This window comes from Dermochelys coriacea, chromosome 1, assembly GCF_009764565.3.
Source record: "Dermochelys coriacea isolate rDerCor1 chromosome 1, rDerCor1.pri.v4, whole genome shotgun sequence".
In the NCBI taxonomy this organism is placed as follows: domain Eukaryota; kingdom Metazoa; phylum Chordata; order Testudines; family Dermochelyidae; genus Dermochelys; species Dermochelys coriacea.
The window spans coordinates 178805203-178877291 of record NC_050068.2 but is presented as its reverse complement, the minus strand read 5'-3'; the positions used below and the strand labels follow the sequence as shown (position 1 = coordinate 178877291).

Here is a 72089-nt window from a genome sequence, read left to right as displayed (position 1 = left end):
AAATGTCTAAATTTATTCCATATATAGTGGCAATGTTATGTAAAATGCAACATGACAGGACTATTTAGAATTGTGGAAAGCTGCACTGTAGAAACCAACTTGATTTGTCTTAGTCATCTAGCACAGGATTTGCATATTTTGGCTTTTCACATATATGTGGAAAAACTGCAAAGGGTTTAGACATTGCAGATGAACTAATGTTCATCCCTTGTGGTCATATTTTAAACACATAACCAAACACAAAAAGAAATAACCCATGCAGGAAGAACAATGACAAAGATTGTTTGGCATTGGCAAAGCATGGCAGTAGCTATCTACTCTTTGTTATAATGCCTACAGTAAATCTGGGATAATGCTCTCACAAGAGACAAATAATTACCACAGGCAACTCTTAAACAAGAGAAATAAACTCTGAATGAAAGGTGTCAATTTAAGAGGTTTATATACTGTAAAGAAAAAATAAAACAATATTCTAAATCTGAATGGTACTTTACCTTTCTATTTGTGGTAAATGGAAAAGAGCAGAAAAAGTTTTAGTTTGAAGATTAGAGAATTAGGGCTGTTCTGTGATACTGGCAGGAAACTAGGTGGAAGTATCATTCAAATCCCTTTCATAAAACAGTTAGATGTGATTGGCTTCTCTAAATAATGCAAAATTTACAAAAGGCTGCTAGCTTTAATATATTCCTATAATATTTTTTTAAATCATGGATAGAACTACATCCATAGCTTAATGTTTCCTTCTTTGTGTCTAAAAAAGCTTCAAAATCAGAGTATGTATATGGGTGAGAGAGGAAGATATAGTACTCTTAGGTTTCTAATGTGTACTTAGTGGTGGATGTATGCCATACAATAAGTGAGCCCCCTGCAAATATTCAGGATAGTGCTTTCAAATAGTGGATACTACTCAGAGCAGGGCAGTTTTATAATACAGATTTTAAGTGATTATACTTTACACTCTCCCACCGCCATAACTGTCTATGGATACCCAATAATATTCTCCTATCTGGTAAATTCACTGCACTGGAATTAATTCCTTTAGAAATATATTGATAGCTATGGTATTATGTGCTACTATGTTGCTCTGTTTACAGATTCTGTCACTGGTACTCTTGCTGAAATATATCATATTGTTTGAGTAGTCTCTTTTGAAGGGGCAGCAAGTAGAATAAAATACTATTCAAAATCTGTACAGGTTGCAAAATCTAGCCCATAGCGATTTTGGTGTCTTTTCATGATTATTCTCACCTAATGGCAATGAGTTTAAAACATGGAAAGTCTGTTCATGACCTTTTAAATTTAGACACATGTTGGTATAAAAATCTCATCTTGTAATACTTGTGGACGATTCTGAAATGTTTTTTACTGCAGGGAAAATCTGTTCTCTCTAAATGTCTCTGCACATGGTTTGCATTTTTTTGTGTTATCTTGATATAGCTGAATGTAGTCTGATGTGGTGCCCTACATAAATCATGTCAACAATATTAAGATGCAGACCCTTGCAGCTGGTGGCAGCTGTCACTTTATAACAGCCATGTGACTAGCAGGTATTATACCTACATTTCCATTTTTCAGTAATGAGTCAGAGTTACTATACATGTTAGTTTTGCACCACAAGTGAGTAAATCATGCACGTGCATATTAGGCCCTTTCAGAGCCAAACCAGGAAAACAAATCTGTAATTTAGCTCACAAATGAAATTGCAGAGCTCAGTATAGTAGTGTTTGGTGCTAAATTTAAAAAACAGGTTTTGATAGTTTGTTGCTAACATGTATCTTCTTTCCTCTCTATATTAGGAACATAGCTTGGATACAGCAAAGCAATATATTCACTAAAGACAAACCAGTGGTACTTCTGTAGATCCCTGACTCCTCACATTGCGTTTGAGCATTTGTATCAGCTTTTCCCTGATGTAGATAAAATATAGTTAGGAGAATCCACAAACATTTGTGATAATCCCTAGGAAATAGAAAATAGTGTTTGTTTTTAAATTGGGTTTCTGTGGCAAGCACCTACTTTTAACATACACGAATGCTGCATTTATCTAGATTTTTTTTAAGGGTCATTTGAATAGTCTCACTTTATAATGCTTGAAGATGACTTCAGGTTATTGGTATATATAACTAACTATGCATCTTGGACATGGTTGTTACAGCTATCTCAGAGGATCTGCCTACTGTATTTTGAATAGGAAGCTATTCATGTGCCTTTTACCAAAATCAATTATCTCCCTCCCGTTGGAGAGGGTAAGAAAGACATTCTCATCTACATTTATGGATTGAATAACTCCTTAATTAGAGACACTGGAATATAGGCCATGAACCACCTATTGCAACAGTTCTTAAATGTTCTGAAATCATATGAAGGATACGTTAAACTCTCAAACTGCAACATATTGAAGATGCTTTAAACATTTAATTTAAACAAATAATTAAAATCAAAACCAGTCTTAATAACATACACAATTGTTTTACCATAACTATCTTACAATATTGTTATAGGCTTAAGCACTGCCATTCATTAAGATAACTGTAAGATAGTTAAGTGTAGGTTGCTTCCCAAAACAAAGGAAGTCAGCTTAGAAATTTAGGGTTTGAGTGAAGGGATTTTGCTTGATATTAATTTTGGCATTGTGTGTGTGTGTGTGTGTGTCTCTCTCTGTCTGTCTGTCTGTCTGTCTGAAGCAGCGCAGAAAGAGACAGACACAGCCTTGAAGTCTGTTGGGGCTCTGGGAGAAGCTTTGAGAGAGGTTTTGGGTAAGGTCTACTTTTTTGAAGGAAGCTTGGACCTGTGAGCAAGAACAATGTCTCTGATTCTTTGACTCCTCTGATGTTCAGGGAAGCAGGACTTTGATATAATGTTGTTTACATACAAAGGAATACTTGTCTCCTTGTAGTGAAAACAACCCCCAGAGTCCCAAACTTAGACTAGCAACTCAAATCAAGAGAGATAACAATGTTTTTACTTTTATAAAGAATGTTATGATGTACAATGCTTTATTTAATGTATTTTAGATCCCATCTTAAAGTATATATGTGATATTTCCCTTAAATAGTTTGGAGTGTGTGCAGTGTTTTGACCATAAATCTCTTTGTGGATACTAATCTGATTGGATTTCTTTCCACTGTTGTTCTGAAGGATTTGAAATGATAATTTAGAAAGGCTAATGGGATTTTTGGTATGTCCTATATGTATAGTTAATAGAATTGCCATGAATCTGGCCAGGTGTAGCTAAACGACGTTTCAGGCAAGAACTAATAGCAAAGCTTTTTACACAGTAATTTCCTGGGTAAGGTTCAACAAAATGAAAACTCATCAGAAATCCTGCTGGGATTCCATCAGCAAGCACTTATTTGCAGTTGCTGGTACATCTGCTTACACAGTAATAATACACCAGTGAGTTAAGTCACAATGCCAATGCAAATTAGCTTTATTTTGAATCAAATACTGGATTTTAGCACATACAATAAGCAGAAAAGTGTGCTGCCACTAGATGGATGCAGGCAACTGAAAAACAAAACACCCCTCCCTCCACATGCATATTGACTATTTATTTCTATAACTGCTTTTTTTGTATGCAGATATATCCCGTAAGACTACCCAGTTCCTACTATTTATAGTATGTATCTGGGATATATGCTGTGCTCCAGGTATAGATGGATTTTCTTTAGCCTGAGTCTTACCATCTGCAATGTGACTTTTTTTTTTAAAAAAAGGTGATCCATGTTTCAATCTGGGGAGCAATTCTTTCTTTTTTTTTTTAAAGCTTCCCATACACCATATGGATTCTACTTTTTGTAGACTCAGTTCTCCTCCACGTACATGCTTTTGTTTTCTGTAAAGTAGCCTCATGCTGACTTTTAAAAAGAATCTAATGTGGCCTATTCTGTGAATGTTTAAATCGGTGTGGTTCAAATGCAGAAGTCCTATCCTTATGCCAGATTTTCTGTGTTATTTCGCAGACAAAACTTTTGTTGTAGGCTGGGATTTTCAAAGGGGCTGAAGGATGTTAAGTGCCCAAATCCCATTGAAATTCAAATGCCTGTAGACTACAGTATTTTGAAAAACCCAGGTGTGGTCAGTCGGCACTAAGACATCATAGTGATGAGGTGTAGCATTTAGAATCTGAGTAGAATAGTAAGCACTTCTGTGTTTGGCACTCTATATAATTTTTTATCCCTGTGCTTCAGTCCTTTGTATTGCATTGATATTTAAAACAGACTTCTCATAAGGTTTTCCTCTTTTGTTCCTAGACAACATTCTTATGCTCTTATTTTGTTCCCAATTAGTAAAGATTTTTTTAAAAACATCTGTAACCTATCAATATGAATTTTCATGGCAATAGTTGTATTTACATCAGCCCATGTACTCCCCTCCCATGCAAAAACACACAGGTAGGCAAAAATAGTGCACTTCACCGTTCTTTTGGAGCTACACAGACTCTATATTCTTTCCCTTAATCCACAGAACCTGTGGAACTGGGGCATAGGCAGAAGGTTGGATGTAAGGCATCAGAAGTAGGGGATTTGTGATGACGGCAGCTCTGAAGATCTAGAAAGGTGAATGCCTCTGCCCACAGCTGTTCATGTTCCTCTGCAGTACCCCTCTAGCTGTGATGAATAAAAAAAATAAAAAAATTTATTCATTTTTTTAAAAGGAAAACAATTTAGGATGTCAAGAATATTTGTTTAGTTATATACTGATCTTGCAGTTCTTTCACAAGGAAAGGACTTCAATGGTTGTTAGGCATACTTAAGAGTTGCTACATCAATAACTAAAAGTTGCCTATGCTAAATAAATTAGAGTTTGCAGGTGGCAGTGAATATGTGTGTAGACTTAGGTGCTCCACTTGGCTGGCTGTTTCATCAGAAAATCAGCTTGACTCGCCTCAATTGTGAGCAACATTGACAATATTATTTTAAACTAACTTCATTTTATGCAGCTCTGAGATGCAGAACATTGAAACTGGAGAACAACCCAAATAAATTAGCTCTTTAGTCTTGTCCCCACATGGATTTATATTATATATTCATGGAATGTCTTCTCTTCCTCTAGGGGCCCTTTGAGGAATTATTCAGCTTGCTTGTATTCTAGCTCGTGACTGGAAAATTGTCTTCAGGGCTGGGTTTGGCAAACAGAGTTCAAAATACCTAACCTCTTACAATAGAGAAGGTTTCAGTTGTCAGTGATTTTTCTTCAGTATTTTGTCCCATTTGAGGTTCTTACTACTTTTTAATTGGTTCCTTATTTTAATAACATGCCTATTCAGTGAATTCAGCCTGGAAGAAACATATACCATATAGTGAAAATGCCTAAACAGCTGTGCATTTACAATAAAACTGATAGTGGTTCTCAATCCTTCACATGTTATGAACTACAGAGATCCTTCTAATGATCATCTTCCTTGCCAGTCTGACAATCCCATCTCATTAGTCCCATGTGACATCCTCATAAGCAAACTAGGGAATATGATCTAGATTAAATTCATAAGGTGGGTTCATAAATGATTGAAAAACCATACCCAAAGAGTAGTTATCAATGATTCACTGTCAGATTGGAAGGACTTATCTAGTGGAATCCTGCAGAGGTCAGTCTTGGGTCTTGTACTAGTAAAGTAATTTATGAAAATATTGGACAGTGGAGTGGAGCGTATGCTTATAAAATTTGTGGATGACACCAAGATGGGAAAGGTTGAAATTTGGAAGACATGATTAGAATTCAAAACAACCTTGACAAATTGGAGAAGTGGTCTGAAATAAACAAGAAAAAAAATCCATAAAGACTGCACTTAGAAAGGAAAATCAAATGCACAACTACAAAATGGGGAATAACTGGCTAGGTAGTAGTACTATTGATAGGGATCCAGGGATTAAAGTGGATCACAACTTGCATATGAGTGAACAATGCATTGCTGTTACAAAAAATATTAAAATCATTCTGGAGATTAACAACTGGAATGTCACTTGTAATACATGGGAGGTAATTGTACCCCCTACTCTGCACTGGGGAGGCCTCAGCTGGAGTACTCCATCCAGTTCTGGGTACCACACTTTAAGAAAGATGTGGACAAACTGGAGAGCATCCAGAAGAGAGCTACAAAAATGATAAAAAGCTTAGAAAACCTGACCTATGAGGAAAGACTTAAAAGATTTAACGTCTCCAAATATGTTAAGGGCTGTTATAAAAAGGACTATGATCAATTCTCCATGACCACAGAAGGTAGGAGAAGGTAGTAGCTGGCTTAATCTGCAGCAAGGGAGACTTAGGTTAGATACTAGGGAAAACTTTCTAATTATAAGGATAATTAATAGGCTTAGAATAGGCTTCCAAGAAAGGCTTGGAATCCCTATCACTGGAGGTTAGACAAACAGCTGTCAGGGATGGTCTATGTATATGTGGTCCTTCCTCAGCACAGGGAGCTGGACAAGATGACTTTCCAGGTCCCTTCCAGCCCTACAATTCTATGATTTTTTTTTATGTCTGCTCCATGGTGTGCTTGAGAACATGACGGTGTCACCTGTTCCTCTGTAGTATATATTTGTCTAGGATGACAACCTCATATGGTCTGGGGGCTGGCTACCTCTTGTGACATCTCTGTTGTCTGTGTCCAGGTTTCCCATTGTAGATATACACAGTGTCATTTTCATGAAGTGGTGGCAGCTCCTAGGACCCCAATATATATTTGAGTCCTCAGTGACTCTGAAATCAGTTTATTCCAGTGAAAACATTCTTGTTTTCAGTTTTCTGTTGAACAGAATGTCAGCAGGTGATGACGCATGCTTTTACTAGCACATTGTATAACACAACAGTGGTAAATATGGATCAGAGTCTGAATCTGTAGCCCTTTTCAGTAAGTGCTTTGTTATTTTGACACCATTTTCCACCAACCCATTGGATTGGAGATAATGGGGACTAGCAGTTTCACATATAAAACCATACTTCACTATAAACTGCTTAAACTCACGCCCACTATACAGTAGCCCATTGTCAGATATTACTATGTAAGTTATAGCATATCTAGCAAAATAGATTTGAGATGCATAATCACCAGTTTAGCTGTAAAAAGAAAAGGAGTACTTGTGGCACCTTAGAGACTAGTCTCTAAGGTGCCACAAGTACTCCTTTTCTTTTTGCGAATACAGACTAACACGGCTGCTACTCTGAAACCTGTCAGTTTAGCTGTAGTGTCCTCTAATAAGACTAACTCAGAAAAATGAGAAAAAATAGTCTAGAAAAAGTGCATTTTTTCCCTCAGGTAACATAAACAAATCTATGCTTACTTTGTTCCAGGAACCAATATTTCCTGTACCGTGGGCTCTTTTGCTTGAGATCATTCACAAACTCTTCTATGGTTTTACCTTCTGCATTTTGTTTAAAAACATGTCTCTCATATTTAATTTTTATGTGAAGTGCAGTACTCCTTAAATCTCTTTAATACAGTTTCATAGCCTCCTCTGCCTGAATTAACTGAAAACTATCAAACCCATCAAGTGCGTCTGAACCAGTTATAGACAGAAATAAGGCTACCTGCTGTCTGTCTTCCTTTTCGCTGGCAGACATAGAGTGAAGCACGGTTTAAATCTTCCCCAGTTGTTTTCCAGAGATTTCCCAGTCTGGTGGGGTCTTAACTGCCCCATTCTTCCACTTGGTATTTTCTTCATTCCTTTTTACTCCTAGTATTATACGGTGTTCAGTGATTACTTAGTGATTAAGGTGCTTGTAAGAGCTCTGCTTTATTCTGTGTCTGGTTCCACTTGACTGTGGATGATGACAACAGTGTCGCAGCACCCTGCCCAGACTCTGTTTGGGAAACTCAGCCCTTAAAGGCATCACAATGCACCTCCTTCAACAAGTACTTCTTGATTTGATTTATACTGGCCCTCTGGTAAATGGTCTGCTACTTGGTGGTAGTAAACTTCAGGCTGAATCTGGCCTGCCTTCTATCCTTGTGTGTGAAGTGGAAGGCTTTATTTTTCACATGGACAGGGACATCTTTAGGATTTATGGGGCCCTACACAGTATTATTAAACTGGTGCCTCTACGTCCAACTTGCTCTTAGCAACACAAACATAAGCTTACAGTATTGGAAAACTTGCCTCATGCATTTTATTAAAACCAGTTTAAACAAATTAAGCACTCTATAATGCTGATGGACGATGTCCCTCCAGCCCATTGCTGACATACCCCGAGCTTTGTATGGAGCAGACACTGTGGCAGCCTGGGCTCGCAGCCCATGGGGGGGATGAGGCAGCAAAGGATACCGAGCTGCCCTGCTGCTGTGGAGGATGGGGCAGAGGGAACTGGGTCTCCAGTTGCTCTGTGAGGCCTGGGCCAAGGGGGCTTACCTAGAACAAGGAGCACCCACTGGTTGGGGTGTCCGTCCACTGGGTGCCGGTGCTGCCTCCTGCCCAGCATGGTCTGGGAACCCCATGCTCCCTGGCCTCCAAATTTGAATAATGGTGGGGCTGGGGCGGGCGCATGGGGCTGTGGTGGGGAGCTGTATGCGCAGCACCTTCCCACCAGCGCTCTCCCAGGTCCACCAGTGGCCCAAGAGTGCAGGGAGGAGGTGGGGTCCGTGCCACGGGGGAGCCCAGCTGTCTGCGGCGCAGCAACCAGAAACCCCCGGGCCTGCTGCCGAGCTCCCTGTTCCCCCTCCTCGCACCACCAAGTGGTACGAGCCTCTGGGGGGGAGGTGGGGCTGGAGCAGAGCCACAGAGGCTGAGAGCTCCTCTCTGCCCCCATCACTGGCAGGAGCCCTCAGCTGGTGGCTGTCTGGCTGAGAGGAGCAAGTGGGCAGGGTGGGAGGGAGGCAGGAAGAAGGGAGCCCTGGACCCACTGGCCAAGAGCAGTCGGTGGGAGGGGCTGGGCTGGAGAGGAACCAGCACTGTGGCCACTTGACTGCAGCACACATGGAGCATCAGGGCAGGCCAGCACATGGCGCCCTCTTTGGTGGGCCACCCTGGGCACCCATCCTAGCCGCCCACCCCATAAAGGCAGTCCCTGGTCCCGGTGGTGCCCCACGCGGCGGCATATGTTGTGTAAGCCTAAGAACGACCCGGTACATGGAATCTTCATAGTGCTCAGGGGAAATGTAACTCAGACTTCCAAAATAACCATGTACAATCATGAAGCAACAGAAGTTGGAGCCCAGAAGTTCCAAGGAGCCAGATTTTTTCAAATAATGCTTTAATATTTACAGTAAACCTGATCAAATCCAAAAACTATACGTGAAGTAATAGAACTAGAAGAAAACATTTTTTGGTGATTAAAATGCACACAAATGCTCCATGTCACTGCACAGCTCTCTTATCATGGAGTGTGCAGAATTCACCTCAGCTTCAGAATCTTGCAACAGAATGTAAGCACCAGTTTCTTTTTAAACTTTCAGATTTTAGACCATTGATAACCTTCCAAATGTGAACATAGTGTAAAACTGTGGGGAATATCTGCAGTAAGTAGCCTAGAAGTAGAGCTCTGAGAAAAACACACATCACTCCCATGCATCTCATTGGGGTGTAGACACTGAAATGCAACTACAGCTTAAATAGCAACATTGTTAACTCACTTCTTCCCGATTGTGATCAAATCTATTTCCTGGCAATTTCTCCCATTTAAATTATGTGCTGCCAATGCAAAATGTGAGGTAAAGAGTGAACTGCAAATTTGGGGGCAGCGTAAAAACATTGAATTAAATATTGGACTGAACATTATACTGATTGCAACATTTACCCCCTCTTTCAGTAAAAAACCTCTATCTGGAGCTGCTGCATAATTTCCCAGTTTTTGTAGAATTTAACAGCCAAGTGCTGTAGGAATCAAGGGATCTTGCTGAATTATTTAGATCAAGCTTGTTACAGAGCTTGACTGTAATCTACTAAGCAATGTGAATGAAACACCATTGTCTTCTGATTTTTAAAATTCACAATTTTCATAACAGAAACAGGAGAATACATTTTTTATTGCTGAATCATTGGAGTGGTTGATTCCAATGAAGAGCTAATACTTTTGACATTGTTTGTGAGCAGCACTTATATTTATTGATTTTTTAATCCTTTCATATTTCTAATTTATCCTGTTTTTTAAGTCAACTGGATATTCATCACCATCACTTCCTTTTAATCACCTCTGTGTTGGAACACTTTAGCACAATCCACGTGAAGCGCTAATCCCTTATTTGACACGATATGGTGTAAAGCTTTCCGTTGTGTACAAAGTAAGAGATCAAGCTAGCTCCCTTTGAAGTCAGTGGTACCAGGATCAGGCCCTAAATCTAGGTAAATTAACAGTTATACCTACAAAGCTATAAAGCCATTATTTGTAACTAGTGTGTTAAAAAGAAGCAGCGTACTTGGCTTCCACTTGGCCATTTTCCATGTACATTACTCAGGCAATGGGGGTATATTTAGCCCCCAGAAGATATGTGGTGCTTAAGAACTTTGGCAGGCAGGAGACAGCTACTCTTCACAGATGTTCCTTGGCCATCTTGGTGGTCTCCCAATTAATCCTTTATAGGCTATTGTGTTACCCGTGGCATAGGTGAGAAACATATTTGTAGTGCACTCGGATTTTTTTTTTTGTATAAGGCTCTTCCCTGCTCCAGCAAAACACCTGTTCAGTAAAGCTGTTGAATAGTTTATTTTTTGTCCTTCTCCTCTCCTTAATGTACATATTTTGGATATTCACTAATACCCTTTCATCATGACTGTTAAAGAGCTGTTCTTTCTGGACTGAGTAAAATATTCATGTGCAAGTCAATTAAAAAACAAATTAGTTTTTTTAAAAAGCTGTACATTCATATGCTTGTACTGTAGGTGGGACTTTGGGATTCAGGGCTTCCTATCCATTTATATGATGCCGTTCTATTAATAAATATCCCCAAGGCTCAGAGGGCTTATGGGACAGGCAATTGGTTATGGGTCCTTTTGATCATAGTCATCACCAATTTTAAAACAGTCCAGGTTGGTAGTAAGCAAAAATTGGCATCTGATTGTTCAGTGGCCTGCTGTGAACTGAGCAACTGATCTCAGTATTATTCCTATAGAATAGGTGTTCATATTACAAACATAACTCATTGTTACAACTAGAGCTCTGGTTGGCAGTCTTGTCAGACAGGCCAAGGATTGAATGGACATGGAGTTTGAACAACTCTGCCACCCAAGTCAAGGTGGAGGAAAATGGGCAGGTACATGCGGAAAGCTTTCATCTCTGATTACTTTGTACTTGTGTTGTGGAGAAGTAGAGAACAGAGGGCCTAGTTCTCATTTACATGAAAGGATTTTAATGTATGAACAGATTACATTTATGCTTGCTTTAAAGCCCCGTTTCATTGCCAGAGGCTAAATCTCCACTGCAAAAATGGTGAGAGAGACCTACCTCAATGTAAAATCCTGGTGGAGATAAGACAGTCTAGTTTTTACCTCACCTGTAGGTGGTCACGGTAAACCCAAAGGAAGGTTAATAAGGGTGACCTTGACTACCTACATTGAGGTGTAAAAGCTACCTGAGCTTTGTCTATGCTAAGATTTTACGTTGACATGGCTATCTCATGCTTTTTTTTTCCAGTGAAGACGGAGCCAGGGCTGCATAAAGGGGTCTTACTGTAGATGAGAATCAGGCCCTCTGTCCTATTTATAAGTCTTTGGGTGCCATTGAATTCAGTGGCACAACATCCATTGAGTTAAGTGATCTAAGATGAGGGCTCAATTCTGTCAATCTAGGATTTATCATGAGAGCAAAATTCATGTTACAAACAAGAAAATAATTTACAGTCAGTGAACATGACTATAGTAGATGCTTTGCCTCAAATAGTCACCTTAATAAATAAACACAAGCTGTATTGCGAATATTTGTATAAATTAATACATGACAAGTTGATCCTGTTAGGGGTTGAAGGCGCAGCCCTTCAACCTGTACCCATGTGGATAATCCCATTTGAATCAATGGGATTACTCTCATGAATAAGGATTACATGAGTGAATAAAGGTTGTAGGATCAGGCCCTAAGAGGCTCTACTTTGTAAGGCAGAGTGGAGATGTAACCAGAGGAGCACAAAATCATTTATCCTGATATTGCAGGCAACTGGAAGTGAGCTAATTGGGTCAGGGGGGGGCGGATTTTTCCAGCAAAATGATTTTACTATTTTTTTTTTAAAAACTTTTAGGGGTTTTTTTTTTTTGGTTCAATTAACAAATTTTGAGTAACATTTTTGGACCATCTCTAATTAGAATTCCTAGGCACTTTGGCTTGTATTTTGACCACTAAAACACATTTAGATGAAACATTAGGCTTTGTCCTTACTTTTTCTCTGTTGTGTGTCCTATTATAGTAATTGGATATTGACCTTGTTAGAAGATGGCTTCGTCTGGAATAGTATTTAAAGTGTGATGTTACTGTGCAGTAGCTAACATTTTAAAAATCTGAGGTAGACAAGCTTAACACATTTTAAAGGCAGTGTACCTTCTCAACGCTCAACTTTTAAAATGTATTAGCTAGCATGTGTTAGCTAAGGGTGGTAATGGAGACTAACATCACACCTTTAAATCCTAGTGTAGAATCATAGAATATTAGGGTTGGAAGGGACTTCAAGAGGTCATCTAGTCCAATCTCCTGCTAAGGACCAACACCAATGAAATCATCCTAGCCTAGGCTTTGTCAAGCTGGGCCTTAAAAATCTCTAAGGATGGAGATTCCACCACCTCCCTAGGTAACCACCTCCTAGTGAAATATGTTTCCTAATATCCAACCTAGACCTCCCCCACTGCAACTTGAGACCATTGCTTCCTGTTCTGTCATCTGCCACCACTGAGAATAGCCTAGCTCCATCCTCTTTGGAACCCCCCTTCAGGTTGTTGAAGGCTGCTATCAAATGCCCCCTCACTCTTCTCTTCTGCAGTCTAAATAATCCCAGTTCCCTCACCCTCTCCTTGTAAGTCATGTCCCCCAACCCCCTAATATTTTTTTGTTGCCCTCCGCTGGACTCTCTCCAATTTGTCCATATCCCTTCTGTAGTGGGGGGACCAAAACTGGACACAGTACTCCAGGTGTGGCCTCACCAGTGCCAAATAGAGGGGAATAATCACTTCCCTCAATCTGCTGGCAATGTTCCTACCAATATAGCCCAATATGCCATTGGCCTTCTTGGCAACAAGGGCACACTGCTGACTTGTATCCAGCTTCTCTGCCACTATAATCCTCAGGTTCCTTTCTGCAGAACTGCTGCTTAGCCAGTTGGTCCCCAGCCTTTAGCGGTGCATGGGATTCTTCCTTCCTAAGTGCAGGACTCTGCACTTGTCCTTGTTGAACCTCATCAGATTTCTTTTGGGCCAATTCTCCAATTTGTCTAGGTCACTCTGGACCCTATCCCTACCCTCCAGCGTATCTACCTCTCCCCCCAGTTTAGTATCATCTGAGAACTTGCTGAGGGTGCAGTTCATCCCATCGTCCAGATCATTAATAAAGATGTTGAACAAAACTGGCCTCAGGACCAACCCTTGGGGCACTCTGTTTGATACTGGCTGCCAAATAGACATCGAGTCATTGATCACCACTCGTTGAGCCCGACAATCTAGCCAGCTTTCTATCCACCTTAGAGACCATTCATTCAATCCATACTTTCTTTAACTTGCTGGCAAGAATACTGTGGGTTACCATATCAGAAGCTTTGCTAAAATCAAGATATATCACATCCACTACTTTCCCCATATCCACAGGGCCAGTTATCTCATTATAGAAGGCAATCAGGTTGTTCAGGCATGACTTGCCATTGGTGAATCCATGTTGACTGTTCCTGATCACCTTCCTCTCCTCTAAGTGCTTCAGAATGGATTTCTTGAGGACCTGCTCCATGATTTTGCCTGCTCCATGATTTTGAAGTGAGGCATCATTGTGATCAGAAAAGAATATAAAAGTGAATGCCTTTGGACTATACTGTACATATGCTGCTACTAAAATGCCTTTAGACTATACCACCATATTTATGTTGCTCTGTAAATTATTTAGCAGGAGTGTAGTTACTTGTTACATTTAACCCTCTGAGCAAGTTTTCCATCTCCACAAAAGATTTCTTTCCTTGCCTCATCTTAAAAGCCCTTTACTTAATTTTTATTTATAGAAATAAAAATAATTATATCTATAATATGTTGATATTGTATTGAGGTATTTTAACCAAGAAGGTAACCAAAAAGCAACAAAATGAAAGAAAAATAAAGGTGATATATAGTTTGAGGGAAAAGGAAAGTTAGATATTGCTGAGCTATACAAAACAGGAATATTGCAAATATATTTTAGAGACTACATTTAACAATGCATTTAAAAGATGGATGATTTGTTTTTTATAAAATACATAAATAGTTTTTGAGGATTAGCTGTAGAGCCAATACATCTTATTCTTCTGTTTCCTTTATGTAATAACATTGTGGTCCTGAGGGATGACAAGAAAAAATAGTTTCATTTACTAGATCTTGAACTTTAGTGGCTTTTAATCTATAATTTTGTGACAGAGTAGCACAATACTATTTTTTTCCAATTTATATCCAAGACCATGGGAAAATGTCTAACAGAATAGCTGATACTATAGAACTTTACATGGCTCTGTTCTTTGTTCATTAATTTTTTCGTATTTCCTCTTTCAAGGGTTTGATTGTGCAACCTTCACAAGTTGAGAGTCATGGAGATGCTTCCATGTGTAAAAGTTGCAGAATCAGGCCCCTATTTTTCAACAATATTCTATTGGCCAGATTCTATATACTATTGTGGTAGTTCTTAGAGGTGACAACCCTGTGGTGCAGGATGCTGTACAAATACACAACAAAAAGACAGACTCTGCCCCAAGGAGCTTATAATCTGTTTTATACTTAATGATATATATCTTTTTTCATGCAACCATGTCAATACTTTAGCAAATATAACCAGAGATATTTTTCTTTGTGCTCCTGTAAACATTCTACACTTCACTATATGCAGGCCACTATATTGTTTGCAGCTGTAATGCCATTAGTTTTTAGTGAAATATTATAACTAAAGAAAAAAATACTTATCGCTCAGGAATCACTTATTTTTGGTTTTATACATAGAGAATCCAACAGAACCTCAGAATAACCTCCACAAATAAAACAGTTATTGTTATGTTTCATCTCTGAGAAATGTTTATTGGTCCCGGAAGACTTCAACTCAGATGTTTAAATAATTTGTGTAACCTTTTGGTCTTGTAATTTATTTGATTTATCTGACAAGATCGTAGACAAGAAATTTCATCAACTCTACTTGGCTTGCTAGCCATCCTTTGTCCTAGAAAGCATAGGAAATAAACTAGTTTAAGTTCAAGACATGCTAGGCTTTTCAAAATTATTGTAAATAATCACCTGCATGGCTACATGAACTGTGGGTTGTCTTCTACCCTTACACATACTATGTGCATATCTTAGATGTTTAAAATAGCTTGCTCAGAAAGGGCAGAATAAATAGTTGCCATCCTAGACAAACAAGCCAACTCACCGAACCATAGCACCTGAATGGATACACAAGGAGGTTGTAAAGACACAGATCCTTGAATTCCACAAATGTAGGCATAGATGCATTCTTTTGCTCTCCTGCATATGTGAACTGCTTCACCATCCTAAACGTCTTGGTGTATAAAGCCTCATGTGATCCCACTGTACTATTATTATTTGTGCTACTGTATTTCCTGCAGGTCCAAACAAAGATCAGCATCCCATGGTGCTAAGCATTGTACAAAAACATGAATGTAGTCCTGGCTCCAAAGATTTTTACAATCTAAATAGAAAAGACAAACAAATGGATGTTCACTACTTTACAGACGGAAAATTGAGACATGGAGAAATTAAGCAACTTGCCTAAGATCACACAATATTTATTTTAGAGCTGGGAACTGAACCCAGATCCCCTGCTTCCCAGCCCAATGATTTAACACAAAACCATGCTTCCTCTTGCAGGAGAAAATATCATCGGTCATGTATATTCTAGTGAATGAGTTCATTGCTTTCTGAAAATATTCCCTATTTCCATAAATTCATTACCAAAGTATGAATCCATAATGATGAGTATTTGCAAACTCTACTTCTTAGTGTTATGTTTATCTAATAAGCGAACAGAAAAAATACCATCTGACTTACATTCATTCAAAACTAACAAAAGTTTCTAAAATTTTGAGTACTGAATGCTTACAACTGGCTGTCTCAAACAATCTATAGACTAAATATCTGAATAACTTCGGTGATTAATACAATAGAGAAAATTAAATAACAAATAGTTAAAATTTATCCTCTTTTTTCCTAAGTTTCTTACTATCAGAATTGCCAGTTCTCATAGGTCTATTATGAATCTTGCTATGTTGATATAGGGTTGGTTTGTTTGTGTGTTTCTCATGATCTCTTCTGTTATCAGACTTGTTAATTTGCCCTTAGTCAGAATAGTGACCATCTCCCATTACTTCTGGAAGTCTAAATCTGTCCTCTGTCAAAATGGCCACTGTTTTTTTGCTCCTTTGCCTGTGAAAGCGAGGCTGCCCCTTGCGAAGGTGGTCACCATCTCCTATTTTTTTCAACATGACTGAAACCAGACCGCTCTCAGAAAAGAACTCTTGAACTCTGTTTGAGGAAACTGGACAGGAAACCTTGAGGAATTAGAAAGATGTGGGCAGGAACAGGGAGATTAAAGGGTGTACAAGGGAATATGGAGCACAGGGAGGAGATGTAGTACTGGAGTAAGACTGAGGACAAGAAACATGAGAAGCAGCAGGGAGAATAAGAGGAGTTGCAGGGGACTGTTGGGAGATAAAGTAGGCTAAAGGTGGGGGGACAAAGGAATGGTATGGTTTGCCAGAGGGAGACAGGACTATATGGGGATCAGGAGGAGGTATACTAGCGTAAAATGATGGCAAGGAAAGTTGGCATCAGAACATCAAATTCAGATTTGTTTATTTGCTTAACAACAAGAAGTTCATGGTTGTTTGCTCGTTACACTATGAAGCAAGATGGCCTTAGTGAATTTATTTTTGAAAAGCAGGAGCTTTAATTTGTGATTTTTTTTCTTAGAAAAACCTGATATGCTAAAATTTTTGGAGGACACATACATGAAAGGGTTACTTCTGTCAGTAACATGTTAATATACCTGGACATAAGAAGTCAGTCTGGACTGTTTCAAAGATAGTGATAATTAAGAAGGTGAAGTACTCAAAGAAGCAATTCAGCTTAGTGATAGTAAATCATGCTATGGTTTATTTCCCTTTATTTCTTTTAAGACTATTCACTATATGTGGGAGGAGAGCCTTAGACAGAAGTGCTGTACATGGAATTTCCTTGTTTTGAGATAAACATTCCTCTTGTCTCCTCCCCCCATGACCCTAGTGTAGCCCAGCTGCTTTCTGCCACTCTCCCCGGCTCCTCCAAAAAAATCCAGCCCTAAATCAGGCTTAACTAGATAATTTCAGATTCCTCCTGCTTACAAGGTTTCGTGGGTGACATAGAGCTGCTACAATGATTGTAATATTGCTACTACCTCTATATGCTAATGCAGGGAAAGGAGGAAAAGGGTGCATAGCCATGGCATCCCTACATCCCAGTGATGCCAGTTGCCAAATGACCCCGGGGGCCATAAGCAGCTGGCGTAAAGGAGTGCCTTCAGGATACTCAAATTCAGATTGCTGACTGGCACACAGAACAGCCCTAGGATATGGGGTTGCAAAGATAGCTTAGTCCTGTATCCTAAAATTGCACTGAGCACAGCTCCCTGCAATGCAGGAGCTGAGCCTCTTCCTGCTACCCTTCATTTGACCCTGATGCACCATGACCGTTAACTGGCTGTATGAATCTTTGAAGCTGTAATTTTTATATCTGTAAGAGTCCATTCAGGTGATATGGCTCCTGAGCTCCTTCATTTTTGGGGCTAAACAGCCTCAGCACCTATTAACTGCAGTGGGAGTTGAAGATGCTTTCTTGTCTTGAGGGATCAGTTCCTGTGTAAGCAGTCAGCTCTTAACAAGACATGCACCATCCTTCTAAACTTTGATTCTCACATGAAGTCTCTCCAACGAGTAAAAAGCCTAGGCAGTTCCTCAACACTGGACTCCCTGAAACTAGTGTAAAAGAGCTGACAATTTGTCATGATTCCAATGAATGACCACATTTTCTTTCATATGTGAAGAGTGCTTGAGACTGAAGTAATTACAGTTATCTCTTTGAAGCACTGTCAAGGTTTGCAAAGTGTATTTATTCCCTGCCATGTCCTAGAAACGTTTGAAATTGCCATATTCCCCCTGTTCTCCCAAGCACAACCCTCAACAATTTCTGTTGATGTGGTTCCAATCAAATGCCATCAGATTTGTAGCCTCTAGGAACAATCAAGGTGTCAAACAAAATTTGATTTTTACCTCTATATTCTTCTGAAGTATAGATGGCTCCTGCTCAATAGTACTATTAGTATTATTCCACAAGAAGCAAACCCTCATATCTTCAAGTTACGATAAATGCTCCTCCCTTAAGGGGGTAGGCAATACATCTAAACATAACACTAGTGAAGTAAGCCAGAAAAATAGCACTTTACAAGTATGATTTATATTTTTCCCCTTAGGTAAAATAACTAGTTCACCTATGTAATACCAACTACATTCAGTATAAATAAATAAAATATAGGAAATTACTGAGCTCTCCTAATTGAGTTTATCCTTTTAAAGTTTGTATTAACATCTGTAAGTTTGTCTATTTATTCCCCATATGAAGATCATTACCTTTTATAATATAAAGTCTGGTGAAAGCCTGGCCCCTCTGAAATCACTGGGAACTTTGCTCTTGACATCGCTATGGCCAGGATTTCTCCCATAAAGTCAAATGAAGGAGGTTCTCATTGAAAACCAGAGAAAATTGCCTTTGTGAGGACCTGAAGCATGGCCTCCAACTCCTAATAATCAGGAGGGAGTCCAAGGCAGAGTGCTAATTCATCAAATGCTGCATAATTAGAGATGATTGACATTTTTTGAATCTCAAATTTCTGATTAATTGTTTCATCAAAGTCAATTTTTGATTATATAAAACTTTGTCAAAATATTTCAGATTTTTCAACCAGTTCCAGAGCTTGTCACAAAACTATGATAATCAAAAAATGCACTTTGGAATTTTTAAAAGCCAAAAAAAATTATTTGAGAAACTCCAGAAAGTGTTTTTTGTTCTTGGGGGTGCCTTTTTAAGCCCCTTCTAACATGACTGTATATCCTCCAGTCTAACAATTGTCATTAATACCGCACATATGCCAAACCTCACTAATTATAACTTTTCCTTGACAGCAAATTCCTGGAGGCTGAAATGTCATAGCTCAGTTTTATTTTCAGCATGCATTTAAAATAATCCTTTTGTTCTCTTTGTTCGGTGCTTATTACAGTGGTTCTGTGCCTCCTTTTGGTGAAATCAAAGGAGACTTCATCTGAATAGTTTTCCTTCATGTCACTTTTATTTCTATTTTCCTGTTTTACTCACCTAGAAAGTTAGAAATGTCTTTAAATAAATCTATTAAAACTAGCCTAATTAATAGTGTGAACATCAATCAACAGCCTCTGCCCCTTGTAATACCTGTGGCTGTGTGTTATATTATATCTGAAGTATTTTTTGGTCATATCAAGGAACTGAATCACCTGCCCAGTTGCTCAGTCTGGAGTGTTTAGAAGTTAATGAGGGAACACTGTAGGGATCTTTCTTTCAGAAAACATGTCTGTAGAACAGTCTTGATCCATACAGTCTAATCTTTTTGGGTACAAATGGTCAGCAGGCCATCTATTTCAGCCCCCAGTATTTCATTCTCTGAACATTTTAGTAGAGCTGGAAAAGGATAAACCCCCATGGAATCTTATCAAAATACTGCAGAGCACTCAAATGAATTATATTATTGCTATTAATAAAATGAAGAATTAGGCATTGCAAAGCACACTGTAAAATGTTTCAAATCTCAGAGAGGCTTTCTTAAGGAGGTAACCAAAGGAAACTATGACAGCAGGGGAACAGATCTGAAGAGGTTTTTCAAGTTTGGAAATCAAAGCATTCTAGCTGAATATGTAGAGTTTGGATTAAACCAAATTAGCAAATTTATTATAGATTGTACATGTATACAAACCACACAAGGAAGGAAGGAGTATTTTGACTCTAAATCACAGCTACCTTTAATCTAAAAGATGTTGTGGCAAAAAACATGTTTTCATGTGAAAGTAGACTGGTGATGTGTGTTGCAATAAATTAAAAGCCCAGAAATGTAACAGATAGTGCAAAAGTATCCAGAGAGCAAGTGGATGGTTTTCTATTGTAAATGGAACTTTTTGCAAGTGTCAGATTGAAGCTTCCTTCACTAGGAGGGGTCATAAAGCTGAAACGTGCAAATTGTGAGGGGAAAATATGAGGAGAAAATGAAGTGTACTTAGTGATTTTTAAATTACTAATTTGCAGCTCTGGCATCAGCCATTCAGAAGGGGAAGATGAGAGGGGGAAACCTTGACAAAAGTACCAAACTCAACTTCTCTTGGTTTATGGGTACATTATTAGTCTGCACCCTCAGCAGCACTCTGAAGTTTTCCCCATTTACACAGCCCATCTTCAGTCCCTGACCCTTACGTATCATGTTTTTTGTTGATGAGGACTAGATGGAATTACCTTGTGAATCCTTATCTGTGTAGTGTTACAGTCACAACTTAAGGTTACAAGTCATTTCCTTATCTATACATGTGTCACAAATATAGCAATGCTGGTTTCTGCTCCTATAACTAACCTAGCTATTTAGACAACCACCTCCATGGAAAGGAATGTCAGGATATTTATACAGTAACAAATGGAGGATTAACAATAATTTTACCTCACAGTCAGCAGCACATGTATTGTTGTTATGTTGCAATAATGGCATAAATAAAAGGTGCAGTATGCACATTACACAACAAGAAAAAAAGATAGCGTGTCGCAAAATGTGGCTTGCCCTGGCAAGGGTATGATCATGTATCACATCAGGGCTCTTAACCTGAGTCACTGTTTCTTAATGAACAGGATGCTAAAGAAGAGTGAATATTGTCTCACTGAGGAAATCTCCCCAACAGCTGGACTTTGCCCCATGTTTAGAACTTACCTCAGCAAGAAACCTTATATATACATTAATAACGAGAGACAGAATATATCCTTCAGGATTTCTGCTGTATTTAATATCCATAACATACAAAAGCCACTCTGTAATGACTCTCAGTTTTGAAAAGCTGCTGCAAGGTCCACTAAAAATGAGCTCTCAATACCAATCTTTTATCAGGTCTATGTGTAGAAAGTTTTGCTGTTATAGTAATGTTAGGGATATAATTTTTTTATTGACACTGTTATACTGGCAGAAGCCCTAGTGGACAGTTAGAGTGGGGGGAAAGAACATTTATTAGTATAGCTTTTTTTGTTCAAGGAACTAGGATCAGCTATACTGTCAAAAGCTCATTTTTCTCCATAGAAGCTGTGACTATACCAGATGGTTTGTAGGTATAGCTATATCAGCATACCTTTTCTATGGCAGACTAGACTATAAACTAGGACACTTCACCAAAATTAACTCTTAATTTTTGCATCCTGTAAAATTTGATGGAGATTTTCAAAATTACTTAAGAGCACAAATCCCACTGATTTATTCTCCTAAATCCCTTGGGCACACATGAAACTCTCCCCATCTTTCTATTTGTAAGACATTAAAAACTTGCTAACTTAGTTGACAACAGTATTATCACTGTAGAATATCCAATCATCCTCACAACTGACATACAACAGAACAGTTTACTTTCCACACTGCATTCTTCGATACAATGTGTGTCCTGCATTTTCCTTAATAGCTGTATATAATGAAGAATAAAAAAGCAGTGGAAATTATGCCGATGATGGGCCTTTTCAGAGCTATAGAAGACTGATTGATCCAAAGGAAAAAATGAAACAATTCTCTATTTCTTTCAATAGCAAACAAAACATATAAAGTTTATTTTTATTACTCAAGGTACCATTTTCTTGATAATTAAAAGACAATATAATTACAAGAAGGCACAATTATTGATATAAAAACAGTAGTAATAGCACTTAGTATTGGATGAAAATATTTGACAATTTAGAAATTGAAAAAATGAAGAAATTTGTGAACCTATAGATTCTTATACATTTTTCACTTCAGTGGTAGATCCCCAAAGCAAAGCTATGGAAAGGGATTGAAAAGTGCACTATTGCTCATTTTTGAGACAGTATGATGAGTAGACAGCCTCCCCAGAATAACTCTTTAATGAAGGCAACAGAATTACTGCAGGTTTACATCAGTGTAATGGAGAACAGAATTTGGTTTCTCATTTGTGTCATTGATGAGTACTTTTACAACCTACTGGCAATTTTATGTGCCACTTCTTGGCCTGAGAGAGTAATTAGAGAACACTCTATAGAGTTAGGAAGTGTTTAATTTCTCTTTCTTCTTAGTGTCTTTATTTTTTTTCCTACCTTCCATGAAGTGGTGACAAGATAATCCCAGCTATTCATATTTAGATAACTCCTTTAATAAATACTTGCTGAATATTTTATGTTCAGGTGGGAGAAAAGTGCTGTTTTGTTGAGATGGGTTACATTTGTAAAATTTAGTGACTATAAGTAGCAGATATTTTTACTCTAAACCATACGTAGTTAGCATGGCCAGCTAAGGTGAATACAGATTATTGGGGGGAAAAGGCTAAAGCAATATAATGAATTATTTGTATATTGCACAAATATGATATTGTTATGCTGGATGGTGTCAATGGCTGTCATCAATCACAGATAAAGTTGGGGGTGTACCAAGCATCCTTCATTTCAGGCTAAGTGAAGAAGCAATTAAATGTCCCTTTATGTAGTGATAGCTGAAACAATAGAAGGCACCTCCCAAGGCACTGGCCAGTATGGCAAATCCTGAAGAGACGCTAAGTCACATGAGCCACGGGGGTTTCTGTGGGGACTGATTGCAAATGTAGAGGCTGGGACACTGATTGGTTGCTTCTGTGTGTGTCAGTGTGTCAGAAGCAGAAAGCATCCAGCAACCTGAGAGAGAAACAGCAGACAATGAGAGAAGCATTCATGGGGATGCTCCTGAAAGGGAGTAGAGACACAGCTCCTTGGACTCTCTGGAAAGGCAGACTTGGAAATTGTGAGCAGAGAAACTACCTACTGTTGTTTGTTTCTGCTATGTTCAAGGAAAGAAGGTTTTTTTAAAATAAACATTGAAGCACCAAAGAAACACCTGACTTACATAATCAATTTTCTCCATCTACTGGAAACACCCTGGCAAGGCCCTGAATAATGGTTAACCACTCAGGCCAAGAGGCAACAATATTATCAGTGTGGGGTATGATTTTGTAACAGATATAACCAAACCTGAAAGATACAACCCAACTTAAATTAGGTTGTACCAATAGGTATGAGGGTAAAGGGAATTTAAAGGATGGTTACACTAATCTTTAGATCAGACCCTAAAGATATGTCTATATTGGAGCGAGAGGTGTAATTTCCAGTTTGGGTAGAAATACTCATTCTATGTTTGAACAAGCTAGTGAGCTAAAAATAGACGTGTAACTGTGGGACACGTACAGCAGAACAGTCTAGTTGCCTCAAGTACATGCCTTGGATTTTGGATGGGATTGTAATTGGGGCGGCTAACCCATTCAGCTGTTTGTGCCACCACAGATACACTTCTATTTTATTTACTTTTTTTTAACCACACAAGCTCAATCAGAAATTATACCTCCAGCTCCAATGTAGACATATCCTATATTATGCCTTCTCAAATGATGTAATAGAACACGGGGATAAAGAGGGTTGTGAGTGCTGATGTTACCAAAAAGTAATGCACCATGCACTTCATGTACAGTTGTATAGAACAAAATAATTTATTCAACTCATAAGGCTAGGTAAAATAGCCTATATTTTGATTTATTCACAGACATCTTCCAATCCTACCAGGAACAAGGAACCTATAGTATTAATAAAAAGAAAAGGAGTACTTGTGGCACCTTAGAGACTAACAAATTTATTAGAGCATAAGCTTTCGTGAGCTATAGCTCACTTCATCGGATGCATTTGGTAGAAAAAACAGAGGAGAGATTTATATACCCACACAACAAGTTCTAAGTTAGCCATAAAAATGTTGGCATACTGTGGGGCCATGCGGGTACCCATCGCAGTGCCGCTGATTTGAAGGTATACATTGTCACCAAATGTAAAATAGTTATGGGTGAGGACAAAGTCACAAAGTTCAGCCACCAGGTTAGCCGTGACAGTATCGGGGATACTGTTCCTGACGGCTTGTAGTCCATCTTTGTCTACAGCCAAGCTCGATTACAGACCTAAGAGTGGCTATCCTTCAACAAAAAAGCTTCAAAAACAGACTCCAACGAGAGACTGCTGAATTGGAATTAATTTGCAAAGTGGATACAATTAACTTAGGCTTGAATAGAGACTGGGAATGGATGAGTCATTACACAAAGTAAAACTATTTCCCCATGGTATTTCTCCCTCCCCCCCCCACTGTTCCTCTGATATTCTTGTTAACTGCTGGAATTAGCCTACCTTGCTTGTCACCATGAAAGGTTTTCCTCCTTTCCCCCCCCCCCCCCCCGCTGCTGGTGATGGCTTATCTTAAGTGATCACTCTCCTTACAGTGTGTATGATAAACCCATTGTTTCATGTTCTCTGTGTGTATATAAATCTCTCCTCTGTTTTTTCCACCAAATGCATCTGATGAAGTGAGCTGTAGCTCACGAAAGCTTATGCTCTAATAAATTTGTTAGTCTCTAAGGTGCCACAAGTACTCCTTTTCTTTTTGCGAATACAGACTAACACGGCTGCTACTCTGAAACCTGTCATTATGCAAGGCACTGAATTTAGCCGTATAGAGTGGAAATCTGTCAACTTCATGAAAAAACTCGCACAGATACAGACAGACATCATCTTCCTCTCCAAATGCAAACAGATGGACATCATACCGAAAGGACTGAAGGTAAAAAATCCATTACAATCTACATACCATACAGACTATGCTGACAGCTTGTGCCACACACTCTCAAAGAAACTGCGGAACCACCTGATCAACATCCTCTACAGCAAACAGGGAAAGATTTAGAATGAGCTCTCAAAACTGGATACTCTCATAAAGAACCAACCTTCCACACAAACTTCCTCTTGGCTGGACTTTACAAAAACTAGACAAGCCATTTACAAAACACACTTTGCTTCTCTACAAATGAAAAAGGACACTAAGCTATCTAAAGTACTACATGCCACAAGGGGCCACAACAATGGTTCCCGTAACCCACCCAGCAATATTGTTAATCTATCCAACTATACTCTTAGCCCAGCAGAAGAAACTGTCCTATCTCGGGGCCTCTCCTTTTGCCCCTCCACCCCCACGAACATGATACAGTTCTGTGGTGACCTAGAATCCTATTTTCGACGTCTCAGACTCAAGGAATATTTCCAACACACCTCTGACCAACATATTAACCCACAGAGACCTTCCTGCCAACACTACAAAAAGAAGGATTCTGGGTGGACTCCTCCTGAAGGTCGAAACAGCAGCCTGGATTTCTACATAGACTGCTTCCGCCGACGTGCACGAGCTGAAATTGTGGAAAAGCAGCATCGCTTACCCCATAACCTCAGCCATGCAGAACACAGTGCCATCCACAGCCTCAGAAACAACTCTGACATCATAATCAAAAAGGCTGACAAAGGAGGTGCTGTCGTCATCATGAATAGGTCGGAGTATGGACAAGAGGCTACTAGGCAGCTCTCCAACACCACTTTCTACAAGCCATTACCCTCTGATCCCACTGAGAGTTACCAAAAGAAACTACAGCATTTGCTCAAGAAACTCCCTGAAAAAGCACAAGAACAAATCCGCACAGACACACCCCTGGAGCCCCGACCTGGGGTATTCTATCTGCTACCCAAGATCCATAAAGCTGGAAATCCTGGACGCCCCATCATCTCAGGCATTGGCACCCTGACAGCAGGATTGTCTGGCTATGTAGACTCCCTCCTCAGGCCCTTCGTTACCAGCACTCCCAGCTATCTTCGAGACACCACTGACTTCCTGAAGAAACTACAGTCCATTGGTGATCTTCCTAAAAACACCATCCTAGCCACTATGAATGTAGAAGCCCTCTACACCAACATTCCACACAAAGATGGACTACAAGCCGTCAGGAACAGTATCCCCGATACTGTCACGGCTAACCTGGTGGCTGAACTTTGTGACTTTGTCCTCACCCATAACTATTTCACATTTGGTGACAATGTATACCTTCAAATCAGCGGCACTGCGATGGGTACCCGCATGGCCCCACAGTATGCCAACATTTTTATGGCTGACTTAGAACAACGCTTCCTCAGCTCTCGTCCCCTAATGGCCCTACTCTACTTGCGCTACATTGATGACATCTTCATCATCTGGACCCATGGAAAAGAAGTTCTTGAGGAATTCCACCATGATTTCAACAATTTCCATCCCACCATCAACCTCAGCCTGGACCAGTCCACACAAGAGATCCACTTCCTGGACACTACGGTGCTAATAAGCGATGGTCACATAAACACCACCCTATATCGGAAACCTACTGACCGCTATTCCTACCTACATGCCTCTAGCTTTCATCCAGATCCTACCACTCGATCCATTGTCTACAGCCAAGCGCTACGATATAACCGCATTTGCTCCAACCCCTCAGACAGAGACAAACACCTACAAGATCTCTATCATGCATTCCTACAACTACAATACCCACCTGCTGAAGTGAAGAAACAGATTGACAGAGCCAGAAGAGTACCCAGAAGTCACCTACTACCGGACAGGCCCAACAAAGAAAACAACAGAACGCCACAAGCCATCACCTTCAGCCCCCAACTAAAACCTCTCCAACGTATCATCAAGGATCTACAACCTATCCTGAGGGACGACCCATCACTCTCACAGATCTTGGGAGACAGACCAGTCCTTGCTTACAGACATCCCCCCAATCTGAAGCAAATACTCACCAGCAACCACACACCACACAACAGAACCACTAACCCAGGAACCTATCCTTGCAACAAAGCCCGTTGCCAACTCTGTCCACATATCTATTCAGGGGATACCATCATAGGGCCTAATCACATCAGCCACACTATCAGAGGCTCGTTCACCTGCGCATCTACCAATGTGATATATGCCATCATGTGCCAGCAATGCCCCTCTGCCATGTACATTGGCCAAACTGGACAGTCTCTACGCAAAAGAATGAATGGACACAAATCAGACGTCAAGAATTATAACATTCAAAAACCAGTTGGAGAACACTTCAATCTCTCTGGTCACTCGATTACAGACCTAAGAGTGGCTATCCTTCAACAAAAAAGCTTCAAAAACAGACTCCAACGAGAGACTGCTGAATTGGAATTAATTTGCAAAGTGGATACAATTAACTTAGGCTTGAATAGAGACTGGGAATGGATGAGTCATTACACAAAGTAAAACTATTTCCCCATGGTATTTCTCCCTCCCACCCCACCCCCTACTGTTCCTCTGATATTCTTGTTAACTGCTGGAATTAGCCTACCTTGCTTGTCACCATGAAAGGTTTTCCTCCTTCCCCCCCCCCCGCTGCTGGTGATGGCTTATCTTAAGTGATCACTCTCCTTACAGTGTGTATGATAAACCCATTGTTTCATGTTCTCTGTGTGTATATAAATCTCTCCTCTGTTTTTTCCACCAAATGCATCTGATGAAGTGAGCTGTAGCTCACGAAAGCTTATGCTCTAATAAATTTGTTAGTCTCTAAGGTGCCACAAGTACTCCTTTTCTTTTTGCGAATACAGACTAACACGGCTGCTACTCTGAAACCTATAGTATTAATAGCACACTACTCAGTGTTTTTTGTTTTGGGTTCTTTTAATATCCTGGAAAAGAATGTGAAAATATTTTGAGAAATGAACTTAGATGGTAAGTGTTTTCTCTGGCTCTGGACCAAGACAAACTGTGCATGGAGAGGGCAGTTACTCTAGGGCATTGAGAATAAGTGTCAGTCTACGGGAACTGAATATGCTTTGGTCGCTTCATAAATGAAAAGAAAGGAAATAGATTTCTTTCAGCTAGCTGTTGTGGCAGAACATCAGGACCAAGGTGGGAAAACAGGGAAATGCAGAAAGTGATAGTCTTATTTTCCAGGGAATGTTTTCTCAAGGTAAATGTTAGGTTTACACATTTTTTTTTTTTGCGGTGTGTTGCAATGCAATTTGGTATGATATGCAGTTGAGGTTCTGATTACCTGACCCTTACAAGGGATTGTGAAGAAGCTGTCTGGACAAACATGAAGAAAATCTGGGGCTTGTGAGATGAAATAACTGGTGTTTTCAATACAAAACCACATTATTACAAATAATTATGTCTATTGTATTGCTGAGCTAGAGTATTCATATTTTACAGCCGTTGGAATTCTGCAGATATAAATAGATTAGGAGGCTTTAAATCAAACTTGTACATGTAAAGCTATATTTGGTGAATGTCTGATACCCCTAATTTGATGCTCCCAATTACTTGGATGACTTTTTCATTTAATTGATGAACTCTCCACAATGAAATCTAGTGCCACAACTCTAATCGCTCTGACATTATAGACCTAAGTCCTGTTCCAAGCTCATGCTGGAGTAAGTCAGGAGGAGTAATTGCATTGAATTCATTGGACTGGAGTTACACCAGCATAAAACTGGTTAAAATCTGCACCCTAAGCTAATACATGGTTATTTCCTTTCAGTAAAATGTACATAACCACTCTTTCTTTTCATGTGTTGTATTTTCATGTATGTAAAACATCCCTCTATTCTATACAGGGCCAGCTTTGAGGTGCTTTTGATCTAAATACCAGGAGGTGTATTCTCTTGATTTGCTGTAATGGAAGTGGCGCACTTGGATGAGAGGACAATAGATCATCCTGTGTCTGATTCAGATTACTTCTTTGGAGTTCTAGAAAGGTAATTTGTCTAAAAAAATGATGTTGCTTGAGGCTGCTTTGTTTGTTCCTTAACTGCAAAAAAACTAGAGCTGTCAACTGCCCAGAAATAACTGGAATCTTAGAAAAATACTTAGGTACATTGAAAATTATTTCTCAGAAGCTTAGACAATGTGTTTTACAAGCGTCTGATATGTGAATAGGGAAGATCTTAAGAACGGTAAAGTAAACCAGATACACACAGCTTCTGTCTTCTTTCAATTGTTTATTTCCTATATCCTTTTAACATCTGGCAATGAAATTAATTATCAGGATTGAAACACAAATATCCTGGCTTAATTCCTCAGAGTGAGTACAGTTTAAATGACATGGTATAAGTGCACTACAATGAATAGCAAACATAACGCAATACACTGTTTTTTTCCCCAGGAAAAATCTGATTACGAGGGGGTCTCATGATCTGCTGTCATAAAGTACCAAAGGAGAGAGCAATCTTCTTAACATGACAATTTATGTCCATTTAGGAGAAATTCATGGTGCTTGAAAATGAGGCAGATATAACCAAATAGTCACTTATGATTTATTAAATGTCTTGATTCACAGGACTTCATGTTATGGGTCAAATTGTGTCTGGCTGGAAGTGGGACTGTATATTTCAACATGAGTCCAGTCTCTGCTGGGGAAAAGGATCAAGCTACAAAAAAGATGTTTTCTAATATTCTTTGAACTGTGTTTCCCAAACCCTTAGAAAAATTGTTCTCTAACCATAGGTTGTTACTGAGTACTGACTTGAAGAGAAAGACAGTTTTGTTTATTACCAGCATTAGGTAATAAGAGGAAGAGACATGCAACTGCCTCCAAAACAAATGGAGAGAGAGTGGAGTTATACAGGGCACCAAAGAATGGTCAGATAGTTTGGCCAAACTCTGCTTTTACTATGTTAGAGAGCACAGAGTTTGAAGTGACTCTATGCTAATGGGGTTATTCCAGCTTTGCACCAATGTAAGCAAGATCAAAATTAGGCTATGGTGTGGTTTGACTTCTGCTGTGGTAAATAAGAGCAGAGACCAATCTGGAGTGTATAAAGATGTTCTGCAAAACAAAAAGGTTTCAGAGTAGCAGCCGTGTTAATCTGTATTCGCAAAAAGAAAAGGAGTACTTGTGGCACCTTATAGACTAACAAATTTATTAGAGCATAAGCTTTCGTGAGCTACAGCTCACTTCATCGAATGCATTTGGTGGAAAAAACAGAGGAGAGATTTATATACACACACACAGAGAACATGAAACAATGGGTTTATCATACACACTGTAAGGAGAGTGATCACTTAAGATAAGCCATCACCAGCAGCAGGGGGGGGAAAGGAGGAAAACCTTTCATGGTGACAAGCAAGGTAGGCTAATTCCAGCAGTTAACAAGAATATCAGAGGAACAGTGGGGGGTGGGGTGGGAGGGAGAAATACCATGGGGAAATAGTTTTACTTTGTGTAATGACTCATCCATTCCCAGTCTCTATTCAAGCCTAAGTTAATTGTATCCAGTTTGTAAATTAATTCCAATTCAGCAGTCTCTCGTTGGAGTCTGTTTTTGAAGCTTTTTTGTTGAAGGATAGCCACTCTTAGGTCTGTGATCGAGTGACCAGAGAGATTGAAGTGTTCTCCAACTGGTTTTTGAATGTTATAATTCTTGACGTCTGATTTGTGTCCATTCATTCTTTTACGTAGAGACTGTCCAGTTTGGCCAATGTACATGGCAGAGGGGCATTGCTGGCACATGATGGCATATATCACATTGGTAGATGCGCAGGTGAACGAGCCTCTGATAGTGTGGCTGATGTGATTAGGCCCTATGATGGTATCCCCTGAATAGATATGTGGACAGAGTTGGCAACGGGCTTTGTTGCAAGGATAGGTTCCTGGGTTAGTGGTTCTGTTGTGTGGTGTGTGGTTGCTGGTGAGTATTTGCTTCAGATTGGGGGGCTGTCTGTAAGCAAGGACTGGTCTGTCTCCCAAGATCTGTGAGAGTGATGGGTCATCCTTCAGGATAGGTTGTAGATCCTTGATGATGCGTTGGAGAGGTTTTAGTTGGGGGCTGAAGGTAATGGCTAGTGGCGTTCTGTTGTTTTCTTTGTTGGGCCTGTCCTGTAGTAGGTGACTTCTGGGTACTCTTCTGGCTCTGTCAATCTGTTTCTTCACTTCAGCAGGTGGGTATTGTAGTTGTAGGAATGCATGATAGAGATCTTGTAGGTGTTTGTCTCTGTCTGAGGGGTTGGAGCAAATGCGGTTATATCGTAGCGCTTGGCTGTAGACAATGGATCGAGTGGTATGATCTGGATGAAAGCTAGAGGCATGTAGGTAGGAATAGCGGTCACTTCGCCAGGATGTACTAAGTGGCTTAGAAGAAGTGTATTCAGCACACTAATTTATTAATACGTGTAAAGCACTTCAGTATCCTTCAGAGGGAGGCACAAGGGAAGTGGTGTATTATAAACAATTTTCTAATTGTTATCATTCGGTCCCACCCACCAGTTTTTCTGGCTTGTACAATTTTCAATATTTTTATTATTATTATTTTACAACCCACAGGTTACAGTTACCAATATTCTCTGGATACTTCAATTCTAGCCCTTCCTCACCTGAATTACTCTATATAAACCCATAAACCCCACCAAACAAAAAGCTGTGTTGGCCACTTCCTCTGAAATCCAGATATCAGGCTTATAAAAACAGCAGTGGGAGAACATGAGGTCTGCAGTTGTATAAATCATCTTGGTCGTGACAAGGGAAATATTTTTTCAAAGGGAAGTTCCTCAGAATGTGGCTATATCTTGAAAGGCTCAGTTCTTCCCCTGATTCAAATGTTTCCAAATGAAGGAGAATTGCTCTGAGGACTACAAAATCTTCTAGTTCAATCCTATTTTTATATGCCAACATATATGTACCTCTGTGTGATTTGTAAGATTAACCATGGCCTATGCATGTGTGTGTACCTAAGAACAGATCTCAGGTGTAAGATCATATTCTCAATGTATAGGTAATCTGAAAAAATGTTTAGGACTGCAGAATGGTAACATTCAGTGTAGATGCTACTAGGAGTGCATCCAAATCCATTTTTAAAGGGTGGAATTGCTCAGTTAACCTGCTGGCTGGCTCTAAATCAAAGATTAAGTTATTCTGTTTTGGACACCCGTTGCTATGGATTCAGATTTTAATTTTTGTTTCTTTCCATTTTATCTATTTACCAAAACGATATGTATAATTAGATATTCGATAAAGTAAGCCAAAATACCTCCAAAGCAAGTAATTTTTTTAGGCATGAAATGGTCACAGTAGTATTATAAACCTTCTTCCTTTCCCCACCCCTTCCTCCCCAATCCTCTGCTTATTGGTGAGCCTCCTTTGAGAGCAACAGTTAATTCTGATATTTCTGAGTTCTGGATTTAAACCTGTATCTCCAACATTACCATCCCAATTTTCAACTTTCTCTCCAGCCTTAGTTATTTCCTGCTAAGCAGAGATAGCTCCGCTTACTCAAAAAAAATAGAAGTTACATTATGACATATTAAAATAAACTTTTCCTATCAGAAGCCTTTTTATTAATAACATTTCACTTTGAATTGCATTTAAAACTAAGTGCTGCAGTAATTTTCTGTGCACTAACAAGAATTTACGACCTCTTTTTTTTTTTTCATTCAGTAACATTTCATCATGTACTGTAAAAGTACAAATTTAGCCAATTAAAGTCTAGGCCATATTTTTTGCAACTTTATTATGGGTGTGCTCTTTGCCTGAAGGAGACATAAAGGCCTTAGTTACCGTCATTGTTTACTAAAGAAACAGTAGCATGAGTCACTTAAAAAGAAAACCTTGTGTTATAGTTAAAGGACATAGTTCAGTGGATGGACAAATGGTGTTTCACATGCAGGTAGGGAACTTCAATGTAGCTATCAGTCTGTTTCTACAGCTGCTGAACTTTCACACCTGCCAAATGGCCCATGCTGTCCTGGATTTTGTAACCAGGAAGAGATTCCCTCCCATAAGAATCTATTCCTGATTTTACCCTGGCCCCAATGCAAGCTGGAATGAGAGTTAGAAAGTGATAGTACTTGTGCAGATGTACATGTGGTGGACACCTTTTTCAGTAAAACAGTTATTTACTTTGACACTGAGTCTTAGAATCAAATATAGGTCCCTCCTTCATGACCTTTTCAACAGAAAAGGACATAAAAGGAATCATAGAATATCAGGGTTGGAAGGGACCTCAGGAAGTCATCTAGTCTAACCCCCTGCTCGAAGCAGGATCAATCCCCAACTAAATCATCCCAGCCAGGGCTTTGTCAAGCCTGATCTTAAAAACTTCAAAGGAAGGAGATACCACCACCTCCCTAGGTAATGCATTCCAGTGCTTCACCACCCTCCCAGTGAAAAAGTTTTTCCTAATATCCAACCTAAACCTCCCCCACTGCAACTTGAGACCATTATTCCTCATTCTGACATCTGCTACCACTGAGAACAGTCTAGATCCATCCTCTTTCAGGTAGTTGAAAGCAGCTATCAAATCCCCCCTCATTCTTCTTTTCCACAGATCCCAGTTCCCTCAGCCTCTCCTCATAAGTCATGTGTTCCAGTCCCCTAATCATGTTTGTTGCTCTCCGCTGGACGCTTTCCAGTTTTTTCACATCCTTCTTGTAGTGTGGAGTCCAAAACTGGACACAGTACTCCAGATGAGGCCTCACCAATGTCAAATAGAGGGGAATGATCACATCCCTCGATCTTCTGGCAATGTCCCTACTTATACATCCCAAAATGCCATTGGTCTTCTTGGCAACAAGGGCACACTGTTGACTCATATTCAGCTTCTCGTCCACTGTAACCCCTAGGTCCTTTTCTGCAGAACTGTTGCCTAGCCATTCGGTCCCTAGTTTGTAGCGGTGCATGGGATTCTTCCATCCTAAGTGCAGGACTTTGCACTTGTCCTTGTTGAACCTCATCAGATTTCTTTTGGCCCAATCCTCTAATTTGTCTAGGTCCCTCTGTAGCCTATCCCTACCGTCTAATGTATCTACATCTCCTTCCAGTTTAGTGTCATCTGCATACTTGCTGGGGGTGCAATCCACACCATCCTCCAGATCATTAATGAAGATATTGAACAAAATGAGCCCAAGGACCGACCCTTGGGGCACTCCGCATGATACCGGCTGCCAACTAAACATGGAGCCATTGATCACTACCTGTTGAGCCCAACAATCTAGCCAGCTTTCTATCCACCTTATAGTCCATTCATCCAGCCCATACTACTTTAACTTGCTGGCAAGAATACTGTGGGAGACCGTGTCAAAAGCTTTGCTAAAGACAAGGAATAACATGTCCACTGCTTTCCCCTCATCCACAGAGCCAGTTATCTCGTCATAGAAGGCAGTTAGATTAGTCAGGTATGGCTTGCCCTTGGTGAATCCATGCTGACTGTTCCTGATCACTTTTCTTTCCTCAAAATGCTTCAGAATTGATTCCTTGAGGACCTGCTCCATGATTTTTCCAGGGACTGAGGTGAGGCTGACTGTCCTGTAGTTCCCAGGATCCACCTCCTTCCCTTTTTGAAAGATGGGCACTACATTAGCCTTTTTCCGGTCATCCGGGACCTCTCCCAGTCGCCATGAGTTTTCAAAGATAATGGCCAATGGCTCTGAAATCACATCCACCAACTCCTTTAGCACTCTTAGATGCAGTGCATCCGGCCCCATGGACTTGTGCTCGTCCAGCTTTTCTAAATAGTCCTGAACCACTTCTTTTTCCACAGAGGGTTGGTCACCTCCTCCCCATGCTGTGCTGCCCAGTGCAGTAGTCTGGAAGCTGACCTTGTTCGTGAAGACAGAGTCAAAAAAAGCATTGAGTATATTCGCTTTTTCCACATCCTCTGTCACTAGGTTGCCTCCCTCATTCAGTAAGGGGCCCACACTTTCCTTGACTTTCTTCTTGTTGCTAACATACCTGAAGAAACCCTTCTTGTTACTTTTAACATCTCTTCCTAGCTGCAATTCCAAGTGTGATTTGGCCTTCCTGATTTCACTCCTGCATGCCTGATCAATATTTTTATACTCCTCTCTGGTCATTTGTCCAATCTTCCACTTCTTGTAAACTTCTTTTTTGTGTTTAAGCTCAGCAAGGATTTCACTGTTAAGCCAAACTGGTCACCTGCCATATTTACTATTCTTTCTACACATCGGGATGGTTTGTCCCTGTAACCTCAATAAGGATTCTTTACAATACAGCCAGCTCTCCTGGACTCCTTTCCCCCTCATGTTATTCTCCCAGGGGATCCTGCCCATCAGTTCCCTGAGGGAGTCAAAGTTTGCTTTTCTGAAGTCCAGGATCCATATTCTGCTGCTCTCCTTTCTTCCTTGTGTCCGGATCCTGAACTTGACCATCTCATGGTCACTGCCTCCTGGGTTCCCATCCACTTTTGCTTCCCCTACTAATTCTTCCCGGTTTGTGAGCAGCAGGTCAAGAAGAGCTGTGCCCCTAGTTGGTTCCTCCAGCACTTGCACCAGGAAATTGTCCCCTACACTTTCCAAAAACTTCCTGGATTGTCTGTGCACCGCTGTATTGCTCTCCCAGCAGATATCAGGGTGATTGAAGTCTCCCATGAGAACCAGGGCCTGCGATCTAGTAACTTCCTTTAGTTGCCAGAAGAAAGCCTTGTCCACCTCATCCCCCTGGTCCGGTGGTCTATTGCAGACTCCCACCATGACATCACCCTTGTTGCTCACACTTCTAAACTTAATCCAGAGACTCTCAGGTTTTTCTGCAGTTCACACAGGAGCTCTGAGCAGTCATACTGCTCTCTTACATACTGTGCAACTCCCCCACCTTTTCCGCCCTGTCCTTCCTGAACAGTTTGAAATGGAGAGGAAGAATAAGGTGTACATGCTTCCTAGGAGGCATCATATAGGGGACAGACTAGGGAAAAGGCAGTTGGAAGGTACTCTGCAGAGAACAGCAGAACATATCCTGCACCCTTTGAGTGAATACTTAGGCATTGGCTTAAGTAACTTCTGCAGAATGGATCCACAGCCGCTCCACAAGTTGAGTGGGAAGATTCCTTTCTCCTCAGCTGTGCATCTACCCAGCACTCAGGCTGGACACTGGGAAAAGAATTAGGTTCTGAGTGTATTAATTCAAGTTGTACCCCAGAACCCTGGGACACTACTTTGTGCAGGATTTTGCTGTGCGAAAAGCAGATGAATCTTGGAGATGAGGAGGATATTTTCTATAAATTGTATCAAATAGTACATCTTCTGTTCATAAAAAAGCATAGCGCACATACTGGGCCTTTTTACTCTAGCCTTAATTGAGAATCCAGAGTTATTTGGTATGTTCTAAGGATGGACCCAAACTGAAATGCTAGATCTGATCTTTCCATTTCTGAGACTTATCAATATATATCCAAACTTGTTGGCTTAGGTCTAACTCTGGGATAATCTAGCTATTACCACAGTGGGAAATAGCACACCAATTTGAAGGATTACATTATCAGTGTGACCCTTCCAGAGGAATTAAGCACACAGATTCCAGTAAAAATAAATGGAAGTGGGGATTTAATTTTCATAGACTCATGCTCAAAATGTTTCCCCAAGTCTCAATTTTCTCTAATAAAATTGAGACAAGTGAATGGTTTATGTAATTCAATTTTCATGTTATTCCTATTCAGATTTTTGTTTTAAAAATGGAATGATTATGTTTTGAGGATTTCCATAAGAAAAAAAAAGCCCCAAAATAGAGGGAAAGCTAATGATCATTTCCAGCAACCAAAGGATTGGTTTTGATTCCCTGTAATGTTTCCTCTTCACCATTAAGACAGTTATTGCTGTAGTGATAATTTCTGACATTCTAAGCTACCCAAATACTGCATGTGAGTTGGCTCTACACTTAGGCTGGTAGGATGGCAGGAAATACTGGAATAAAATTAAACCTTTGTTTTTTCTGTAATGCAAAACATTCACCTTCCATAAAATATGCTGTTTGAAACTTCCCATGGTGATGTGTCATGCCTCTTTATGGTAGCATGTTCTGTTTCTTAAAGATAATGAAATGTCTAGTGGACGTTTCTCACATCTTCTCTGTATGTTTTATATAGAGTTCTTGATAAATGGTATAAGGCATTTTGTACCCTTGCAAAACTGCTTTAAATAGCAAGACTAAAAATGCTAATGTAATAGCCCACAAACGTGAGAGGTGCTAAAACCAACAAACCAGATTCTCCAACCCATCACACTGGTGTTGCACTGTTGTAATTCAGTTGACTTCAGTGCAGTTAATACTGATTTAGGACTAGATTGTTGCTAACTGTAATATATCTATGCATGAGGGGAGGGACAAAAGAATCCCCTTGTGCTGCCCATATAAGGGATAGCCAGAATTATGAATGTGCTCAGGGAATGATACAGATGAGCTTTCCTGCCAGGAGTAGCATCATACTAGAAAGGGAGGGCAAGTTAGAAAAGCCATATCTCCAACTCCCCATGGTCAGGCCAGTATTTGGCTGGCCATGTGGTGGGTGGGGATGAGCCCAACCCTTTAAAGGAGTGTAGCAATTTATTTTCATGCAGGCAGTTAGGTTTCTCTCGGAGGCACAATGTCTTCTGGTACTGCGGAGGGATGGTATTCTATGGGGAGGGGGACTCTACATATCTCCCTACTATGATCTGTACTTAAAATGCATATGCTAGCTCTTAATTTAAACTCGAAATAGACCTAAACATACTGCAAACATTTAACGGCTGTTTGTATAAGAAATAATGGTTCTTAAGATGGCTGACTGTTACCTTTAAGTTTTCATCCATGATGAGTAAAATCTAGCATCCCCTCCTCCAATCCTCCTCCTTCTCAGACTTCTTCCTCAAAAATATTTTAAGAAATGCTTTTTTAAAATGTGGCCTGTTATCTGCAGGGGTGACAAAGTGGTGTCGTTCAGTGTCCGGATCCCCTCCTTTCTGCGACTACCAGCAAAAGTGCCATTTGTCTTATTTGTGATGTGTACCTCTGAATACAGTGTGGGATAGCAAACACTGTCCATTTGTAAGAAAGGATAAATGGAACACCAACACATACCCTCCTTATTTAAGTTTCATTTAATTAATGAATCACAAGCTACACTGACAGCAAGAAACCACATATATTTGAAAGGACAATAATAGGTATAGTTTTACTGTCCTTGGTACAGATCTTGTTTGTTAAGATTTAATAAAAGAAGGCCTATGTAGATGCTCTAGGCATCTTCATAATAATTTAAATTTACACTCTAGTTGGACTAACCACCTCGATGGTATTTTCAAAGGCACTTAAGCTAGCTCCTGTTGACTTCTTTAAGTACCTGTAGGCAGGCGTGAAAGTAAGTCAAAGGACTTACCGGTACGTCGGAGTCCTGTGCCGGGGGCGTGGCCTCAACCGGAAGAGGCAGGGCCTTAAATCCTACCATAGTGGAGCCCCAGACCCTTTAAATCACTGAGGAGCCCTGGGGGCTTCTCGCTGCCACCGCTACCCCAGGGCTCTGGCAGAGCTTTAAAGGGCCTGGGGCTCCCCTGTGGTAGTGGCTGCTGGAGCCCTGAGTCCTTTAAATCCCCGCCTGAGCCCTGCTGCCTGAGCCCTGGGGTAGCGGCGGCCGAGCTCCGTTGGGAATTTAAAGGGCCCCCCTCCGGAGCCGCGCGGCTGCTACCCTAGGGCTTCGGCATCAGGGCTTCAGTGGGGAATGAAACTGCTGGGGCAGTAGCGGGGGCTGGAGCTCCAGGGCAGGGCTTCTCTGACTGGGGTCCTATAAAGGTAGCCAGCCAGTCAGGCAGCGGCACAGACAGCTGCAGTAGCACAGGAGCCAGCAAACAGAGCTGTAAACAGGGGAGTTTGTATTGTGGTACTTGTTTGGGATTTGGTTTTGCTGTGGGTGGTGGTGTTTTGGTATGGTTTGTGATTCCCAGATTAACAGCATTTAGGTGGGAAGGCTATGACAGAGGCAGCAGTAGGAGGGACCCAAGCAGTGGAGGACACAATGGGGATGACTGGATGTGGAAGCTGCGATATGTACATGATCCTGGAGCGGGGACCTGGTAAGAGTTTTGTCTGCATGAAGTGCCGTCTGATAGAGCTGATGGAGGAAAAGATCCAAGGTTTGCAGATGCAGGTGGAAAGTCTGGTTGAGTTTAGGAAGGGGTTTGAGCAGATTATGGAGCAAAGATATGAGGTATCTGAAGGGAAAAGCTCAGACTTGCAGATGGAAGCAGGGCTGGGGAAATCTGAGGGGAGACTGGGTGAGGAACGGGGTCAGTGGAACCATGTGACTAAAAGAACCAGGCAGAGGAAAAGATGGGCTAGTGAAGGAGAAATAGAGCTGAAGAACAGGTTTGAAGAGTTGGAAAATGAAGAAGGGGCTCAGCAGGTAGTCGCTGAAGGTGGAAGGGCAAGGAAGAAGAGAAGAACAGCAAGTCCTATAGGAAAAGGGGAAGAGTCAATGGAGATTACACCAAATATGAGCTCGAGGACAATACAGGATGGGTTGAAGAGGATTACAAGGGAGAATAGGAATGGAAAGAACTTGCAGCCAGAGGGAACAGGGGAGAGACTGGAGAATAGCACCATCACTAGGAAAGGCAGGTCTACTCTTTACTGAGAAGAATAGACAGGCCTATAACCAGAGCTGATCCAGAGAATAGAAGGGTGTGCTGTCTTTCAGATGCTAAGATACGGGATGTAGACCTGAGGTTGAAAAGGATCCTAAAGGGAGCAGGAAAGAATCCCCTAATTATCCTTCATGTGGGAACAGATGATATGGCTAGATTCTTGCTGGAAAGTATTAAGGGAGACTATGCTAGGCTGGGGAAGATGCTTAAGGAAATCGAGGCTCAGGTAAACTTTAGTGGGATTCTGCCTGTTCCTAGAGAAGGGCAACAAAAGGTGTGACAAGATTATGACTATCAAAAGATGGCTTAGGCAGTGGTGCTATACGGAGGGCTTTGGGATGTATGGCCACTGGGAGGCATTCATGGACAGAGGACAGTTCTCTCGGGATGGACTTCATCTGAGTAGGAAAGGAAATAGACTTCTAGGATGGAGGCTGGCACAACTGATTAAGAGAGCTTTAAACTAGGAATCTGGGGGAGATGTTTGAGAGATGTCCAGGTAATCTCCACGCCGGAAAGGGTAGAAAACAAAGTAAGAAAGGATACAGCCGTGGGCAGGAGAATGTGTATAAGGAGGAAGGGCAGTGTGGATACCAGTCTAATAGGTTATACTTGCTGTGGAATGACCCTGCCTAATAGGGTACAGAATGTGAGTGAGGCCAAACAGCAAAAATTAAGATGTTTGTACACCAATGCGAGGAGCCTAGGTAACAAAATGGAGGAACTAGAGCTACTGGTGCAGGAAGTGAAACCGGATATTATAGGGATAACAGAAACATGGTGGAATAGTAGTCATGACTGGACTACAGGTATTGAAGGGTATGTGCTGTTTAGGAAAGACCGAAATAAAGGTGAAGGTGGTGGAGTAGCATTGTATATCAATGATGAAGTAGAATGTAAAGAAATAAGAAGCAATGGAATGGATAAGACAGAGTCCGTCTGGGCAAAAATTACATTGGGGAAGAAAACTAGTAGAGCCTCCCCTACGATAGTGCTTGGGGTGTGCTATAGACCACCCGGATCTAATTTTGATATGGATAGAGCCCTTTTTAATGTTTTTAATAAGGTAAATACTAATGGAAACTGCATGATCATGGGAGACTTTAGCTTCCCAGATATAGACTGGAGGACGAGTGCTAGTAATAATAAGAGGGTTCAGATTTTCCTTGATGCGATAGCTGATGGGTTCCTTCATCAAGTAGTTGCTAAACCGACTAGAGGGGATGCCATTTTAGATTTGGTTTTGGTGAGTAGTGAGGACCGCATAGAAGAATTGGTTGTAGGAGATAATCTTGGCTCAAGTGATCATGAGCTAATTCAGTTCAAACTGAACGGAAGGATTAACAAAAATAAATCTGCAACTAGGGTTTTTTTATTTCAAAAGGGCTGAATTTCAAAAATTAAGGAAATTAGTTAGGGAAGTGGATTGGACTGAAGAATTTATGGATCTAAAGGTAGAGGAGGCCTGGGATTACTTTAAATCAAAGCTGCAGAAGCTATCTGAAGCCTGCATCCCAAGAAAGGGGAAAAAATTCATAGGCAGGAGTTGTAGGCCAAGCTGGATGAGCAAGCATCTCAGAGAGGTGATTAAGAAAAAGCAGAAAGCATACATGGAGTGGAAGATGGGAGGGATGAGCAAGGAAAGCTACCTTATTGAGGTCAGAACATGTAGGGATAAAGTGAGAAAGGCTAAAAATCAAGTAGAGTTGGACCTTGCAAAGGGAATTAAAACCAATAGTAAAAGGTTCTATAGCCATATAAATAAGAAGAAAACAAAGAACGAAGAAGGACTGCTAAACACTCAGGATGGAATGGAGGTTAAGGATAATCTAGGCATGGCCCAACATCTAAACAAATACTTTGCCTCAGTCTTTAATAAGGCTAAAGAGGATCTTAGGGATAATGGTAGCATGACAAATGGGAATGAGAATATGGAGGTAGATATTACCATATCTGAGGTAGAAGCGAAACTCAAACAGCTTAATGGGACTAAATCGGGGGGGCCAGATAATCTTCATCCAAGAATATTAAAGGAATTGGCACCTGAAATTGCAAGCCCATTAGCAAGAATTTTTAATGAATCTGTAAACTCAGGAGTTGTACCGTATGATTGGAGAATTGCAAACATAGTTCCTATTTCTAAGAAAGGGAAAAAATGTGATCTGGGTAACTACAGGCCTGTTAGTTTGACATCTCATAGTATGCAAGGTCTTGGAAAAATTTTTGAAGCAGAAAGTAGTTAAGGACATTGAAGTCAATGGTAAATGGGACAAAATTCAACATGGTTTTACAAAAGGTAGATCGTGCCAAACCAACCTGATCTCCTTTTTTGAGAAAGTAACAGCTTTTTTAGACAAAGGAAACACAGTGGATCTAATTTACCTAGATTTCAGTAAGGCGTTTGATACCGTGCCACATGGGGAATTATTAGTTAAGTTGGAAAAGATGGGGATCAATATGAACATTGAAAGGTGGATAAGGAATTGCTTAAAGGGGAAACTACAACGGGTCCTACTGAAAGGTGAACTGTCAGGCTGGAGGGAGGTTACCAGTGGAGTTCCTCAAGGACTGGTTTTGGGACCAATCTTATTTAATCTTTTTATTACTGACCTCGGCACAAAAAGTGGGAGTGTGCTAATAAAGTTTGCGGATGATACAAAGCTGGGAGGTATTGCCAATTTAGAGAAGGACCGGGATATCATACAGGAGGATCTGGATGACCTTGTAAACTGGAGTAATAGTAATAGGATGAAATTTAATAGTGAGAAGTGTAAGGTTATGCATTTAGGGATTAATAACAAGAATTTTAGTTATAAGCTGGGGACGCATCAATTAGAAGTAACGGAGGAGGAGAAGGACCTTGGAGTATTGGTTGATCATGAGCTGTCAATGTGATATGGCTATGAAAAAAGCTAATGCAGTCTTGGGATGAATCAGGAAAGGTATTTCCAGTAGGGATAAGAAGGTTTTAGTACCGTTATACAAGGCACTGGTGAGACCTCACTTGGAATACCGTGTGCAGTTCTGATATCCCATGTTTAAGAAGGATGAATTCAAACTGGAACAGGTACGGAGAAGGGCTACTAGGATGATCTGAGGAATGGAAAGCCTATCTTATGAAAGGAGACTCAAGGAGCTTGGCTTGTTTAGCCTAACTAAAAGAAGGTTGAGGGGAGATATGATTTGGAATAGCCTTCCAAGGGAAGCAGTGGGGGCAAAAGATCTATCTGGCTTTAAGATTAAACTCGGTAAGTTTATGGAGGAGATGGTATGATGGGATAACATGATTTTGGTAATTAATTGATCTTAAAATATTCATGGTAAATAGGCCCAATGGCCTGTGATGGGATGTTAGATGGGGTGGGATCTGAGTTACCCAGGAAAGAATTTTCTGTAGTGTCTGGCTGGTGAATCTTGCCCAAATGCTCAGGGTTTAGCTGATCACCATATTTGGGGTCGGGAAGGAATTTTCCTCCAGGGCAGATTGGAAGAGGCCCTGGAGATTTTTCGCCTTCCTCTGTAGCATGGGGCACGGGTCACTTGCTGGAGGATTCTCTGCCCCTTGAAGTCTTTAAACCATGATTTGAGGACTTAAATAGCTCAGACATAGGTGAGAGGTTTTTTGCAGGAGTGGGTGGGTGAGATTCTGTGGCCTGCGTTGTGCAGGAGATCGGACTAGATAATCTTAATGGTCCCTTCTGACCTTAGTATCTATGAATCTATAAATCCCCTCTGGAGCCCCACCGCCGCCGCTACCCCAGGGCTTCATCAGCAGGGCTCAGATGGAGATTTAAAGGGCTTGGGGCTCTGGCAGCCGCTACCGCCCTGGCCCTTTAAATCCCTGCCAGAGCCCCACTGCTGCTACCACAGGGCTTTAAATTGCTGTCTGGGAAAGCCGGTTCCGGTACAGCACACCAGCTTGTGCCGGTACGCCATACTGAGGCGTACCGGCTTACTTTCACCTCTGCCTGTAGGTTAGGTGCCCTTGTATGGATCTAGGGTCTTGAATAGGATTATACTTGGGGAATCTAACCTGTTTTGCTGCCTATGCCCCATGGCTACATTGTTGTTTTTAGCATACTAGCTCAACCAAAGCTAGTGTGTATACATATGTCTTCCCAAGCTGGAAGTTGCACCTCCAGCTGCAGCGTAGACATATCCTTTGAAAATCTCATTCCCAGCAATTTAACACCTACACATGATAAAGTAAATTAACTTAACCATTGACCCAAAGCAAGACCCAATTCCAGTCCGCTCCAAACCCTGTACCCTCAGCCCTGTCTCAAAGTTCTATATGTAGATAGTTGCTGCATTGTGTCCTGAAATTCAAAAGAAGCATGAAAGTAGCTGATTTGTCCTTTTCTATTAGATACACAAAATTTTGTCCTTGTTTTGAATGGAGATAAATTTAAATTAGCTATTTTTTGGTTTGGTTGTTTAACAACAATTTCAACTTTTATACAACAGCAGGTTTTAACACCCAGATTTTTGTTTATGATACAGCAACACTGATTTGTCAATCAGCACAGCTTTGGGAAAATGTTTTGGAGCCACGTACTGCTTCAAAGCCAGCAGAGGGAGCACAAAACATTGTTTGTTTCTTTTTTGTCTTTTAATTTCTCAATGATGGTGTTAAAATCAACAACCAACAAACAAACCTAGAGAATCCCAGACAAACTTAGAGTCCCAAAGAGTATCATCAAATTATAATTATTAATATAGTTGTCATTTCTGACCTATTTTGTGAATAGCACCACTAATCAAAAATACACACCCAACTTTTTGATGCTGGTGGTTTTCTTCAGAAGCTCTCTCCAGTGAAATTCTGATCAGATTGAGTTTTGATTTCACTTCTCCATATCAGATTGCATATCTCTTGCTCATCAACCACCTGTCTAGTTAAATTCTGCAATAATGAGGATTATATAAAATTGCTTAAATCAAAAAACAACAAGCTATGTGGGCTGCTGCAATTCTTGTGTAAATTAGCAACACAACCTTGTCAATTCAATTTTTGTGTGTGTGTGCTGGATCGCAGTGAAATTTCCTCTCCCAGCTTCACTGCCTTAGGCCACTAGTCTGAAACACAGCTCAGACTCTTAAACATGTCAAAGATAATGTAAAGGTAAAATCACAAAAGAGCTCGTTTTTGAATGTGTTCCCATTTGATTCTGTTGCTGCTCCTTTTGCTTTCCTAAGATCTCCTAGGTTTCATTTCTGTTCCTGAGGGAAACTGTATGCAAAGCTTCCTATGAATGAATTGCTTTCACAAGGCTTCATAATAGTGAGACTAGCTGCACAAGTGAATGAAGCATTGATGAACTCCTGAACACTGTGGCACAGACTGACTCAAGCTTCCAACGCTCTCTGTAAGAATTAAAATTCTTGACTCTCTATTATGTCCTCTATAGCCTTTGCCCCATCTCTCTCTGCCCCTGTAGCTATTCTCCCAATATATTATAGAATTCACACAAAAAGCATTCTACAGTATAAGAATTAAACTGAGTCTTAACCTAACAAAGGGAGAGAACTTCACAGCCGAGGCTGCCACTTTAACCCTTGTACCTAGGTATTGTAGTTGAGTGAGAACAATGAGTTATCTTGCATACCATACCAAAGCAGAAGCCTGCTTGCTTTACAAGTAACATCAGTGCGACTACTTGTATGACTAGGGTTTGGCTCTTGATGCATAATATCCTGCTTTGCTACAGAGGGCTGTAGAAAAGGATTACAGGTGTTTAGAATTCCACTTTGTTGAGCACTATTTTTGTACACTTTCAGGGCTAGTTGCCAGCACAGCATTTAAGGAGAAAGGTTCAAGTGTAAAACGTCTCAAGTGATGAATATGACAAAAGAGTGTCTAGCTGGAGGGGAGTCATCCAATATAAGGAGGAAAATAGCTGTGTCATGGTAAACAGGTAAATAGTAGCAAGAAAACCACAGGCCATATTCTGTGAAGTGCTGAGCACGCAGTTATCACCTGCAACTCCCATTGAAATCAAATGGAATTTCAAGAATTCAGTCAGGTGCTCAGCACCTCTCAGGGGAAATTTCTGCCTCTGCATTCCCTACCAAAGAAATGTCTGCATCTGTATTGGTCGCATATAAGGTGAGCACTTTAGGGTTTGCTGTTTTCCCCAAACCTTTTATGCCATTTGCTATAGCCTGCCTTTTGTTACTGCAGCTTGTGCAAAAGATTGTGGAGCATTTTGGGGAAAGTTCTCTTTCCAAAGAGGATGCAAGATGCAGCAGGGAAGTTCAAGCAGAATTACTTTCCACTGGCTTCTATGATATTTCTACAGGATTGCCAGGGAACATGACCTGGAAAGCAGTTGTTCCATGTCTCCCTACACTGGTCTGACAAATATTTCCAAGACTGTCGTGCTACAAGCCAATGACATTGCTGCAAAAATCACATAGGCTTTGCCTATTCTTTGTGAGAGGTAGCATGGTCAGGTGGAAGAATGGATGTTCTACCTGGTTCTACTCATAGCTCTGCTATATGTGACTCGTACAACCTCTGATATTTTCAGTTGCTCCATATGTAAAACTGGGAGAATTATACTGTCTTTTACCTAGGATAGTGGTATGAGCAGACTTAATTACAGATTTGAATTGCACAGAATTATTACACTAGTCAGAGGAAAAGATGAAACTAGGGTTTATGGCCTCCCGGCTTCCAGCTCAGTGCATCTTCATTTTGCCATAGAACATTGTCATGGCGGGGAAAGGAGAAGCAAGGGGAGGATCAGTTCTGTCAGTATCCTAGGTGGAGTTTTAACTATGTATGTGTTTAAGATGCAGAAGGCTGAATGGGGTCTAGAAGTTTGGACCACCAGACTTGGAACATTCTGAAAATGATCAAGTGTATAACTGGTTCTACTACAGGTACACATTGTGATCATTTATATTTTATAACTCAGCCAAATCTGGATGAATTTTCAGTGGGATTGTGAAAGATATCTCTAATATTTGGGGCCATCCTCTTGCCAAATTTTAACTTCCTACTCAAAACCAGGGAAGTGATAGAGCAGAACAACAAAAACAGCAGACTAGAAAAATGTTAACGTTGGCAAAAATACTTCTTTTTTCCCTACTCATTTTATTCATAGAAATACCTGTACCATTTTTGCTCAAAATTTCCAACAAAATCCATTCAGCTTGAGGTAGACCAAGCATGGAAAATGTAGGCCAGAATTGCTAAAATTCTTGAAAAGTATAAAGAATTAAAAACAATGGGTTATAATGGAAAGTGTTAGGTAACCTTCACTCTAAGAATCACCACTGGTTCTGTGTATAACAAATACATACAACCTTAGCACAGGAACTTTCAGGCCCTGATCTTCAAACATATTTAGGTACCTGTGAGAGTGTGAGTAGCTTAAGGCTGACTCACCCCTCATGCAGTTTGTAAACATTACAATGTAGGCCAAACTGAGGAGATACTTGATTAAGCAGCAGGTGACTAACCAATTAGGACGTGCTCCAGCTTGTCAGCTGAGGACAGTTAAAAGAGAGATGGGGAAGCTAGAGGGGCAAGCCAGCAAGTGAATAAAACTCAGGATCTCAAGGAGGAGACATCTCTCCTTCCTCTTATGGGTACCAGGGGGGAAAGTAAAGCTTTGTGCCAGGGGGAATAAGCACTTGTATAGTATGCTGTAAATAAAGCACATGGTGTTCGACTTGCGATGGGAGTGTGCAATGATGGTTTGCTGCTAGGAGTGCAGGGTGAAGGAACCCCACCTTGTTACACTATCTAACTTCCATTGAGGTCAGTGGGAGTAAATAACTTTGAGAAGTTGGCCTGAAAGTTACTAGACCAGTGGTTCTGAACCCTTTTTCATTTGTGGACCCTTAAAAAAATTCAAATGGAGGTATGGATCCCTTTGGAAGTCTTAGGTTGAGAATCACTGGACTAGATGACAAGTCTTTAAAATGAAAGAAGGATTTCCGAAGTTAAAAAGGCTTTTTTTTTGTTTAAAGAAATTGTTTTCGTAAATAAAGCAAAAGAGAAATGAGAAATCAAAAACCACAATAAAGGTAACTTATAGAAATGGTAGCACAGATTATTTGAGGGTTACATATTTCTAGTGAACATTGATGCAGAAAATTCAAAGGATTGGGGGAGAGGAGAGACCTGAAACTGGTCAGAACATCCAAAAATAGTGAATGACTGAGGAATTGCCAAAGCAGAAGGCACTTCATCCCTTAGTTAATACTAAAAGATGAAATAAAAGAAGTATTGGCAAATTTTTAACTCCCTGCTGGGAAGGTAATGGGAACAAGAGGCCAGAGAATGGAGGGAAGCTAAGGTGATAGTCATATTTAGGATGGGATCAAAGCTTAACTTCAGACCTCAGAGAGATTCCAGACTAACTGAATAGGAACAAAACAGGAGAACACTTGAACAGGTACAGACTTAGATAGTCAAAGCTAGTTGAAGTAGAGGTCACGCTGAACAAATCTGATTAATTTCTTCAAGGAAATGACAATGACAGCTTACCAGAGTGAAGCAGTAGACATAATCTACTTGGATTTCAAGAAGCCGTTTGCTACAGTGCAGCATCAAAGACCAGTGTATAAGGTTAGTAAGGGTGATACTGCAAAATTTTCAGTGGGATCAGCACTCAGGGTAGAGGTGGAATTGTTGGAGGCTAAAAGCTAATTCAGACTTGGTTATGAACATCTTGGCAGTGACTGAATGGAAGAATTCTCAGGGAGGTGGATTACCTCTGCTGAAAGATGAATACCTGCCATCAGAGTAGGTATTGTCTACATTGAAGCACTACAGTGGTACGGTTGAGCTGCTGTAGTGTTTAAGTGTAGACATACCCATAGTTTAGGAGGGCACAGCTGTAGACCGTTCTAAGGATCTGTCAACACAGCAGCTGGGAGGGTGCTTCCCAGGGTAGGTGGACAGACATGCACTATCTCTGCTTGATCTAGTGCACTAAAAATAGTTGTGTGGCTATGGCAGCACAGGCCAGCTATCGGAATACATCCACAGGAGATTGGGCAGGCTTGTACTCAGGTGCTTAGGTCAAGTGGCCCATCTGTGCTACCATGGCCACATTGCTATTTTAACCATGCTAGTTTGAGCAGAGCCTGTGTGTCTGCCTGCCTGTGCTGGGGAGCACCCCCCCCCCAGTTGCTGAGTAGATTCACTATTTCTTGAGGCAGCAGAGATACTGACTGCAACCCTCTTTAGTGCTGCAGAAAGGAAGACTTTGGTTAAAAAAGCGTTAATTGTCACAGCATGTTATCCACTGTTCTATGCTGTTAAAACTTGAAGACTCATTCCTTTTTCTTAACTTTTTGAGAGTACTACTGATTGGTTAGACAATTCAGAGGAATTTCAGGAAAATGGGTTAGATGGCAGAAGTTTTGTAACTGGGAAAGACATTTCAGATAGTCTTAACTTGTTTCTTCCAGGGTGACACCAAATAATTCCAGATTCCTCCAGATGGTTATCTACAAATTTTTTTGTTGTTGTTTTTGCTCCATTTACATTTAAAACATCCATTCACCTTCTGTGTCTAGGATTGGTAGACATGTGCCATGTGTCAATGCAGCAAAAGTGAAATGCATTGATCCAAAAATTTAGATATTGTCATGAACCCCCACAACCCCCTCAAATCTTCTGGTGGAGGTTGAGAATTCCAGGAGATGCTCATGTGTGCTGCAGTATTACACGGCTCATTGTACACCGGTAGCAGAACCCATCATCAACCAATTGGAAGTCTGAGTTTTTGAGGACCATTGAACACTGAACATTCCCAGGATTTGCAATTACAGGAAGAATTCTGCTAAATAACTTTGCATTGATGACATGTGATGTGCACATAGTATTCATCAGTTCTCAAAATTCCCCATTGCTTGGTGTAGGAGAGTCTGACTACACATCGCATTGCAGTATGGAGTATTTTAGGGATGGGACATATTGCTTCAATAATGTCAAAAGAAACTGAGTTTATCTACAACATATGGCTGTTGTATGACTTTCATACCTTGTTGAATTGCTTCAGTTTTGCATTTGGCACTCTAAAAAGAAGGGCAGAATTGGGACTGATTGGCTCAGTTATCTGAAACCTTCAACCCCATAACACACAATATTATGGGCTGCTGTAATTCTGCTTTGCTAAACCAGTGTAAATCTGTAGGAAATACAAAGAACTGAATGCACTTAATCTAGATACATACCAATGTAGATGAGAGCAGAATTTAGCATACTCTGCTCTTCCTTTTTTCAGAATGCTAAATATATGTATATTACAAATATGAAGCATTTCACTGACTGTATAGGCAGGGTACATTTGTTTTATGAGATTAATGAAGCAGTGCTGTATGTCGCTTCCTGAGCAACTAGAATGTGAATCCCTTACTCACACAGGTGACCAATTTATTTCCACCAGTGTTCCTACTTGAAATCCTGTAGTATCTGTTCACCATTGTGATTAAGGGGCTCAGTCTGCCTCTAAATGTCTTATACTGAAGCCCATCATCAGTCAGACTTTCCAGCTATGTGAAAAGAAAAACAGGAGAATAAAAGGAAATGGAGAGGTGCGCATAGGTGCTGGAACTAGGGTTGCTGCAGGTGCTGCCTCACCCTCTGGTTTGAAGTGGTTTCCATCATACACAGATTTACAGTTTGGTTCAATGGCTCTCAGCATCCCCACTGTACAAACTGTTCCAGCACCCTTGCTTTCACCTCTAGCACTGGCCCAAACTGGTAATTGCTTACATTGAGTAGTATTTGATAACTATTATCTCACTAATCTGAGATGGATTGGCGGTGTCACTCTAGTTTCTAGATGGTACATATATACATCCATCACAACCTGGCTATCATGGTTAGCATCTACAGTGTGGTAAAAAATGAGTAGATATAGAAACTTGGTTATCACCCTTAAATATGACCCCTACAGGTTAGCGTTTGAAGTACTTTGATAAGATAGTGAAGGAAAGTTTCTGCTCCAAATGTTTTAGCCCTTCTGTGCACAGCCAGAGGATTTCTATATTCAGAACTGCAAATCTGTTATCCTTAGGGAACGCTAAACTACTTACAATATTTAAAGAAGAGGGGTGTGTTGTAGCTGACATTGAAATAATTGAAATCATCCAATAGCTGGAGAAAAATACTTCTAAAATTCTATTTCAACACAAGTGAAAATGCAGAAAAGCTAGTGTAAACCACGCCTCCAAGGAAAAGATGAAACCGTATAAGATTTATTGTGACAAGGAAATGGAGTGAAAGGACAAATCTCTGTCTGCTTTATATGGGGTGTCTGGTACCTCAGATTTTGGAAGTCCATGAATGCTTGCAGGAGTACTTACAACAGTTCGCTGTATAAACCATTCCACAGTCCCATCTCTACAACAAACTTGAGCCATTGTTATCCTAGGAGGATGGATTGGCAGAATAGAAGCTTGACTAGCGAGGCAGAGGAAAAATGTAGTTCTTTATATGCCTCGGTTGAAGAGAAACCATTTATATTCTGATCACAGAATAGAAATGAACATGATTAAAGTTAGAATGTCTAGAAATAAGGATTTGAAATTCCACTGGGAAAAGCCTGAGGAAATGTAAAATGGGAATCTATCATTCTAATAAGAAATATTCCATTAGTAAAGAAATAAATATTACATTTTGATGTGTTCTATATTCTAATTATTAGAAGACCTGAAAATAGCATCTAATAAGGAAACGTAGCATGTTGTTGTTGTTGGGTATTTTTATCTTACTTTTCAACTCTGGTGCCTCAGAAGCATTTGTCAATAAAATTGCTTTAAAACATGCCAGGGATAGAAGAAGGGATCAAAAAGGAAGTTAAACATGACAATAATGTTGTCTATTTTCACTTGAATGTTAACATTAATTCATTCTTTCAGCTCTTAAGTGCATGCATCTGGAGGGAAAGTGAAGGAGTATTTTAAAATAATGGAAAATGTTTGTGAGGCTTCGGAGGTGAAGTAAGTGACAAACCTTAAATGATGATTTACTTCCCTTGGAAAGATATTTCATATGATTGTTCTATGGATGTGAGAGGTTTATTATTAGACACACACTAAATTGAGAACAAATAAATTCAGGAGTGCCCGACACAGCTGTATTGTACTTGTAATTTTGAACCATTTCAAAAAATTCAGGCAGGCTTCTGCTGGTCTTCTCTACAGTTCTCATATATAACGTAAGAGAGGTGGAGAGATGGATTCTCTTAGAAACATGAACATGTGAATATTCTCTCTGGCAATAATGTATTCAGCACATCTGTTTTAGTTCATCTGCAACTCATGCTGTTTTCAAATATTTTCTATTTAATTGTGTACATTGTGTAAATTTCATTTTGTTTTTCCAGAGTGCAAAGTGAAAAATGGCCATGAGCCCCACCCCAGGGCATTCCTCAGCTTTCATTTGCCATTGCTATTCATGGGGAGAAAATTTTGTCCCTTGTACAACTACAGTTGATTCTGCGTCCAGTTTTGTTGAAATAGTAAAATATTGCATTGGGCAATAGTGCCACTGCAGTTAAAGGTTTATCTTACTTACAGTGTAAGTAGGCCACTTCTGAATGGTTTATAATGGTCTCCAGACTAACACTTGATATACATGGTCTGCTCTCAACCTGCATGCTGGTGGGGAAGATGCTTACCTTTAGAAACACATGCATCACACGTTGAAATCCATGTCCACTTGTATGTTGTTGGAAAAACAGCGATTGTATATTGAAAGCATAATGCTGTCAAACACATCCAGGATACTGAAATCAAAACCAAGGTATAATACTGGCTATATATATAATATATGTACCCCTTATATATATATATCAGCCTCACAGGCAGTGGTGATCTAGAGGGATGAACTCATAGACATGCACCAAAATACCATCACCAGCTCACAACAGGTACATCTACATTTTGAGCTGTGGATGTAATTCCCTGCTCAATGAGATGTACCTGTGCTAGCTCTGAGCAAGACTGCATGCCAAAAATTGAGTGTAGCCTCAGTAGCAGGAGGGAATAGCCACTCCGACTACCTAGTTGTCCAAGATACTAGGCACATATCTGAGGTAACAAGCTCCTTCCACCGCTCTCACTGCCGCAGCTACATTCTGTTTTTAGCATGCTAGTTCAATCAGAGCTAGCATAGGTATGATTCCTTAACCTGGGAATCACACCCTGTGTGTCCAGTTAACCTGTCTGTGTCTCAATTACTCTCTCTTTAAAATGGGGCTAATACCCATCTCTGTAAAGCACTTTGAAATCTGTAGACAAAGTGGCAAGTGCTTTTAATGTTTTACTGTGAACACTGAATATTTTCACTTGTGTTCCTGGCATATCCAGATACCAAGGAGGACTTTTGGGATAAATAGGCAATTTACCAATTTATAGATGCTCAGCTGAATTTGGATTTACAGATCAAGATGAGCAAAAGGAGGACAAAGACCCTCAGGGCTTGTCTGCATGTGATATTAGTGCACTGCAAGCCAGGGTGTGAAGTTGCATAGCAAGCCCACTGTAGTAACATCCCATGTAGATACTGCTACAAGTGCAGTAAGTGCTATGGAACTTATAGTGCATGGTAGCAGAGTTCACAGAATTAGTTAATACACTATAGATTCACACCCCAACTTGCCATGTATTAACTTGCCATGTAGAGAAGCCCTTAGGAAGTATGGACAAGTGTCTAGAGCACTGGACTGTGACTGAGCCCTGGGTTCAAATCCTCGCCCTAGCACAGACTGTGGGCAAGTCATTTTCTCTGTGCACCAGCTTCCCCGTCTTTTAAATGGGGATCATGATACTGACCTCCTTGTAAAAGCACTTTTGGTTAAAAAAATGGTACATAAAAGCCAGGTATTGTTATACAGAGTTCAGTCTGAAATTACACACTGTAAATCATTATTTCTGCTTTGGAAATTGCGATAAAATTTAGACGTAGGGAGGAGGGGGGAAATTACTAATTTAAAAAGTCCATCTTTCTGGAAGCACCCTACATAGTTCCGAAGATAGCAGACACATTTGGTCTGATATTTAAATAGATACTGTACTCCATCTAGTACACCTAAATGTGGATGTGTAATTTTTAAGCTTAATGTATAAAATTCAGTGTATTGAGTAAAGTTGTGTGGTATAAAAATATTACAGGAAAAATGTTCTTTGCTGTGTACAGTATGCCTCACTCATATGAAAACAAATGTATAACTGCAGAATTTTTTAAGCTGCCACATAGGCAATCTAATTAGAAATCTTTATCAAAATTAGTGCCAAGGATTATATTGTGGCCAGAAATTAGCCCATTGCTGTGATTAACTGTGGCACTTTCTAATTAAAAAAGTAAATTAGGCTGAAAATAGTAGTGCTATGAAGTGTATGCTTGTGCTGTTTGATAACATTTTTAATCTTAATAGAACTGAAAGAATAAAATGATGATCATTGACTGTTAAACACTGATCTTAGTATTAAAAAATGTCAGAGGAAAAGCTGTCTGAGATAGGAACATAGATATCTAACTGAAAAGCAAGTTTTTAGTATATTACAGAGCAAAATTACACCCAGATCTTGTACTGGCTAAAATAAAGAGACATAAGTGTATAGCAATACAATGATAAACAAGTAAGCAAGCAAGCTAATATCCTTTTTGGACCAACTTCTATTACCTCACCCTTCTTGTTTCTCTAATATCCTGGGATCAACTCAGCCATAACACTGCATACAACATAAGCAAGTGGTAGTTCTACTCCTTTTTTTACTCACTATCAACTACCTGAGGTGCATATACTACTAATATATCTGTATTGTCCTATTTAAGCAGCCAAAAGCACTTAACAAATGTTAAGGAATGGGGCTCAATCGAAACCCGTTAAAATGACTAGAAAGACCTTAATGATCATGCCCTTGATTAGCACAACACACCTGTGAGTTGTTAACTGTTGTTCCCATGTCCCCAAAGGCCATACAGCAAGTCAATGGTAGAGCAGTCTGGATTGTAGTGAGGTGGAGCTGCTGGTTTCCAGGATGGCACTTGTTTCTTTAGCTCACACTGTTCCATTTCTAAGGGCTTTTCTACACTTAAAATACTACTGTGGCATAGCTGTGTTGCTGTAGAGCTTCAGTGTAGACGCTACCCAGATGGGTTCTCCCCCATCTGTACTGGTAATCTATCTCCCTGAGAGGCAGCAGCTAGGCTGACAGAAGAATTTGACCTAACTCCCTGTGTAGACAGCACTAGGTTATTGAAAGAATTCTGATTTTTTCACACCACTGAGCTCCTTAATTATGTCAAACTAACTTTCTAGCATAGACCAGGACTAAGGGTTCATGAGTAACTATCTTTCAACTTAATGGACACTGCATACCCATATAAGACAGCTTTCCTGTGGTCACACCCACTCCACACAAATCACATGCCAGATTGCAATCTTGGGGTGAAGCAATGGTGAAGATGTATGTAGAAAGTTGCGCTGGATATGGACTGTGCTGTCTTCTTGCTGTGTGTGTGCGTGCCCTCTGTACCTGCGTCATGCAAGCTGCTCTGGGACTGGCTCCAAAGAATCTTTTATTAGCATGGTCAGAAAGAGATATCTAGGACTGCTTAACATTTTAATGGCTGATATATTCCTCTTTCAGGAAGGTATGTACTCTCTAGGGAGAGGCGGTGGAAGGGAAAAGAAGAGAACAGCTCAGTTGAGGCTTCCTGGAAGTACAATACCTTCATGGCTTCTGAATAAAATGGAGAGCAGCAGTATTTGCTGCATCTGTAGCAAAGGTACAGAAAATGCCCCCATGTTGCTCTCATCCCTGTGCTGTCTGGTACAAAGGGGAGTAGAACAGTGTTTATGACTCTTCCTTTCCTGGATGTGCCCCTTTGGGCAGTACTTAGCTGGCACCTGTTCCCTTCGCTCTCCAGAGATACATACAGCCAAAATATGTTGTTATGTGTGTGAAAGAGAGATGCTCCTTGCCCCTCTTGTTTTCCCGTGCCCCCATAAGAATGCAGAGGCATTCATAAGTTAGATCTGTATCGATAGTTCTATTTCATAGCCTTCTGCTGGCCCAGAGATTGCAGCATGTGGCACAGAGCTGGAAAGTTGAGTGAACAGAAAACTGAGCATTTGAAGATCTGGGTCTACTGTGTTCTTAGTCACAGTTTTACCTTCATTAAATTTTTAGATATATGGAAATATATATATTCCGTCCTATATATGTATTTATATATGGAGATGATTCCATAGAAAGAAATAGGGCCAGATCCTGTACTGGATGAAAGACGAGGGAGTGAGTATAGATGGTGTGGCAGTCCCTGTAATGGAATGCTACTTTATTATATTCACTCACTAGGTGGTGCTGTGTGTAGCATGCCTTTTATTCAAACCAACCTCAGCCATAACTGATGACTACAGCTGGTGTGTACGTTGCTCTGAAGAAAGCTCTGTAGCCAGCTCATATCTCATAAAAAGGACATGACAATCCCTGGGTAGATTGCCCCTGCTAAGATCCTTTTCCAGGACACCAACCCCAAGGATTCCAGGAATCCTTTCAAGTGGCAGGCCCAAACCTCTACTCTTCTTTGGGGTAGGATCCCACAATTCAACCACTGTCTGACTGGATCTCTAGGTTACCTTTCCCTGATTGCCAGTTGTATTTAGCAGACCCAATAGGCTTGGTACCAGCATCTGGTACAACATATATGCAGTGAGATAGAAACAGCCTCTTCAAAACAAAGCATGTTTTATTTTGTCAAAAAGCATACCGTATTTAAAAAACTGGATTTAAAACAAGAAACCAATTCACACTGTTACCTAAGCTCAACCTCTTTATCCACAGCTCAGACAGGCTTGGCTTTTTTCTATTTTTTCTTTTTTTTATGGTGTCAGACACACCATACCACGCAATGGATTTTTGATAGTCAACATACAAAAAGTCCTTATGGTTAAACCTTCCCTAATTAATGAAAATCCCCCTTCAGTGAACAAATACATATATCTAATAGTTACTGCAACAGTTGAAAAATTGGGAAAATATGTTCACAGCTGGGATGATACCACCAGCCAGATTTGAACTAATTTGTAACATAGAATTTATTTAATTTTGCATCACTTGTTTGCATGTAGTCCACGATCAGATCGAGATGCCTTTGTTATTCAAAGTAATCATTGGTCTGTAGACTATTCATGATCAGAATATTCAACATGCAAGCTGTATTGGTTAATTTTTGATTGATATACTGTTTGTCTTCATATGTTTCTGTTCCTTTATTGGAGGAAGAAAAGGAGTACTTGTGGCACCTTAGAGACTAACAAATTTATTAGAGCATAAGCTTTCGTGAGCTACAGTTCACGGAGGAGTATATCTTAGGTCTAATCTAAACACATTTGTTATACCAGTGTAACTATGTTGGCTAGGGTTGTTATAATTTTTTTTAACACCAGTCTAGTGATACTGTTATAAGGCGCTAGGGTATCTTGTACATGCATAAATTATTTTCCTTCATGTACAGGAATAGCTATACTGGTATAACTGTGTCTGCTCTAGAGATTTGTACTGCTTAAACTATACTGGTATAGTCAAAGCTATACAACTTTTCTGTGTTGACAAGGTCTTGGAATCAGGTTTCTGGTATGAATACTCAGGCTTACTCGGTACTAGGAAAATAGGTCGGTATAACTAAATTACTCATGGGTGTGAAAAATCCACACCGATGAAAAACGCAGTTAAACTAACCTATCCCTCGGTGCAGACGGTGCTAGGTTGACAGGAAAACATTTCCGTTGACTTAGCTATCTCCTTTCGGGAAGGTGGAGTACCTGCACCTAAGGAAGAGGCCCTCCCGTCGGTGTAGGTAGTGACTTTACTGAAGCACTACAGCGGCACAGGTGCAGCTGTCGCACTGCAGTGTTTTAAGCGTAGACAAGCCCTCACATTTACAAATATAGGCCCTGATTCAAGAAAGATCACTATTCTGGATAGCAGGGAAGTATGCACTTTCCTGAACAGGGACCTGAAAAATCACTTTTCATAAATATTCACTTAAAATTTGCTGATTCTATGAATGGTCTTGCTGGCAAATTCATGCACTAGAATAATCACCAGAAGCAAGCACAAAGGGTATCAATATAGCCAGAAAAAATCTGTTTGAAAATTATATCCTGACTCTTTTTTTGCATTGTTTACCCAGCTCTATTAAAGATGTCAAAATATTACTGAGGCTTTCAGAGAGGTGATGGATTATTTTACTACTTTGTTTAGTAAATTGATGCATTTTACATCATGCGAGGAATAAACAGTGACTTTACAGTATTATCCTAATAAATAATGAGAATAACCATTAACCAGGGAAACCAAATTAATCTATTTGTAAATGTAATTAAGGCTGTGACAGAGCCGTTGAATGTGAGATAAACCAATATTTTCTTTGGAAATTTCTTGGCTTTCTAAGACAGCTGTAATTTTCATGAAAGTGGGGAAACTAAAATTATTTGTCTTTATCCAAATGTCCATTGCTAAAGTATGTTTCCATTTTTTTAGACACAGGGTAGAATTAGTCAGTATATAACTGACTTAAAAGATAGTTGATATTGCTTATGGTAGTTTGGATTCACCTGATTGTATATATAATGATTTAAGAAGGCAATAGAGGAAATTTTGTCGTTGTCTGAAAAAAACAAATAACTAACAATGAGGACTTGTGTGTGTATGAGTTGCATGTGATTCCTGAAGGCCCGTTAACCAATGTTGGCTGTATAATATTTAGGTAATTATAAGAACTACAGCAGAAACCAAAAAAAAGCCAAGTCAGTTCTTTGCTACAGTTCTACAATGGTTTTGCACTAAAAAGAAAGAGCCAGATTAAGCCACACTTATTCATATTGCTCTGCCAAAAGTTTATTGACTTCAGTATCATTAACCATGGATCAAGGTGCTACTCCACCATAAATGTGGCAGACTCTGTGTTCAAATTAAGCTTACACATGTGCACACAAACTGTGGGCCAGATTTCTGTGCACAGCTCACAGTTGACTTCAGTGGAGAACTCTGCTTAAAAGCTGATGTTGCCATATGGCCCTGTGATATTTCTTATTGGCAGCACAATCTACAATATCTATAGAGCCCTGTTTCTTTGTAAACATCAAGCCATCTGAAAAGATTAAAAGCCAATGTAGAAATATGTGCCTTATTCCTAATTTGTGCTAGTTTTTCATGAACTGCATATTAAAATGTAATGGATCCCTGAGTTTATAAAATTAGAAAGAAAGCCATTGGGAATCTAGCCCATCATAATTTAAAAACTAATTATATTACACACAGCAATGGAGGCTGAGTGAAATTTTGTAATGCACTGCATCATGAAATTCCCAACAGATATACAGCTAAGAATTACACCTACCTCAAACTAGACCTAGAAATTTAGAACCAGACCCTCAAAGGTATTTAGGCACCTAACTCCCATTGAACTCAGGTGCCTAAATACCTTTGAGGATATGGACTATAGCATTCAGGAGAGAGGTGTATGGCCCTGATTCAGAATCAAGTGAAGTCTTTGAGATTCTTCGTATTGACTTTAGTAGTCATTCCATCTGATCTCATATGGGAACTTACATAGATCTGATCAAAAATTTTCAAACAAAATGTTTTGTTTTTAAATAGAGCAAACAAAAAAATTCAGGCAAAATGGATGATGTTTGTTAAAAAGTAATTTCTTGTGAAAATTGAATTAACAATTTGATTACAAGTGTTATCAAAATGGTCATCAAACTTTTTACCAAAATCCAAGTTTTCAATATATGAAAAGTTTCTATAATGATTTTGACTGAAAAATGTGAAGGGGGAAAAAGAAAAGAAAATGGATCCATTTCCAATCCTACAAAATGGGGATAGATTTGCTATTTCAGTTTTTTTCTTTTTCCAGCTGTAGACCCCAGCAAGCTCTTCAAGAAGTTTTGAAGTAAGTGCCCTTAGGTAAGGGACTACAGCTGATCACAGATTAGACAAAGATAGCAGCTTGGAAAGTAATTATCAGTCATGTAACTTGTTAAATTGTGGAAAATGTGAATGTTTCAGCAAAATGCATGAAATTTTTCAGCTGGAGAAAAACCAAAGCTCAACCAATCTTACTATGGGTAAGCAAAATATTTAGTCCCATAGTTCTACAATGTGCACTGAGGGTCTACACAGTGTAATCCGTTGTTTAGGGATCCCCACTAGTTACTAGAATATTGTTAGGGGTCAAATGTGGAGGAGAGAAGTGGTGGTACTCATCCAAACTCTGCCCACAAAATAAGCTCCACCCAAAGGTATTGTCAACCTGAGATCCCATTCACTGTATGTTGTGAAAACGTTCAAACTATGATGGTGTATGCCACTTGGTTCCATTGGGATCCTTTATCTTGGAGGCTGAACATGCCCATAGGCTCAGCTAGTCCCTTAGTGTTGTATCTTTCTTGACTGGTGTGTATTTCGTAGGGAGGGGGAAGTGCTGGTATCTCCCAAATAGCACCCACCTGTGGCACCAAAGTGAGATGTAACTCACCGTAAATTTGTACATGTCTGTGGCCTTCCTTTTCATTAATGTGAGACATGAGTGGTAATGTTGAAGTTTAAATGTTCATCACTGAGCATCGGAGTTAACACTTCTGTGAGATGAATGGGGTTGTTCACACTTCGTTCTATAGTTCCAGACTCTCTGCAGTTCATTTCTGGATCACGTATACCCTGCTCACATTTTTGAGGTTCTGTTCACAATCATAATTGTGAGAAAGACTTTAAAAACAAAAGAGAATGCTGAGATTCTGTAGAACAAGATGATAGCTTCAGAGAGTGCCAGAATGCTATCGGGTGCATACCAGTCATTTCAAAATCCTCAATACTGTCCTAGCTCAACCCCAAAGCCTTTTGGAGAACACATTCAACATAGTCTGAAAAAATAAAAGTAGATCATCAATAATGTACACACCAAGAATCTGATTCTGTTACCCTTGCTCATTTTGAATTTACCTTACAAAATGAGTAGTCTCACGGACTTCAATGGAATGTCATACATGAGGAATAAAGTGCTATTCAGTCTGAGTAAGGGCATGAGAATATAGCTTCTAGTCTCTATGTTCTGACATTTCAGAATAGAGTCATAATATTTTTAGAAATTAGGACACCTTTGTCTCTGCAAACACAATTTCCTCTGATGTAGGCAGGAAAGCCCCTCTCAGTTCTCTGACCTTAACATGTTTAAAATTTTTGTGAGGCTGAATCTTTCACACTTCAATGTATCACTCATTTTGCCAAATTAACCCTTTTTTATACAATTTCAAAATGTAACTTGAAAAAAATAAGCTAAGTAAATGACATCATCTAGGATTCAGCCAATCTTTGTCCTAATATCTCCAGCAACATTTAAAATCCTTATCACTGCAAATCATCAAATTCACTGGATAAACACAATTTGAATTAACTGCTGCCTGCTTGCTCAAAAACAATTTGGATGTTCATTAATTACACAGGAAACAGTTTTAGTTCTCCACTTGAATTTACAAAACAAACAAACTCCTATGTCTTTAAAGATCCAAGAAAATCTCATCTTGTGATGCTTATCATTTACTTTTTTCAAGGAAGTGTAATTAAAAACAACAGCCCTCCTTCCCAAACTGTGAATTAGAGTTAATTATTACACTTTCAAACTAACAACACTGGTGCAGAGTTCACTGCCCCTTGGGTCAGAAGAACATTTTGTTCAGTCTGATTCCTTATGGATTGACACCATTGAGTTTCCAGGAAGTGACAGTCAATTAGAATGATTGATTTTTTCCCCCACCCTTTTCTGTGTTGAAAATATGCAAAAGCTGACAATTTATGCATGATTTTATTCAAAACCATAAATCAACTCCTGGGTGAATCCAGGCCTTATTGATTGCTATTTGTAAATCCTTTGACCAATATAGTCTGACTTTCAATGTTGAAAAGAAATGCAAAACCAACTAGTGGCATGTTTGTTTTAATTTGACATTAATTTGCATTTCATATAGAATAAAAAGACTGGTAAGAGGGTGTTAGAAAATGTATAAAAGAGATCTTTTCAAAACAGCCCCATTTCACTGTTCCTGATTGGATCACCACTGACTTCATTCCTGCCCTGAGGTTTCAGTAAGTGTGGCAGGACCTGTTCCCAGAGAAAGGGGACCAGACTCTATTGAGAGTAATTGAGGGTTGGAGGCATGTTTATTTCTATAGAATGCCTATAGGAATTTACTGTAAACTAGGTTTTGCAGGATAAACCAGGAATAGCAAAATAAAAGGCTAGAAGTAATTGTCAAGGTTCATTTCCTTAACACCCATACAGCTTTCCTATACTAGCAGAAAAGTTTTCTGATGGCTTTAATTGGGGAATTGGATCTAGAAGGAGTGAGGTACCCGCACTCCCAGATGAAGCAATTAAAAGCAGTGAACCAAACAAAGAGCTAGTTGTGGAAGATATTTAAACATTCTTGTGCACAGGTACAGGTGTGATCATTGTCACTGGTTACATCAGTCCGTGTATTGTGGTAGAAAGAAACAACTAAGACTGCAAAATATTATAAAGGCAGTGGAAGGTAAACAAAGAATCAGTAGCATCAGGGTCAGAGGACCAGTGTGTGCAACAGACCCGTCCCCTCCAAGAATCCCAGAAATAAATACATATAAAGCATTTGTACACTGATAGAGTAATGCAATGCTTTTTTGTTTGGATTATAATAATAATGAAAAGCTACTTTGATGTGGTTGTAAAGATTCAAGAATTACACAATATCCCATATATGCTTCTCATTTTATTAACATCATCCAAGATGCATTGATTGCAATTTTCAGGACATGTTTCTGTTGATTTTTGTCACAGTTACTCTCAATGGTGGTTTCTTTTGGAATGTTCCTTGCACTCTGCCTGCATGTTAATGGAAGGTGTTAATTAGAAGAACGGTAATAGAACAGTTTATGCTTTTAAATACATCTTGTGTAAGGAACTTGCGAAATGAGAAGAAACAGGCCAGATCATTGATATGAATAAGTTCTAATTGCTGTTTCTGAGACTGCTAATATGACCATTGTTGCCAAGACCACAGCACAGAAATTTCAGAAAGTCAAATGAGTGACTATACTCTATAAAAAAAAAAAGTAATCTATAAAATGAGCCAAATTCTACCCTCAAATATGAGCTCCCAACTCCCACAAAAGTTAATGGAAGTTGTGCATGTTTACCTGAAGGCAGAATTTAGCTGTACTTATATACTTATGCCTTTAAGCTTGTATAGGAATGTAGGTTCTGATTCGACATCCATTGAAGTCCATGGATGTCTAGTTGTACTGAGCTCTTGCCTGTTTTCAAAGTGGGTGCAGAATATTAAGATCATAACTGTAATGATTTACAAGCCCTTTGCTCAAGTTTAACGACAACACAAGGTGCAATGGGAAAACCATACCCATAGTATAAAAATGCAGGACCATATTCTATCCCAAAGTATTCTAATTGGAATTGATTGGGGATATACCAACAAAATATCAGGGAGGAATTTAGCTTATGCTCAAGAAAATTTATATTGAAGTACCTTTGGTGCTGGGAGAATAGTTTATAAAACAAAAGATCAGAAGATAATGGAAGAAAACATTAGAAACCCCTCCCCCCACCCCAGGAAATAACCAGAATGATGGAAAAATGTAAAGGGGAAATGGTGGTAAGAGGAAATACTGCTAGCAAAGAATAAAGTGAGAAAGAAAACAAGAGGCAATTCTATTTGTTGCATGTTGCTATTTATTTGTGCTTACAAGTGGTAGGATGAATACACAGTTTATTGAAGAACGTAATTTGATTACTTCCCTCCTGGCTTCATTTATTATATTTGTGGAATACATTGTACTTCATGTATTACACACTGTTGGAGCTGAACAGTAAATATATATTTTTGCTGTATAAGTACACATATTCATGACTTATAACTGAGTTTGTTATAGTTTGGGCTACCAAGAATGATACAGTGCAAATCTTTCTCCACAAGAGGCTCAGCAGCTTATGCATCCGGAAGTACAATGAGTTCTGGGGGACAGGGATAGCTCAGCGGTTGGGGGGAGGGATACCTCAGTGGTTTGAGCATTGGCCTGCTAAACCCAGGGTTGATAGTTCAATCCTTGAGGGGGGCCATTTAGGGATCTGGGGCAAAAATTGGGGATCGGTCCTGCTTTGAGCAGGGGGTTGGACTAGCTGGCCTCCTGAGAGCCCTTCCAACCCTGATATTCTATGATTCCTTTAGAATTATATTGTTACTGTGTCTAATCATTGTAACTTTCTCTTATGGAGTTTGGCAGGGACAAATCTAGCTTTCTTTACTCATACATGTAGTCAGCCAGCGGGCTACTCACATACATAACAGAAGTAGGGTTTAGCCTTTAAATTTTACTATGTCTTTATTTTAATTTTTAGTTGGTATAGTAGGCATCATTAAAGAGTCTGGATAAAACTGAAACACAAAACACTTGGTGGTTAAAATGTGGATACAATGTATACATAACAGAGAACACAACATAATAGCACAAACCAATATTTGTTGTTCTCATCCACAGCTATTCCCTGCTAAAACTTAAAAATGGGATTTTAAAAGTTCCCTGGCTTTGGCCTAACTCTGTCACCCCTGAAGTCAGTAATTAAATATCCATTGACTTCAGTGAGATCAGTGTTACGCCAACATTGAATGCTCTTCAAAATCCTACCCGAAGGGACCTGTTATCCCCTCTCACAAGGAAAATAGAGAAAGTAAAACTGGAAGGTTCTGTTTAGTTAGTTCTTTGGAGTTTCTGAAGTATCATTTCCTCCATGGGGATGAGCCGAAGCTGCATAGGGGCTAAAGTTGCCGTTTTTGTGCCTACATCATATTGGGGATAGTACTGTATAGCCTTTAGAATATCAGCATGCTGTCCCTAGCATGCTTTATCCTCCACAGTGGAATGCTACAGGAGGACGCCAATGCCTGATGAGCATGAGACTAAGGAGATAGAGGGCAAAGGGTGGGGGTAAAAAGGAGGGTCTGCAAAGTCAAGAGGAGTTGGCAAAGGCAGGGACATTTATGGCTCTGAAGCTGCATCTGATGGCATTCCCAGGTGCCAAGGGGGCATGATCTGCCAGTTGGGTACATAGTTAGCATCCAGATATCTCATCCATATCCTGCTATTGCCCACAGGTGCTCAAGGTTTTCAAACTGTGCTTTGTCGTTGTCTTGAACCTTTCTGCTGTACCCACAGAATGATTCTGAAATTGTGGCTCAGTCATCCCTGCTCTTTGGTCCAGCCTAGCAAAGGGAGACAGAGTTTTGCGTTTTGTTTCTATCACACTACTATGGTAGCAAAAAGATTGGCAGCCAGACACTCAAATATAGCTTTCAGAGTAGCAGCCGTGTTAGTCTCTAAGGTGCCACAAGTACTCCTTTTCAAATATAGCTGTTTCACCTGCGTCACTTAACTAAGTCTCCTTGTTTTTCAAATGTTTCACTTTTAATTTTGCATTTCAGTCTGACCTTGCTATTTCCTATTATTGCTCTGAATTTTCCTAATTTGATATGAAAGTGTGAAATGCTGGGAACACTAAATAAGATATATTTGTGCCATAAACAAGTGTTCTTGTGAAATACAGAAGAGATAAGACAGAGAACATTTTGTTCTGGAGTGAGTTTTTTTAATTTGCTTTGAAGAGAGGATTTGGGGATAATTGCTATTACAGGCCTTTTGTTTGAGATCTCTCTCTCACTTGCTCTGTGTATATAGAACATAATATAATTGTTTGTGTAAACACACACTTTTCCCCCTTCCTGCTTTAGATCATATTTTGGAGTGTGTGCTTCTATGTGTGACAAGTGGTATATGTATACACTTCCCATTTCCTTTACGTAGGCTGTTTTTAATCTTCACAGCTGTGTTGGTTGTTTCATTACATGGGTAATAGCGATGGTGGAGGCATACTAAGAATTCTATAAAAATACCTTGAAGTTCAAGCTATTACATCCTGGATAAACATCATAAGAAACAGAAGTAACAGAGTCTTATTATTCATACGAAGTGGAGTAGAAGGAGTGGGGGCAAGGACAGAAGAAGGCATAAAACAGAAGTATCAGATGAGAGGAAAATGCGTACAAAAGACTGTACTTGATTGTATTTGAAAAGCAACCAGAAACCACAACCCCCCATCCCCCCATGTCCTCTATGTTCATCCAGGCTGGAGAATGGGAATGCATTCTAGAGAGCAGGTGAGAGTAGTAGCTGGATGGTATTAAATGAAACTTCTGAAAAATAATTATTAAATTGTGTGAATTGAAGGATGGGAGATGGAAGAGAGGGAGCTGGGAGGATAAAAAGAAGGGGTATGGAAAGAAAAGGTGGGAAAGAAGGGAAACAAACAGCAAACAAAGAGGAAATTCAATGCTGAAGGAAGCATCAGAAAATGGTGGCCTGTGCCACATCCTAATATCTTTTTGCCCATCTATCAACTCTGATTTCCATATTGAGTTATTTGGACTTTGTGTGAGGTTATTACTCCACTGCTGCACCATTACAACTATCTTGTATCTGAGTATTCAGATAGCATCTTAGGGCAGGTCTACACTACAGACTTGCATAGGTACAGCTGCCACAGTGAAGACACTCTAAGCCCACGGAAGAGAGCTCTCCTGTAGACTTAATAACTCCACTTCTGTGAGAGGTTGTAGCTTCTGTCACTAACATAGCACTGTCTGCATGGGGGGTGAGAGGGATTGAGGTCAGTACAACTATGATGCTCAGCATGTGGGATTTTTCACAGCAACATATTTTGGTATAACTAAGTATGTAGTGTAGCCCTGGCCTTAGTGTCATGTAGCTTTGTCAATAAAAGCGGGGGGAGAGGGTCAGTTTAATATGACTTTTTTCAAAGTCAGATCCTGTAATTTCTGTTTATATAAAATTCCCACTGACTTTGGGACTTTGGAATGCTATAGGGAACTTCTAGATCAGCTTGCCTTTGTTCTGAAGTATAACCAAGTACTGTACTATAACTTTCCTATGCTACAGACTTCAACCAAGTAATCTGCTCTAGAGTACATCCAAGTGCAAGGTTCCCAGACTAGGGGTGCTGCTTGTTCAGGGAAAGCCCCTGGCAGGCCGGGCCAGTTTGTTTACCTGCCGTGTCCACAGGTTTGGCTCCCACTGGCCGTGGTTCACCGTGGTTCAGGCCAATTGGGGCTGCAAGAAGTGGTACGGACCAAGGGATGTGCTGGTCGCCCTTCCCGCAGCCCCCATTGGCCTGGAGCGGTGAACCACAGCCAGTGGAGCCGCGATCTGCCAAACCTGCAGACGCGGCAGGTAAACAAACCAGCCGGGCCCGCCAGGGGCTTTCCTTGAACAAGCAGCGCCCTAAGTTGGGAACCACTGGTCTATAGGCATGTTGGCTAGGTTTCTAGTTGTGACCTGTATTTCTTATAACTACAGCCAGTTTGAATCAGAAGAAGAGAGAACTGTGAAGAAGAGGATGGAGTTTACAGTTTTTTCTCAATGCTATAGTTTCTCTGAGTTGGCTTTGGGGTGGAGTTTTTCCCTCCTCACCCTATTCTATTGGATACTATTAAAATATAATTTGAGCATTTCTGGGGATATTAATTATTCAGCCCCCTAGTTAAAAAAGCGGGGAGTCTGTAAAGCCTTTTGACATAGGGAGAAAGTATCTATTAGCAGTGAACTCTGAGCACTGAGGCACTAGAAGAGAGCTGGGGAGGTCAATGATAGCCTGCCAGGAAATACAGATGCCACACTGGTTCAATGAAAATTTCAGCATATAGTTCGGCTACTCAGTGGGAAGGAACCCACACAATGCTAGTTTGGGCAGAGCAAAATACTAGTGAAGTAACGTGAAGCAGCTGTGAGTGTCAGACCCACTTCAGTTGTTGATCTCCCGTGTGTTCCAAGCAATGCCTTGGATACCTGTTTCAAATAGCATTATTGCATATAAAACAAGAATGTTGCACCTTTTATTAGTGTGTTTGCCGGATGAACACCATAATGGTTCATCCCTTATGTTGAGACTCAAGTCTCTCCAGTTTTGCTGGCACTCTAGTGTGATTACCATAATGTATTTTTAGTGAACTCTGTCAGCAGAGCACTGTATGGCTAATCAAGCACTGATTGGGGATAAACGGTAGACTTAATATTCTTATCAGGCTGCTGGAGCTTAGAAGTTACTGATCCTTTCCCCACTTATATCAAAGCCACTCACAATGCTACCAGCTTGTAGTTGGAAGGACTGAGGGCCATTATTTTCTGAGGTACTAATGCACTTTCAGGATATTAATCATGTTGGATACACCAACCTAATCCTCATAGTTTTATCTATATCTATAAAAAGAAGCTGTGTTTATAACAATCAATTATTTGAATCTCAATGATTCAAAAACACTCAGGTTCTCAAATAGGTTCTGATGTCTATTGATTAAAGTGAAGTCTATTAATCTCTATCTACCCCTGTGCAATGTGTCAAATGATGTCTGGATAATATAAATTGTAGTGTAGGTAATCACTGCTAACCTGCTATCATCTATCCCCCATAAAATTCTCCAGCAATGGTCTCCTGTTTCAGTTTAAATATCCATACCCCAGGAAAAAAGTGATACCCTTTTAGATTTTTATACATGGAAAGAAGATGCAAATGTGCATTTACTTTCTACGAATCAAACACAAATCATTTGAAAATGTCCCACTGTGGGAATGTTTATACTAGACTTTATCTTGAGTTAACTGAACACCAATTGACTTGGGGTAGTTAACTCATGTGTAATGGCTAGTGGACGCTTCATGGCTCTTTGATCCAGACTACAAATGTTTTTGCTTTACCCTTGGTAAAGGAGAGATAAAAAAGTGGTACATTTTCAAATATTATGGGATTGAGGCCTAATGTAGGTTTGAATATTTAGAGTCCAGTACAAATGTTTGTAGCCTGGTACACACCCATGGGGAGTCCCCACACTAGCCTTTACAACTTGAGGTGTTAACCTCTAGTTCATTAGCAATCAGTTAACTTAAAACTAATATCTAGTGTAGTGTAGACAAAACCTTATTAGAGGAGACTTGAAGCTTGTGAGTTAAAAGAATCTTAGTCCTGGTCTACACTTAAAATTTAGATTGACCTAGTGACATCACTCAGGGCTGCCTGGTGTTAAGCTGACCAAACCCTGGTGTATAGGTGGCTCTGTCGAGGGAAGAATTCTTCTGTTTACCTAGATCTGGTCTACACTATAGACTTACACACCCGTGAGTGACGCAGTCACACTAACCTAACCCCTGGTGTAGACAGTGCTATGTTGATGGGAGAGCTTCTGACTTTGACACAGCTACCACCTCTTGTGGAGGTGGATTAACTCTGCTGGGAGAAGCTCTCCCTTTGGCATAGTAGCGTCTTCACTAAAGCACTACAGGGGTGCAGCCGTTGCAGCTTTGTAAGTGTAGACCTGCCCCCTTGTCCCCAGCTACTCCTGCTCATGGAGATTGATTATCTAGGACTTATTTATCTAGGACAGCACTTAACATGCTGTACACTTATCTACACTTAAAAAGGACAGGTGTAGCACTTCCTGTTGGTGTAATTAATCCGTCTCCCCATGAGGCAGTAGTTAGATTCATTGACCTAGCACTATCTATACTGGGGGTTAGGTTAGCTTAACTACGCTGCTCCAGGATGTGAATTTTTCACAGACCTGAGGGATGTAGTTAAACTAATTTAATTTTCTAGTGTAGATTAGGTCTTACATAGACTTGAAAAAAATTCTTCCACAGGAAACATCTACATTGCGGCGCTGTAATGACATAGCTGCAGTGTCCGTAGTGTAGACAGGCCCTTACCATGTGTCTTCACAGCACAGTTAGCTCAAGATATAACTTGAGTTTTAACCCTAACCTGACTCTTGTCCATGCACACCAATCTCTAGCTTGAAATATGTGGGGCTTTAAATTCTAACTAGATGGCCATTGGAGATATTTAGGCACCTAACTCCCAATGATTTCAATAGGAATTAGGTGTCTAAGTACCTTTGTGAATCTGGGCCTAAACTGCTTTTTCTCAGACTTGCTCCCCATTATAGTATTTATCATACTCTAAGTCCTGGTCTACACCCTAAAATTTAGAGTGACCTAGCTAAGTTGCTCAGTGATGTGAAAAATACATGTGACTCAGGGATGTAGTTAAGCCGACCTAAGTCCTGGTGTACAAATTCTTCTGTTGATCTTGCTACTGCTTTTTGAGGAGATAGATTTATGACAGTGACAGAAAAACCCCTTACATTGCTGTTGCAAGTGCCTAAGCTACAGCAACATAGTTGCAGCTGTGCTACTGTAGCACTTGTAGTGTAGACATAGCTTCAGATAGGTATATCTCAGGTTGGTAGGTGTATCCCAAATCATATCGTGCTTTGTAGGCTGAGGCCATTTCTATGCTACAAACTTTGATACCAGTTACATCAGCATAAAGCCACTGAAGTTGTTACATCATTGTGTGTATGCATATTTTGCTGCTTGTGACTGCTCTGCTCATGATCACCAGGAGCTCTTGTGCTGATGCGAAGTGTGGTGCACCACATCTTGGTATCCGAGTGCACCACATGCCATTGTTTGATGCAGTGATTTCTGGGAAGTTTTTGCACTGTATTATGGGGTAGAAATGACATGCCCAGGGGTCTCTGCGAGCTAGGAGTCAAGTCCCTAGTATACAAATTTCTCCATTCCATGATCCTATCATTTTCACTTTTTACTTTTAATCCCACAAATTGATGTGGGTTTCTTTGCGAGCTGCCATCTCTGACAGAAACATGGAGCCTGCACAGCTCTGCAGTATTATCATCAACGTTGCAAATACAGGATGACTGATCCTCTGGCATTAGCAGACCTGCCAAAACAACTGCAACAGTGGGTGACATGACAGATTCTTTGAGTACAGATTAAGAAGCATAGCACGAACAATTCAAGGTGGTTGCGGGCTTTCATGGAGCAGCTGCAGATGGCAGAGTGCCACTTCTGGGCCCCAAAAATGAGCACTGGCTGGTGGGATTACATCTGTGGGATGATGAGTGGTGACTGAAGAAATTTTCGATGAGAGGCCGCATTCCTCGATCTGTGTCCCGAGCTCACTCTAGCTAAATATTAGGGAACCAGAATGAGAGCAGCACTGACAGTTGAAAAGCAAGTGGCAATCATATTTTGGAAGCTTGCAATGTCAGTTTGCTACTGGTCAGTAGGAAAGTATATTGGAGTTGGAAAGATCACAATGAGAGCCATTGTCATGCAACTGTATGGGGACATTAATCACTGTGATGGAGTCCCAAGGTTGAAATCTGGACTGTTAGACCACTGAGCCCTCCAAACCCACCGCCTGGGCTGCATTTCACACTATGTTACATATGTCAAGCTACAAGCCTCTGACAGTCACTGCATTTACACAGACATCCACAGGCAGGGACACACCCAACTGAGTTACATAAATGATCACCCAGCTACTCCTGAACCATCAGTAGAGAGGTTACAGCCAATTCCCCCATCTCCCCAGCACTGTTCCCTCTAAGCTGTGCATGTGTGCGCACGTACACAGATCCTAAACCCTACGCACATGGCGAAACACCGCACGCACAAAAATTTGCACAGAAGAAATTTTTTGTGCACATGGCCTGTCAAAAATTGGAGGGAACATTGCTCCCCAGTCTTGCACCCCAGAACTGTGCCATCTTGCACTGCTCAGAAGCGTGGCAAGTGTAAGCTCATTACCTAGTTTGCTGCTACTTTATAGGAAAGTAGACACGCACCAGCCTTTGTAATCTGAGTTGAGATTTCTCAAGCATTTCAGCCAAAACACACTGTTTTGGGTAAAATATAAAACAGATTTATTAACTACAGAAAGATAGACTTTTTAAAGTGATTATAAGTAGCAGACATAGACATCAAAGTTGGTTACTTAGGAAAAATGTAAATATAAAAACTAAAAATAGAAACAGATTAAATACTAACTTTAGCAGACTAAGCAAGATTTGAATCAAGCAGTGTGTCACCCTAACCCAGATGGTACAAAGAGGTTATGGTTCCTCAATACACAGGCTGGGACTGCCTTCCAACCTGGGACCAAACTTTCTCTTTGTCTTCCAGACAAGTGATGATGTCACTGCCTCTCTTTTTATACCTTCTTCCATCTGATAGAAAGATCCTTGCTGTGACGTGGGGGTCAGTCAGTCCCCATGGTCCACGCAGACTCCATTTTGTAAATGCCCTCTCTAAGGAGCCTCTGGGATAGTGAAGTTTTTTCTTGATGGGCCATCAATGCCTGGGTGGCCAGTGATGGGTGCTCCTTTGTCCTCACTGAAAATCTGGCTGTGAGCATTTTCCAAACTCTCAACATATTTCTATAGCACATATAGCAATATTTC

General features: G+C 40.2%; 1 long non-coding RNA gene across 1 annotated transcript; it reads left to right on the top strand.

Moving 5' to 3' along the window:
- Window positions 1-44946: 44946 nt before the first annotated feature.
- On the top strand, window positions 44947-51574 carry LOC122459039. The gene is made up of 3 exons (XR_006279460.1): window positions 44947-45029; window positions 48143-48244; window positions 51550-51574. It is a non-coding gene; the product is annotated as an uncharacterized LOC122459039 (long non-coding RNA).
- Window positions 51575-72089: the final 20515 nt, after the last annotated feature.